The 72,089-nt window shown below is 37.7% G+C and overlaps 1 pseudogene; it reads left to right on the top strand.

Annotated features, from left to right (window-relative positions):
* Positions 1 to 13,801: 13,801 nt before the first annotated feature.
* On the top strand, positions 13,802 to 66,524 carry LOC149233736 (G-type lectin S-receptor-like serine/threonine-protein kinase At2g19130 pseudogene; annotated as a pseudogene).
* The last annotated feature ends 5,565 nt before the right edge of the window (positions 66,525 to 72,089 follow it).

Here is a 72,089-nt window from a genome sequence, read left to right as displayed (position 1 = left end):
TGTTACTTATGCAATGAATTGATAAGATTGATAGAATACATAGACACTGAGGCAATCAGAGAAAAACATAACAGTCAAACAAGTTTAATAAGGAGTTCACCCAATGCTCCTGGGCTACGTCTCCTGGTCCAGCCTTTCAGTGGTGGCCTCTCTATTATGTTTTCAAGCAGTGTTTTACAATCGTGAACTCAAATTGAGTCTCACTTAAACAGATGTAAGTCAGTAGGACTGGAGTACACAGACTCTCCTTACTGAACTCGACCTCTGAGGGTCAAAGTAGTATGACAGGCCTATGTCGAGGAGTGTGCTTGAACCTCTGAAGCCTTTTGGAGTACACAAACTCTCTGACTCTCTCTCTGGTTCTATCTGGTTCGATGCTACCTTCAAGTCAGCTCAGCTTCTACTCTCTGCTCTTAGCTAGCTTCATACAACTAACTCTTGTCACTGCTTTTCTGTTTGTCTTCTCGGTTTCTGCCTGCTCTGTTTCTGTTAGTTCATGGCTTTTAAATCCAGTCTATTCTTTCGACTATTCATTTCCGCTTCCCGGCCTTCTAGTTTCCTTACCTCTATCCGTTTGAATTCCTCTGCTCTGCGTCATCATCACCGGGTAACGCCTCGCAGGGAAGTGGCCACCTGTTTCCCAACGAACTGGTGTCAGATTCCTTGAATCATATTCGAATGGTCGTTAATTCCATTTACTTCAAGATCGCCCACGAACACGAATCATTTGCCAACTCATTGTCCATGTCGGACTCCAAATCCCCTTTAATCTTGCTTTTTAACCTCTCAAATCCGGTCAGTCATCGGGATGCATCTCTGCCGTTGATCTGGGCCCCTTAGATCCTACGATCATTTCTCATATCGAGTGGGTAAGTTGCATGGCATTTACCTGTCCGATGGAGGCGGTTTTCTCTCTCATCCACCGAACGTGTGTCGCTTGGTGTATGGCATCAGGTAGGACTTAGTCAAAACTGCTTACCGCCTCGAAGCCTTCTGATATCCTGCCGATTTGGGGAATCCCGCACTACGGATCCAAATGCGTTACTTTTTCCGATTTTATAACGATTTCGGGTCCGGGCGCTTCGGGGCTTTCCTTCACTGAGGGGGACGCCCTGTGAATCGCGTATCAGAAACCACCCTCGTTTCTTGATTTGGCCTCCGGTTTTTCCAGTTTGTGCCAATGCGCGTTACCATAGGCCAACGGTCTGTGTGCTCGATCGAGGGTCCTCGTTGCTCTGCCCTTGCCACAACTGCAATTGTTTTAAGGATTCCTTCTGATAGCTTCGATCTTTTCTAGGACTTGAATCTTTTAGCATAATTTGAAATAGTCATGAAAACTTAGAGATTTTTTAGGATCCAATTCGGATCACGGCCTTCCCACTGAAAAAGCTTTTGGACCACCAAAATTTGGGGCTCTCTTTTAGCATCAATCAAGTGAGGGTATTGCTTCCTCGCTTGCTCAATTTCTATCCATTTTGCACTACTTGGCTTCAAATGTTTGAGTCCAATCATGAGGTACTCAACATATCCTCTGCGCGTAGTTCTTACCTTCCTGTCTAGAACTGTATCTTCCTGCAATTCATTAAGATATTCAGGCAACAAATCATCAATAGAAGGAAATTGGCTCTGCTCTTTAGGATCTTCGATTAATGAAGGTTCAAATAGTCTCAAGTTGTCTGCATTAACGACTAAGTAGATGTGCATGTAAGCTGGCAAATCAAGGCGAAAAGCATTGTCACCAATTTTCTCGAGTATCTTGAAAGGTCCATACCTTATTGGCTTCAGCTTCTTACCTTTACCTTGCATTCTATCTTTGCTGATATACAGCTAGGCTAGATCACCAACTTGGAAACTATGCTCCATCTGATGCTTGTCATGCCTTGCCTTGTACTTGGCTTGGCTCTTTTCCAGTTGTTCCTGTACCGCCTGGTGAATCTCTTGGATTTGTTCAATGAACTTGGTTGTCTTGTCCACATCACTGTGTCCATCAACTGCTATGTCTTTACCAAAGACAAAATCCAAGGGAGACCTTGGTGTGAAACCAAAACAGGTCTCAAAAGGAGATCTCTGTGTAGAAGAATGTTTAGCTCAGTTGTAAGCATGCTGCACATAACATAAATGTTCATCCAAAAGTTTGGGATGCTTGCTGCAATAGCCTCTGAGCAACTGAATCACTGTCCTGTTAACCACTTTTGTTTGCCCATCTATTTGCAGATGAAAAGCCGTGCTTTTCTTCAGCCTGGTGTCCATCAATTCCCACAAACTTGACCAAAATTTCCCAACAAATCGGGTATCTCAATCAGATATTATGGAAGTGGGTAATCCAAAATGAACCCATACATGCTGAAAGAACAACTTTGCAGTTTGTTCAGCTGTAATCTATTTGTTACAAGGTATTAAAATACACATTTTGCTGAACCTATCCACAACAACATATAAATAGTCATGACCTTTCCTAGATTTAGGCAGTCCTCCAACAAAGTCCATGGAAACACTTTCCCAAGGATGAGAAAGAACTGGTAGTGGAGTGTACAAGCCTAGTTTTCTATTGCTGGGCTTGCTTTTAGCACACATGGTACACCCTGTTATATATCTAGAAACTGTCTCATTCATTTTTGGCCAATAAAAAAATCTTTGCAGTTGTGCAACTGTTTTACTTACACCAAAGTGACCTGATATTAGAGAAGTGTGTGCTTCTCGAATTATCTTTACTCTTTCAGTTTGTGGAATGCATAGCTTCCCAAAATGATACAAGAGTTGGTCCTTAACATGATAATCCAATTTTTCTACTCATTTTCCTTGATTTAAAGTTGCATATACATCTTTAAAATCTATGTCTTGAGCATATTGTTCAATGTAGCTCTCATGCAGTACTGAATTATGCTTACGTAGAGAGGATGCATTTATAATTGGTCTGAACAACATATCTGCAATTTTATTGTGTATGCCCTTTTTATATCTGATGACTAAATGAAACTGTTGTAGAAAACCCATCCATATATAGTATCTTGATTGCTGCAACTTAGTTTGGGAGTGTAGATATTGAAGTGGTTGATGATCAGTATGTATAACTGTCTCTTTGCCCATTAAGTAATGTTTCCACTTTTTCACACTCTGTACTAATGCATACAATTCTTTATCATATGTGGGATAGTTAACTACTACAGAATTAAATGTCTCAGAATGATAACATATGGGTTTACCGTGCTGCATCAACACTGCTCCCATGGCATAGTCACTGGCATCGGGCAGTGCTAGTACTGGTGCTCTACTAATTTTTTCTTTCAAGGTGTTTAAGGCTTTTTGCTGTTTGCCTCCCCACTAAAACACCTTGTTCAATCCTGTTAAAGCATGTAAGGGAGCTGCAATTAAGGAAAAGTTAGAAATAAACTTTCTCCAATATTGTGCTGCCCCTGAGAAGCTTCTAACTTCTGTAGCAAATTTGGGTTTAGGCCAGTTTACAATGACTGCAACCTTAGAGGGATCTATCTTCAACTCACAACCCCCCACTATATGTCCCAAATAATTCAAAGATGTTTTGCCAAATTCACATTTTGAGAGTTTATCATAATTTTTTTCTCTTTTCAAAACATCTAGTGTCTGCTTAACATGATTTAAATGTTCTTCCCATGTTTTGCTAAATATAAAAATTTCATCCACATATACAATAACAAAATCATCAAGAAAAGGTCTGAGTACATCATTCATTACTCTCATGAAAGTAGCAGGAGCATTAGTTAAGCCAAAAGGCATAACCAGCCACTCATACAATCCCTGCTTTGTTTTGAAAGCAGTCTTCCATGCATCTTGCTCTTCAACTCTGACCTGATGATAGCAACTATGCAAGTCTAACTTGGAGAAATAAAGAGCTTCTTTCAAGTGATCTAATAGATCATCTATGCGAGGAAGGGGATAACGATTTTTGATTGTTATCTTATTTAGTGCTCGGTAATCAATGCACATTCTCCATAAGCCATGTTTCTTTTTCACCAAAACAATTGGAGACCCTGTGCTAGGTCTGATGAACCCCTTCTCAAGCAACTCCTGTACCTGCTTCTTGATTTCTGCATTCTCTAAAGTGGACAAACTGTACATTCCGATGTTAGGCAATGGAGCATCTTGCTGCTGTTGGCATTATGACACTCGTTTGGCACTTTGAAATAGGTGTTATCCTTGATGGGAACTCACACAGATGACAGATCATAATTCAGGCTCTCAGAATAAAGAAAAAGAGATATACGCAGTTTCCACTTAACCAAGTCGTGTATACATGCGGGATCGCCGATCAAAAGTCGCGTATGCATATGCACGCACTTTCATGCACGGAAAAGCATGTACATGTGGGAAAAATCATTTTTAGTCCATGGTATTTAGTCCCTGGTATTTGGACCATGGTATCGCGTCCAAAGTGTTGAACCCAGGTATTGGGTCCCAAGTATTGGTTCTAAGTGGTTTTGGACCATGGTATTGAGTAAGGCCTAAGACTATAAAAGGGGAAGGAGATCATTAGGAAAAATCACTCACTCAAGGATTGAATATCTTATGAAGAGCAAGATCTAGAATATTGGTCATTGGGTTATGGTGCATAGCTGGATCTGAACCTAGGAGGAACCTGAGCGCTAGAAGAAGGATAAGTTCTATTGATGGGTCAAGATCTTAAGGCTTGAATTGTAGTATCTTTGTGTGATTTTGATCTGTTATATTTGGCGCATGACTTGATCTATAAATCTGATAATCTGGGCATAACTGATGTCTGAATAATTGAAAAGGGTAAATTATCTTTTATAGATCTGTACACAGGTTTGGCACAGTAAAGGTGCGTATACACGCTGGTTTAGTGATTCAAAACAACGTATACGCTGGTTTGCCTTAATACAAAAGCGTATGCACACAGGTTTCACATATTGAAGTAGCGTACATCTCACAAAATATGTTTTAGCTACTTCTGTTTATTGCTGCAGTGTTCTGGGTTCAGGATTGGTGTCTAGTTACTGTTACTGTTTTCTGGCTACAACATTCAAAGAAGTGATTGTTTGATTCAGTTTTGTTTGGTGCAAAGGAGATTGGTTGATGCAGATACATTTGATGTTTGATTGATGTTATTGATGGATCCAGTTTGAAAATTTATGAAACGTGGTCCCTGGAAGAAAAGAGAAGGTTGTAGCCTTCTGTAGGTCAGCACCTACGTACTAGTACATCAGCTAGTACACGAGCTAAGGGGGTTATAGCTCTCTTCCAGGAGAAGCTGGAGAATGAGAGAAGGTTGTAGCCTTCTGCAGGTAGAAGTTTGCGTACTGGTATAAGATTGCACCAGTACAGAAATATTGTAAAAAGAAGTTTCTTATTAAAGGAAGATAGAGACGAATTGCAGCAGGTGGTTTTCACCCACATTGGGTTTCCACCTTATATCTTGTGTTCATGTGTGTGATGATATGTTCTGTTTTACTACACCTATTTATTGTTCTTATGATTAATGAAGTTCTGATGCACTGATTAAAGATCAACATCTAATGGATTAACTGAATCATAAGTTTACTGATATATGTTGGTTGCTTTAGACATAGTTGCGTATATACGCGGGTTCCCATAACTGAAGTAGTGTATATGTATCTGAGTGTGAAAATGAAAAGTGTTTGATTTGATAATATTGATTCACCCCCCGTCTCAATATTATTTCCAATAATTGGTATCGAAGCAGGTCCTTCAAAAGAAGCTTGATCACTTGAAGGAAGATCTATCATCATGAGCAACTACGAAAGTGAGGCATCCATCAGGCCACCAATCTTTGATGGGAGCAACTTCGTCTATTGGAAGGTAAGAACCACAACCTATCTTCAATCTCTTGGTGCAGAAGTTTGGGATATCGTGGAAGGAGGATACACATTCCCATCAGCAACTCCTACAGATACAACTGGTAAAAAGCAATATTAAACAAATGCAAAGGTTGTCAATACTCTATTGGGGAGTCTATGTGAATCAAAATTCTTCAAGGTTATGCAGCTCAAAACCGCCAAAGAAATATGGGACAAGATAATTCTAAGCTATGAAGGAGACGACCAGGTAAAACATGCAAAACTACAATCTCTCAGAATTCAATATGAAACTCTCAGAATGCACAATAATGAAAGTCTGGCTAATTATTTCTTACGTATAGATGAGATTGTTGATCGCATGAAAAACTTGGGTGAAGAAATAAAAGAAGTTACTTTAGTTGAAAAGGTTTTAAGATCTTTGTCTTCTAAGTTTGAATCAAAAGTTTCTGCCATAGAAGAAAAGCAAAATCTTCAGAGTATTACCATGTCACAGCTGCACGGAATCCTAACTACTTTCAAAATGAGAAAAGGGGTTCCATCAGACATCAGAGAAGCCTCATTTAAAACTTCAAAAGGAGAATACAATGAGTAAGGACATACGTCAAAAGGACAGGAAGAATCAAACTTTGTCAAGAACCTTCAACAGGGCTCTGGGAGATTCAGAGGTAAGCTACCTTTCAAATGTTTTTCTTGTGGGAGAGTCGGTCACTATGCAGCCAAATGTACTCATAAAGATAAGCTTGATAAAGGTAAGGAACTAGTTAAATGGAACAGAAAACAGAATGTAAGTAGGAAGAGATATTATACACATGAAGACAACGATGGACTTTCAAATAGTGATGAAGATGAACATGGTAATGATTATAGACTTTTGATGGCTTTTGAAGATGATGATTTCTTAGATGCGAAAGATGAAGAGGATCTCTATGAAGAAATTTCTAAACTTAAAATCTGTTTAGAAGAAAAGAGTATGATCATAGATACTCTGACATTCCAACTTGCGGAAAGTGAAAAACATAATGAAAAGTTAGAATGTGAAATTGTGGGACTTAGAAAAGATATTGAGAAAACTAAAGCTCTTAATCTTAGATTTGCTAAAGGATCTAAAACTTTAGATGAGATTATCAAAGTGCAGCGATCTCCTCTAATCAAGACAGGTCTTGGATATACTGAAGAAGCATCTCAAGCACAAAAGCCATCCACCTCCAAAAGTTATCTTGATGCAGCAAGGAGAAGTGAACAGGTTGACAATCGTCAGCAAAGGCATAAAGCAGATCACCAGGTAAATCAGGGTCAATCTACTTCAAGGATGAACATAAGCTACAACCAACCGCAGGTAAATCATTCTCAATTTGCCTCAAGAATGAATGTCTATGGAAACTACAATCACCTGGACGGTAGATTTGATAATCGCAGGAACTTCTTTAATGGCCAATGTTTTTCATGTCATAACGTTTGACACAAAGCTGCTTAATCTGTTGCCTACAAGACCATCATGACTCGAGAAGCACGAAAACAAAGGAGTGTGACTAGGATCATGAAGAGGACCTACAATAACGTTTTTTCTCTTGAAAATGAAATAGAATGCTCTATTTGTAACAACTTCGATCAAGAGGATTTTGAATGCCGGAGTAAGTTTTGGCAATCATCTCAGAAGGAGCAACCTTCATTAGGTCCCAAAACATGGAGAAAGAAAGAACCACAATTAGAAAGATGTGGTATAGCCTTATATGCAGAAGGCCAGGAAAATCAGTGGTACATCGACAGTGGATGCTCGAAACATATGACAGGTGATAAAGAAAAACTTCAGTCATATAGTGCCTTAGAAAAGGAAGGGAAGGTCTCATTTGGAAATGACACCCCTGCTCTCATAAAAGGTAAAGGTTCTGTTCTTTTGAAAGAAAAAGTCAAAGCTGGAAATTTTATGTATGTTGATGGCTTAAAGCATAATCTATTAAGTGTTAGCCAAATGTGTGATCAAGGAAATGAGGTATTATTCCAATCAAATGGATGTATTGTTTGTGAGCTTGATACAGGAGAAACAGTGATCAAAGGCATAAGAACTCCAAATAATTTATACATACTCAAGGGAGGACAACAACAATGTTATCTAAGCAAGAATGATGAACACTGGCTATGTCATAGAAGATTGGGGCATCTAAGATTCTCTCAGATAAGGAAAGCATGCAAATATCAGGCGGTTCATGATATCCCTGACATCAGAATTCTAGACAATACAATATGCAAATCACGTCAATTTGGTAAGCAAACCAGAACTAATTTCCCTGAGAAGGAAGGATCAGCTAGTAAACCACTTGAACTTGTCCATACTGATTTATGTGGTCCATCAAGGAAAAAGTCACCTCGAGGAGAAGAATACTTTATATTATTTGTTGACAACTTTTCCAGGATGTATTGGATAGGACTTCTAAATCATAAAGATGAAGCTTTCGAAAAGTTCAAAGCTTTCAAAGCCTTGGTTGAAAATGAATCAAATCGAAGAATCAAATGCCTTAGGTCTAATCGAGGAGGGGAATTTACCTTGGATGAATTTTCGACTTTTGTGAAGAACATGGAATAAGAAGGGAATTCTCTACTGCAAGAACTCCTCAGCAAAATGGAGTAGTAGAAAGGATGAACAGAACGGTTCAACAAATGGCTCATGCCATGCTTGATGAATCTGGAACTCCTGCAACCTTCTGGGGTGAAGCCGCATTTACTGTCGTTACTATTCTAAAAAAAACAAACATTTGGGTAAACAACACTCAAACTCCTCATGAACTTTGGTATGGTAAGACTCCTATGGTAAAATACATCAAAATTTTTGGAAGTAAATGTTACATTAAAAGGACTGATGAAAATCTTGGCAAGTTTGAACCTAGAGCAGATGAAAGCATTCTCCTTGGTTACTCTTCCCGAAGTAAAGGATATAAGTGTTACAATAAAAGACTTGGAAAAATTGTTGAAAGTATTGATGTGGTGGTTGATGAAGAAGGAAACAATTCAAAACAGATAAAATCCGAAGATTTTGAAGACGAAGAGGACTATCCTTCAACATCAGATCAGACTAATGCTGAAGAAGAAACTTATGAGGCACCAGAAGAACAGATAAGAATAGAAGAAAAGACTCCATCGAGGTTTGTTCAGAAGCACCATCCAGAGACTCAAATTTTGGGTCAAAAAGAGGCAGGTGTTCAAATAAGAAGAACTATAATAGAAGCTTCAAGCTATCTGGCATTGCTATCCTTCATTGAACCATGAAATGTAAGTGAAGCATGCAAAGATGAATGCTAGGTCAAGGCCATGAATGAAGAACTTGAGCAGATTGAAAAGAATAACACTTGGGAATTGGTTCCTAGACCTAATGAGAAGAATGTCATAGGGACCAAATGGATATTCAAAAACAAGATGAACGAAAATGGAGATGTTATTAGAAACAAGGCCAGAATTGTTTGTAAATGGTATGCTCAACAAGAAGGTATAGACTTTGAAGAAACTTTTGCACCGTTTTATAGACTTGAAGCCATAAGAATGTTCCTTGCTCTTTCTAGTTTTCAGAAGTTCAAAGTATATCAAATGGATGTGAAATCTGCCTTTTTAAATGGAGACTTAGAAGAAGAAGTGTATATTGAGCAACCAGATGGATTCATCCTTCGAAATGATCCAAAACTTGTATGCAAACTTAAGAAGGCACTCTATGGTCTTAAACAGGCTCCAAGGGCTTGGTATTATCGTCTGGACAAATACCTCCATCAACAAGTTTTTTCAAAAGGATCAACATATAGCAATCTATATATGAAAATTGATAATGATAAATTGCTAATACTTGTTGTGTATGTTGATGATATCATCTTTGGTAGCAATGAAGAAGCCATGAGTCAAAACTTTGCTTTGGTGATGCAAAAAGAATTTGAAATGTCCCTGCTTGGTGAGCTGACATATTTTCTTGGTTTACAAGTCCAACAAAATAAACACGGTATCTTTCTATCACAAACCAAGTACCTCAAGCAGATCTTGAAGAAATATGGCATGGAATATTTGAAACCAGTATGTACCCCTATGGTAACAGGATGCAGCCTCAGCGCAAATGATGATTCAGTAGCAGTAAATCTACCAACCTATAGATCCATGATTGGTAGTTTGCTCTATCTGATAGGTACCCGACCAGACATCATGCATGCGGTGGGAATAGTTGGAAGATTCCAGGAAAATCCAAGAGAAGCACACCTTCCGGTAGTTAAAAGGATTTTCAAATATCTTCAAGGAACACAAAACTAAATCTCATATTATAAATAAATTTAACCAATGAAAAAAGTTATAAAAAATAAATTCGGTTCAAAAAATGAAAATGTTACAAGAGATGATTTTGGAATAGACATTTATCATTGTTTTGATTTTTATTTATCATCCATTTTCATTATATAATGATATTTTGATGCAGGAGCATCAAGGCCAATTTCCATTTTTTCAATATGTAATAAAGGGGGGTGTGACATTTTAATTGTTTTATTAATTAATTTGTTATTTTCAAATAAAAGTGAGGATTTTGTAAATATTCTTTTACTAATTAAAAGGATATGAGAAAAAATAGAATTAGGTAGAAATTTTAGGAAGGAGAAATGCTATGTACGGGACTTAGTTGAGTCCACACCTAAAATCTATTTAAATTAGATTTAGTTGCAAAACTTTAGGGATGAATCTAGATTTTAGGGGTGTTGAGTTATTTAAGGAGATTTGAGTCTAAATTGGTTTAATTAATTTGTATAAATTATCAAGCCTCAAAGGCGTTGAGGAGAGACTGTGAGTTGTAGAGAGTGTGAGATTGGGAATAGAAAGCATGGGTTTCTGCTTGGGAACCTTCGGGCAATTTGCAAAGGGGCCACCGAACTAGAATATTGGGCCAGCAAAAGTTTGTAAGTCATTGTTTTGTTTCAGATTATACATACATTGGTTGATTGATTGAGACACTGTTTAATTGATTTCTAAAGTTCATGGCATGGTTGAATTAATGAAGAAATGATCAATGGGCTTGAATTTACATCGATTTTGTGTGGTAACCACCATGTATAATCATTGAGTGTAAAATGGCATTAAATCTCTGCGTAAAGGATGTATTGTAAGGCATTAAGTCTGTAGTTTGGTGTGGAACACTGTGTGTAAAAACTCTGTTCTTTCAGGGTCGTTGGTTATTGAGAAAAACTTGTGTAATTCAGTGACATCAATAATGGATGGATTTCACTGTTGCATGATGTGTTAAATGAACTGTAAACCATCGAAGGGTTGTAGCATCGCTTTGGCGCAGATTTGAATAGTCGATGTTTAATGGTGTTAAAAAAAAAACCCAATGCAAAACTGTCTGCCTGTCAATTGCGCTGAATTGGGTATGAACAAATTGTGAATCGATGGAATTAGAATAATTTAATCTACTACAGATTGGGAATTTACATGACACGCTGCGGCATTGAAATTGGGCAATGTGCAGGTTTGAAATCATATAATCTACTTATAAGATCTGTTTGCAAATGCCAGATATCTGTGGATCAAAACAAAAGGAATTTAATCATTCTTTGTGAAAAACGCTTTAATTAAAGACCAGTGAGTAATTATCAAATAAGTCTAGTTTGCGTTTAAATCCTGTGGTGGAATGCTGGCACTGTAATCAATCCATAAGGTGTAATGCCAAAGCAAATGAGTTGTGAGAAGTCAGAACAGTAAGCGCTAGAGAACTCAATGTATGATAGCGTTGAACGCTGAGTTGATAATGCGTGTTGCAAGTTTGAATAAGGAGAGGTAAGTTTATTGTGTTGCTATTCAATTTTAATCAGAGTCTGGTTGAAATCGACCAATGTTTTAAACTGATCTGAGTTTTCCAGAGTCTTGAATCGATTCAATTTGTGTTGAGTTTGGAGGATAAAATGTTGATTTAAAACATTCACATGGTTGGATAGTATAATAAGCATGGGCATTTGTTTGTTCAAAATCCATTCCATGGCAATGTTTGAAATCCGGTTCAGAATTCGTCCCCTCCGTGGTGTTTGAAACTGTGTGGAAGCTGGTAGTTAAAGCCCAGAAGTTTTGAAACAGTTTGTTTACCAATCGATTGAAGGTACGTTCTTTGCGTAATTGTTACAAATTGGAACAAAATTGTGTTACTTTTCCAAGTCTACATGCAGTGTCAGGGCGGATCGATGGTAGGTTGTATAAATTAGAAGCGCCGGTATTGAGACAACCAGTCAGATGTTGAAAGCGGCAGTCAGTGAATGTGAACACGGTGCTGTTACTTTGGGTTTGGTTTGATTAAAATGTAAATGGTGTCATAAGCCTGTGGATTTGATAGTGTATTGATGCATTGAGTTTTAAATGTTGTCAGTGTTGAATTGAAACGGTATTAATACAAACCGAGTGTAATGTGTTAAGATTTGAACACATTCAGAAGTTGTAGTTTTATGAATTGATACATCTGCCAGACATTGAGGGTTTGATTTGTCAAAAAGCTGAGATGCATGTTTATGATCACAAAGATTAAAGATTCTGGGTATTGCAGGCTCTGCCTGCATCATTTTTTTGGTATCAGAGCCTGGCTCTGTTGAAATTGAAGAATGTTTGTTTTTGTCTCTGAATGAATGCAAGAAGGTTTTGTTGAAGAACTGAAACGTATTTTTGAATGTATGATGAATGATTGAAAGGAAGATCAGATTTCTAAATATGATATGAAAACTACACAAGTGAACAGGATTGCAGAAAAGAAGGGAGGACAAGATCATGCAAGATCTTAAAGGTGAGATGATTTCCTGATTTGAAATTTATGACTTGAAGTTTATGGTTGCAGAGAAGATGATGGCAGTGAACCTGGCATTCAGCTAAATGCTGGATAAAGAGGACAATTGCAGTGTCCTAAAGAAGAAGGTGAGTTGAAGAGATAGCCTGGAGAGAGCAGAGAGAGTGCTCAAGGGTTCCAGAGGGAGTGAACCAAGTATTTACCAAAAGACTGAGTGAGGAGAGCTTGGTGAGGTAAGTGGTAGCAGAAGAGATTGTTGTCGTAGAGGCTAGTGCAACTCATGGTGAAGTGAGAAACTCATGGAGAAGATGATCATGGAGGATCAGAGAAGAGGTTCAGAGAAATGCCACAGAGATGAGATGACTGCAGAAGTTTGAGAAAGAGAGATTGCAGTAATGAAGGTACAATTGCAGGTACTGGAAGAATGGCTGCAAGAGCAGGAAAACCAAAATAGAAAATGGATCTTTCCACTGAAGGGGAAGAGAGTGATTTGGCGACAATTGCAGGTGAAGTTGAGGCAAAGTGTGATTGCCTTATTGACGAAAGGACTTAGAGTTCTTGACGCAGAGTTGGAATTTGAAAATTCCACACGCAGATCTGTTCAGAAGGAAGTATTGGAGGAAACAGTCGAGACTGAAAAGTCTTGTGGTTTTAAAACTAATGAGTTGTGTATGTTTGCAGGTACAGTACAGGGAGATGAGCAAGCTTTAGAGTTTGTTCAAGAAGATTTGAATCTGAAGACTGTTCAGATCGATGCTGAGATAGCAAGATCTCAGGAGGAAATGAAGACAGAGGAGTCTAATCGAAATATTGGTGCAGAAAGAGAAGGACCAGCTGGTGATTGGTCAAGAGCTGGTGAAGGTGTTGAGGAGGATGCACAATCTTGTGAAGCTATCACAAGCATGGAAAAGAATCTTTCAGGAGATAAGTACTTTGAAGAAGAAAGCAGTGACGCTTTTGCTGTTACAGCGCAGGAGGTTCTTGTGAATGAAGAAAAGGATCAGCTTGAGGAGCTGGTATATGAACCAACAGTTGAAACTTGTAGTTTTCAAACTGACAAGTTGTGTATGAATGCAGGGATGATACATGATGATGATCAATTTGTTATAAATGCTGATAATGACAAATTGTTTTTATTAAGTGATGGACAAATAACTGAGTTTATTGCAGGAGTTTAGAATCAAAATATGTTCTGATAACAGATGATGAGATGGTGACAACAAAAAGCTTGGCCTGTGAAAGTATTGAAGATTGCATAGAAAGTTTCTCAAAGGAGATGACAGGTTTATGGCATGAGTTAAGTGTTCTAGAGCAGAGACTAGAAGTACAAAAGATAAGTGTTCAGAATATAAAGACAGAGATGAATGAAAATAAAGAGGTTCATTTTTATGAACCAGAATACAGAGGCATTCTCGGAGAAGATGATGTTGAGGATAGACTGAGTGATAGTCTCAAGAATGATTGGGATCAGCATACTGAAATACTGGCAATGGGAAGTAAGGCACTGAGGCCTTATGATTTTTATTTTAACAAGTGTTTTGTGAATGCAGGTATTGGTACTAAAGAACATTTGACTCAGTTGAGCAGTCAAATGAAGGGAGAAGAAGTTTTCTGTTCCAGAAGACAAGAGGGCATGGATGATCGGGTGGCAGTCAGAACAGAAACAAGCATAGAAGCAAGAAGTTAGCAAGTGACAGTACAGATAGAGAGAGTAAAAACTGAGCAAGCCGTCTTAGCTCAGCAGACGACAAGAAATCAACAGCCGGGAGATTTATTGGACCGAGAAATTGAAAGCATCAGAAGACTGATGATGAAGGTGTCTCAGAGGCAGCAAACAGCAGCAAGAAAGCAGAAGAATTTAAGCAAGAAAAAGAAAGCAAAAGATTGTGAAAGCATAGCTAGTGGGGCAATGCAGCATAAAATGTGGAAACTTGGAGAAGAACAACAGACAGAAGCAGCAACAAGTGGAAAGTTACAGCACAAGATATGGGATCCAGGCAAAGACAGATCTGAACACATGATCAGGCGATCATGATTAATTTCCACCTTGGGAGTCTGATGCAGGAGCATCAAGGCCAATTTTCATTTTTTCAATATGTAATAAAGGGGGGTGTGACATTTTAATTGTTTTATTAATTAATTTGTTATTTTCAAATAAAAGTGAGGATTTTGTAAATATTCTTTTACTAATTAAAAGGATATGAGAGAAAATAGAATTAGGTAGAAATTTTAGGAAGGAGAAATGCTATGTATGGGACTTAGTTGAGTCCACACCTAAAATCTATTTAAATTAGATTTAGTTGCAAAACTTTAGGGATGAATCTAGATTTTAGGGGTGTTGAGTTATTTAAGGAGATTTGAGTCTAAATTGGTTTAATTAATTTGTATAAATTATCAAGCCTCAAAGGCGTTGAGGAGAGATTGTGAGTTGTAGAGAGTGTGAGATTGGGAATAGAAAGCAGGGGTTTCTGCTTGGAACCTTTGGGAAATTTTCAAAGGGGCCACCGAACTAGAATATCGGGCCAACAAAAGTTTGTAAGTCATTGTTTTGTTTCAGATTATACATACATTGGTTGATTGATTGAGAAACTGTTTAATTGATTTCTGAAGTTCATGGCATGGTTGAATTAATGAAGAAATGATCAATGGGCTTGAATTTACATCAATTTTGTGTGGTAACCGCCATGTATAATCATTGAGTGTAAAATGGCATTAAATCTCTGCGTAAAGGATGTATTGTAAGGCATTGAGTCTGTAGTTTGGTGTGGAACTCTGCGTGTAAAAACTCTATTCTGTTAGGGTCGTTGGTTATTGAGAAAAACTTGTGTAATTCAGTGACATCAATAATGGATGGATTTCACTGTTGCATGATGTGTTAAATGAACTGTAAACCATCGAAGGGTTGTAGCATTGCTTTGGCGCAGATTTGAATAGTTGATGTTTAATGGTGTTAAAAAAAAAACCAATGCAAAACTGTCTGCCTGTCAATTGTGTTGAATTGGGTATGAACAAATTGTGAATCGCTGGAATTAGAATAATTTAATCTGCTACAGATTGGGAATTTCCATGACACGCTGCGACATTGAAATTTGGCAGTGTGCAGGTTTGAAATCATATAATCTACTTATAAGATCTGTTTGCAAATGCCAGATATCTGTGGATCAAAACAAAAGGAATTTAATCATTCTTTGTGAAAAATGCTTTAATTAAAGACCAGTGAGTAATTATCAAATAAGTCTAGTCTGCGTTTAAATCCTGTGGTGGAATGCAGGCACTATAATCAATCCATAAGGTGTAATGCCAAAGCAAATGAGTTGTGAGAAGTCAGAACAGTAAGCGCTGGAGAATTTAAGGTATGATAGCGTTGAACGCTGAGTTGATAATGCGTGTTGCAAGTTTGAATAAGGAGAGGTAAGTTTATTGTGTTGGTATTCGATTTTAATCAGAGTCTGGTTGAAATCGACCAGTGTTTTAAACTGATCTGCGTTTTCCAGAGTCTTGAATCGATTCAATTTGTGTTGAGTTTGGAGGATAAAATGTTGATTTAAAACATTCACATGGTTGGATAGTATAATAAGCATGGGCATTTGTTTGTTCGAAATCCATTCGATGGCAATGTTTGAAATCCGGTTCAAAATTCGTTCCCTTCGTGGTGTTTGAAACTGTGTGGAAGCTGGTAGTTAAAGCCCAGAAGTTTTGAAACAGTTTGTTTACCAATCAATTGAAGGTACATTTTTTGCGTAATTGTTACAAATTGGAACAAAATTGTGTTACTTTTCCAAGTCTACATGCAGTGTCAGGGCGGATCGATGGTAGGTTGTATAAATCAGAAGCGCCAGTATTGAGACAACCAGTCAGATGTTGAAAGTGGCAGTTAGTGAATGTGAACACGGCGCTGTTACTTTGGGTTTGGTTTGATTAAAATGTAAATGGTGTTATAAGCCTGTGGATTCGATAGAGTATTAATGCATTGAGTTTTAAATGTTGTCAGTGTTGAATTGAAACGGTATTAATACAAACCGAGTGTAATGTGTTAAGCTTTGAACACATTCAGAAGTTGTAGTTTTATGAACTGATACATTTGCCAGACATTGAGGGTTTGATTTGTCAAAAAGCTGAGATGCATGTTTATGATCACAGAGATTAAAGATTTTGGGTATTGCAGGCTCTGCTTGCATCATATTTTCAAAGTTTTCCTCGACACGCACACCCACTAAAGCATCAATTGTGGTATTGCTAGTCAGTGATATTTCAAAAAACAAAAATCATTCATATATTTTTAAAATTTTATTTTGCATGATGTATACATTATATGCAAAATGAAACTCTAAAAATAACTAATTTTCATTTTTTTTCAAAAATATATTCATCATATACCATTCTCAACATAGTGATGAGCACACATTGAGGTAAAGTTCATGCTTCATCTTACATATAAAAAGTTGAATTATATGAAAATTTATGCATTTAAATAAACTATATTAGAGGAAAAACCACGGGAAAAATCATGGGTTGTCAAAACTTCAAGTGGCAAATGGACTAGTTTATCTTAATTTAATTTTAAATATTAATTTCATTTTTTTTAAATGTAATCTGGCCTAGTCAAAATGTTTAATAAGATATGACACAAAGTCTGAAGTGTGAGCTTGAAACTTTGCCAAATCAATTTTGTGATTTGGGATGCCTAAGCACCTCAAAAAATTGTCCTGTATAGGAGTAATTTTGAAATTTGCCAAATGATAATGACAAAAATTTTAGATTCAGAGCTTATCACATGATTACCTTTCTCTCTTCTGCATTGTAGTCAAATAAAACCTCTGAATGTAGGTTTATGTGATTCATTTTTTTAGGGACGACACGTTTTGAACCACTTACTACCGTTCATCATCAAGACATAGATATATAGCCTAACCAAAAGAACAAATAAATATAATATAGATGCAAAAATTAAATCCCAAAAATAATGTTATATTCACAAAATTCAAAAGTATATTATTATTATTATTATTATTATAATATTCAAAATTAAAAATAAATACAAATTTACAATTTAATAAAAATAATATAACCATTTAATTATAATAATTACAACATTTTTAAAAATCATATTATATTTAGACTTTTTAAAATACAAATTTCAATTTCAATACATTAATTCAAAAATTATAATTAATTTAAAATTTTCTTTTAATTCTTATGAAAAAATAAAATGAATAAGCTGCACGTCTTCTTTTATTAATGAAGTTAGTTATAAATAAATGATGCCTTGGTTTTTATGAATTATTATAAATTTATTGTCGTATGAATATTGTTTGATAGAGTCTAAGCATTTTATATTTTGATTTTTTATATTAAAATTTAATAAAATAATTATTTTGAAATCATAACTTTAAGTAATTTTTAGATATCTAAATAAATTTCATGGAGGAGCATTTTAAAACATACAAAAGTGGTCATCAAGGTTCTAAAAAATGAAGCAAATCAAGGAATACAACAATTTTAACCTGAAGTATTAAATCCTCACCATTTTCTCCTTTTTATATTCTAGACGACCTCTACTTGAAAGATGAGTAGTTATCTGTGCATTAGGTTCTTCAATAACAAATTTGAAATATTACCTCTCTTAAATTTAAAACTCATTAATGAATCTGCAAAAGTTTTGTTTAATACTTGGGTTTACATTTATTTTGCTTTTAAATCTTTGGTTGGGTGCTTTTTCCTTTTCTAAATTGTTCACATTGATATATTGAGCCTAAGTGGCATCTGCGTTGTCATTTTTTCATAGTTCACGATAGTAATTGATTGTTCACCCTCCTTTGAAGACTGTGAATGTCTTACTTGACTACAACTTTGTCAGCAGTATTGGCGATGCAATGATATCGTCCCTACAGCACAATTTGTTATATAGATCTTGTGTACCAAAGGACGAGTGGTCTTGAACCCATATCATATTTGTATGCTATGGAAATTATGACTTTACTGATAGAAAAAGCACTTATGAATCTTACTGATGCAGTTGAAATAATCATTAAGAATGGCTCATTTAGGTATATCTTGGACAAAAATGTTGCAAATTGGCTAGGTGCTCCTCTATCTATGTGTCATTCTTCACCTGCCCTACCCAATTCTCTACCTTGACCACTCGTTCCCTCATTGCCATCATCTGAGTATTTCATGCAACAATAAACGATACCTTAGTTCAATTTTATCATCAAACCTTAAAACCTCATTTTACAAACTAATTCCCTAAAACCTCATTTTACTCACTATTTTTTCTAGAAAATAATGAATCTAGAAGGAAGTCGATTTTAAGAGTCTTTAGAGCAACCATAAACCTAAAATTCTTCTCGGATCCAAGGAACTCTAATAAAAGCCAAGCAAAACTTGATGCAATGAAGTTTAAAGAAAAAAGAGGGAAGATTTGTACACTCCATTTTGAAACACCTTCTCTGACTTGACCACTCATTCCCTCGCCACTGCCTCCACCTCTACCAACATCTCATGAGGATTTCTTGCATTAGTAAACGATACCTTAGTTATGATTTATCGTCAATCCCTAAAATCTCATTTTACAAACTAATTCTCTACAAAAGAACAGGCCCTCAGAGCAAAGAGTGAAATGGTACTCAAAAGTTCTAAAAAGTACGTTCAATATGTAATTAGAGAAAATCAAGAAAGCAAGAAGAATGTAGGTTTAAATCCTTTAACTATTTATCACTGGGATTGAATGACATGCACATTTCCTAAAGCTCATAACCCTAAATTTTCTAAAAGTAGAATTTCCCTTCAAGGAGTTATCAAATAATTCTCTAGAAAACAAAAATTATATATATATGTGTGTGTGTGTGTGTGTGTGTGTGTGTGTGTGTGTATGTATGTATGTATGTATGTATATATATAAACGAGTTTGTGGCTACAAATGGGTGTGGAGACATTGATTAAATGTGGGCTCTAGACCTATGGCGTGTAAATGTGTTATAAAACCCGCACAAATGAATCTAGCTAGTAAATGTTGAACACGCATCTTTGCAAAGCAAAAACACTAAATGAATCGAAAGAACAAAAAAAGGACGATTGATTTAGAAAATAGGTTACAATGCTCATGATATAGCATTACTGGGTGAAGATCCCAAGGTAATGCACCATAGTGGTGATCAATGAGAGGACTCAACACCTACAACAAGTTTTGGAGAGAACTAGCTAGTTGCAGAGTGAAAGGAGGATCAAATCAGAGAGTAAATCATGCAAAAGAACTAGCGAGTTGCAGAGTGGAAGGAGGAGCAAATCAGGGAGTAAATCATGCAGAAGAACCAGCTACTTGCGGAGTGAATGGAGGAGCAAATCAGGTAGAAAGGATCTTGCATGTAGTCCCATGCTCTAACTAAGTGTCTACATGTGCCAGTAGTGAAGGTCCTAGGTGTGTAATACCTCCAACACACCCCCCCCCCCCCCCCCCTTGAATACCACTATGGGGAAAAATAGAAAATGGGCCCTGGTAACTAAGGCCAAAGGTCACCCAAAATACAGTGCAACTTGTACTAAAATTGAGGAAAGAGGGAAAACCTCGCGGGAAAATACCCCCCTCAAAATACAAGCAATCAAAACAAAAGAGGAAGAAAAGACAGTTGCTAAGCAACTGTGTCCTTCACTCCAAGACGATCGTGCAGAGAGTGAAACTTGTGCTCAGTGAATGTCTTGGTGAAGATGTTTGCAGCATGTCCTGTTGAAGGACAGAACTGCAAATCAATGACCTGATCATGTACTAATTTTCTGATGTAGCATATATGGATCTCTATGTGCTTCGTTCGCTACCGATGTACTGGATCCCTACAAAATTTGAGAGTGCTCTGGTTGTCACACCAGATGACAGTGGGCTGGTGGAACTGGACGCCCAACTCACTGAGGAAGTGTTGTAGTCACAGAACCTGAATGGTGATGTTGACTACTTCTATATACTCGGCCTCAACTGAAGAGAGAGCAATAGCAACCTGCTTCTTGCTCGACCAACAGATAGGGCTAGACCCTAGACTGAGTGAATATCCAGAGGTGGACTTGCGATCAATATTCTCGCCCACCCAATCAGAATCTGTGAAGCCAAGGACATTCAATGCAATGCCTGCCGCATAGTGAATCCCGAAGGTGATGTTGCCCTGCACATATCGGAGGATGCACTTGGCAGCATTCCAGTGTAGCTCATGCGGCTCCTGCATGTCTCTGGAAACTTCCCCTACTGCATATGGGAGATCCGATCTGGAGTGGGTGAGGTACAGTAAGCTCCCCACTAGCTGTCGGTAGAGAGTACTGTCAACTAATGGAGTGTCACCTCCATCCTCAAGGCAGACCCAAGACAAAAAAGGAGTCGGTGCTGGCTTGCAGTCAGTCATGTGAAATCTCTCGAGGAGATCCCATGAATTCTTAGCCTAAAATAGTTTGACACATGTGGCTTCCTGGCTGATCTCAAGACCAAGAAATAAGTGTAATGGACCCATGTCTGTCATCAAGAACCTATCATGCAAGGCCCTCTTGATTGCAGCAATGGCTAAAGCCAAGCTGCCGGTGATCAGGAGATCATCCACATACAAAACTAAGATAAGAAGAGAATCATGTGTCTTGAGCATGTAAACATTCGGATCAGACTTACATCTTTGGAAGTTTTGTGATAAGAGAAAAGAATCCATCTTCGCATACCAAGCTCTCGGGGGCTGCTTAAGGCCATAGAGAGACTTCTTCAGTCTGTAGACCAAAGATGAATCCCGAATGAAACCATGTGGCTGCTCCATGTAGATCTCCTCATATAGGTCTCTGCGAAGAAAGGAATTCTTCACATCCATCTGATGTACTTCCTAGCCCTGGGCAGCTGCAATGGCAAGTGAAACGCATATGGAATCCATATTTGCTACTGGAGCAAAGGTCTCATCATAATCAATGCCATGCACTTGTTGGAAGCCTTTGGCTACTAGCTTGGCTTTCTGTCTTGTGATTTGCCCATCTACAGCACTCTTGGTCTGGTAGATCCATTTGCATCGGAAAAGTTTCCTTCCTGAAGGAAGGGGGACCCGATCCCAGGTTTGGTTTTCGAGGAGGGAGTTATACTCCTCCTCCATGGCAGACTCCCAAGAGGGATGCCCAACAGCGTCAGAATAAGACTACGGATCAAAAGACTGAACCAAATGACAATGTCAGGATGGCGTTGGTTCAGTGGCAGTGAGGGAAAGAGGAGGCTCAATAAACTCTGAGCTAGTCCTCCGCGGATCAAAATTATCCTCCACAAGACCATTTTTAGCAGTTGGGTGGTCTTGTGCATATATCTCACTTAAGATCCTTGTTCTCTGATTTATGACAGGGGAAATTGATTCACTGGTTAAAGCTCGATCTGGGCTTGGATGTGGATCATCATATGCATGCACTGGATTTGTATTTGAAGACTCTGTCTCTGCATCTACATGCTCTACCTTGGCAATCTGCATTCTCTGTATCTACATTTGAGTGTACTGAGTCATCATCTCAGACATGAGGTAGATAAAAGGTGTCTGCATGCAGAAATTGAGGTGCATGCGAGAGACTTTCCTCAAATTTGACACTTCGCTCAATGATGAGCTTATCCGTAGAGGAAATCGGGAGTTGGTATCCCTTCACACCATCAGGGTATCCAACAAAGATGCACTCAATGCTCTGTGGATCAAGATCTTTCCTCTTTTCAGAGGGGATCCTGGCCCATGCTCGGGTGCCGAAAACACAGAAGTGGGTGACCTTCGGTTTAGTGTTGCTCCAAACCTGAAAGGGGGTTTGATCCTTGATAGACCTATGAGGAGATTTGTTCTAGATGTAGTTAGCACAATTAAGTGCTTTAGCCCATAGCTTATGAGGTAGTGACTTAGCATGCAGTATGCAGCAAGCCATCTCTTTGAGAGATTGGTTCTTTCTCTCAGAAACTCCATTCTGCTACGGACTGTATAGAACTGTGTGCTGCAACTGTATGTCGGACTCAAGGAAAAGGTTCTAATTCACTGTGTTAACATATTCCCCTACATTGTCTCTACAAAGTGCTTTGATATTTCTCTCTGATTGTGTCTCAACTAGTGCTTTGAAATCTTCAAAGTGTGCAAGAACTTCAGATTTGGCCCTGAGAAGATACACCCAAGTATACTGTGAGAAATCATCAATAAATGTAAGCACATACCTTGATTTTTTGATGGAAGGATGAGGAAAAGGCCCCATGAGATCACTATGGATCAGATCTAGAGGAGAGGATGCTTTGTGAGTCTTGCCGGTGTCAAACTTTTCTCTAGGATGTTTTCCAAGGACACACCCTTCACAAACTCCTTTGGAGAAACTGATATTTGGCAAGCCTTCCACCATCTCATGCTTGTTAAGCTGTTGCATATACCTATAATTTAAGTGAGCAAACCTCTCGTGCTAAAGCCTACTACTATCATCAGCATGTGTAAGCAATAAGGAGGATTCAGATTCAATAAATTTAGAAAATGTATATACTCTAGCTCCATTGTTTACCCGACTAGTTGCAATTTTGGAGCTGCTATGTAGGTCATATATGTTCACTACATCTGGAGTGAATTCCACTCTCTTTCTGGTGCTAGAATGAGTGATCTAATAAAATGAAAGCATGTTTACCGAAAGTTTTGGAACATGAAGCACATATTCAAAGCTTCCGTGTAAAAGTTCCACTCTACCTTTTCTGGTGACCTCAATAGGTGAGTCATCTCCCATGAGGATGGGAGGTCCTTTGCATGCATCCAAAGAGGAATATACTTCCTTTGCATTAGTCATATGATGTGATGCACCAAAATCTATAATACATGCATCAGGGGAAGAGTTAATTGCAACTAAAGCATGAAAATTGTTACCTTTCTCGTGTGACGGATCCTTAATTTTCTTCTTAGAACCTTGAGGGATGTGGTCCCCAAGGTTGTGCTTTTGAAGTATTTTTGCCATTTGGTCAATTTTTTTCTTCATGTAGGAGGATTCTGGATGGAATCCTTGGTGACAGTAGGTGCATTTGTCTCCTTTCTTCCCTTTCTCATTTCTGGAGCTGGAGGAGTCATTGAAGGGCTTGGTGTACCCTTCCTTCTTTGGATGGGAATGCACTTTTCCCTTGCCTTTTTGCTGCTGATTTTTTTTATTTGAATAAGATCCGTGATTTTTATTGTGGCTTCCATCATGCACAGCAAGTGCATGTGCTTTTGGAGGTTTTATTTTTCCCATGCCAATGATTTTATCTTGCTCAAAAGTGAGGGACTCCATGAACTCTTTGAGAGAAGGCATAGTGTAGGATTTGTCAATTCCACAACCCTTGAGTTGCAAAAATAGATCATTATATTTGGTGAAGAAGTCTTGAATTTTGTCATAGTTCTGTGGATCCAATGAGAGCAGCTCCACTTCAAGTAGATGTCCTTTCATCTCGTCCTATTTCCCATAGAGTTCTTCAACCTTTTTCCAAATCTCATTGGGAGTATTACATGCAGATAGATGAAACTGCAACTCTGGGGAGATGCACATGCATATGGATCCGTGGGCCTCATCCGTGCCATTGAGGTACTTGGATTTCTTTATGGCTAAAGTGGGTTCCACTTCTGCAGCCATGGTAATCCTGTACAACCCTTTCTAACGAAGGTATCGAGCCATTTGGTTCTTCCATTCCTGATAGTTGTATCGTGTTAGGATCAATGCTTTGGGAAACTCTATTTTTCTGTCGATCTTTGATCTCCAGGATGTAATACCTGCAAAATAAAGTAATAGTGCGCCTTTTATCTAACAACCTGTGGGCTCTGATACCATGTAAATTTGTTAGAAAACCAGCACAGATGAGTCTAGCTAGTAAAGGTTGAACACACAACTTTGCAGAGCAAAAACACTAAAAGAATTGAAAGAACAAAAAAAGGATGATTGATTTAGAAAATAGGTTACAATGCTCATGATATAGCATTACTGGGTGAAGATCCCAAGGTAATGTGCCATAGTGGTGATCAATGAGAGGACTCAACACCTACAACAAGTTCCAGAGAGAACTAGCCAGTTGTGGAGTGAAAGGAGGAGCAAATCAGGGAGTAAATCATGCAGAAGAACTAGCCAGTTGCGGAGTGAAAGGAGGAGCAAATCAAGGAGTAAATCATGCAGAAGAACTAGCTAGTTGCGAAGTGAATGGAGGAGAAAATCAAGGAGTAAATCATGTAGAAAGGATCTTGCATGTAGTCCCATGCTCTAACTAAGTGTTCGCATGTGCCAGTAATGAAGGTCCTAGGTGTGTAGTACCTCCAACATGGCAGGGTCTGGATGATAATAGTATACAGGTTGTCAGTTGCTTTTATCATTGCCAGCATCTACTCCATATTGGACTTGGCTAGATTAGGCAAGAACTAGATGGACTAGTCTACTGAAGAACCTAATGATAGATGATATTGTCTCTTTGTAGGCTTCCTGCCATTATACCTTGTTTTCTCTTGGTTATTTGTCTTGGGGATTTAGGGAATGCACCTAGTTGGGATATTTCTCAAACTTTGGTGTCAGAATGATAGCCCAAATACTATAGGTAATAGCTTGATTATTCAAGAACGACCTTTGACTAGTGGCCTTTTATCCAACAAGATTTCATATCCACAGTTTGGGGTTGCACGCGCTACTTATCGTGGTGGCTTTGTAACTTAGAATAGGGGAAACTTAATTTCATTTTAGATATTTATTAAGAATGAGCGCGAGGATTCTTTACTATTTTGGACAAGAGCCATAGACTTGGTTCTTTGCATAAAATAAAATATTGAATTCAAGTGGGGCTTTCATGTTGAACAACAATGCCTCATTTTTGGAGGGAGGATAATCCACGATTGTAATCAGATCAAAGACTATGATATTGCCAGGAATTCAACCATTGCTTTTCATTTGTGGTTTCGTGGAGGAGCTCTTGGAGCCAAGACACAAAACGGTTTAGTCTCCTATAAGGATGCAACAAATGGAATGGCCCCAATTTCCGCAATTCACAGGAATGCTAATATACCTTCATATCTGAGCCAAATGTCTCTAGGACCCTACATTGTGGAGAAATTGGAGCAGACCCCAACAATGGAGATAAAAAACTCAGAGGTAACTTTTGGTTCTCTGCTTTTCAATCCAAGGCTATTATTTTTAGATTTGATTAATTTTGGCCAAAACCTAAGGCTTTATTTCAATGGCTCTTCACCTCATGGACAACAAAATGTGGCATTCTCTTATTCTCTAAAGGAATTTTTATAGTCCAATTCCATTCTCAAAATGACCTTGATTATGTCCAAAACATTGGCCCACGGTTTTGGGGGCAAGCCATGTTATCTATCACTCAATGGTTCCTAGGTTTTGATGCTACAAGTATGTTGATCAAAACCATGCCAGTGGGGTAAGGCTTCCAAACCTACCACTTCCTTTTTGGCATCACAAAGTTCTTGAAGATATAAGAAATACATTGGGAATGTTTTAGAAATGGATATAGAGAGAACAAAAAATGGCATTTCACATTCCAAAGAATATGTGTGGAGGTGTTGTGCCCTACAACAACCCCCCATTTCATAATATTTTTATCACAAACAATTTACATATGAAATGGGTCCCTTTTAAAATTTTTAATTGGCATTAATAAACTTGTTCAGTTAAGGTATGATAATCAAATGAATTTGTGCATAAAACCCTTGTTGAACAAATAATGAGCAATTTTTGAGGTTAAGTCCGAAAAAAGGCAATCGCAAGATTGGCTGCCATCTTGGTTTTTCCCGATGCGATATCGCTATCGGTCATCGGCGATAACCAATGCACATAAAGAAAAAGCACATACCTTTTTCCCGATGCGACACGATATCGGCGATCGGCTATCGGCACGACACTATGTCTTGTGAAAAGTGTTTTAACGCTCCGACCCGATGCGATATCGCTATCGGCAGTCGGTAGAATCCTACGCAGTTTCATAAGACGTTCATATCTTTTCCCCGATGCGATATCGCTATCGGCGTTCGGTAAATCAATTGGGAATTGTTTTCGCGCGCCGATACAATGTCGCAATCGGCGTTCGCTAAAGATCCTTCCCAAATGACAATGTCATTTATCCTCCCGATGCGATTTGATGACGCTTAATGATGACCTCAGTTTCCAAAAGGTGATTATTTCAAAACATTAAAGTTAGATTTAAATCCGATTTGACAACAACACAGATCTCAAGATACCGTTAAGTAAAGGGATAAGGTAATGCATGCGTATTTAAAGCTTTGCCCCTTCGAATTAACGAGCAATTACGATTAGACCTTTGAAAAAATCTATTACACGCTTTAAGGGGTCATTCGGTTTAAAAACTTCAGTAATGGTCATTTATGAAGCTGCAGGCCGTAAAATCACCATCATTGCATCTACGATGCCTTCTCAAATCATTAGATCCGCAGCCTCTTTTAGGAATAATCTCGCCACGCTTCAAATTATATATTTATCCCGTTATGGATTGTCATTGTTATTTCTTTGTTACGATTTCTCTTGCACTTGTGTAGAATTCGACTACCGAGAGAAGTCTGAATATGATGGGAAAGAAGTTCAAGAAGGTGGCAGGTTCTACTGCGACACCTGCCTCAGGCCAAGCTGCTACAGCTTCAAGGAAAGGCTTAATCTCAGATACTACATGCACTGGTCTTACTGGTACTACATGGCAAGGGACATACAATTTGCTAGAAGGAGAACAACCAGAAGCGACAGTAACGGAGGCAAGTGTGGATGAACTAAGAAAGTCTGAGGCAACTCTTAAAGATTTGGCTGACTCCTTTCTGCACAGAATAGCAGCCAGGGAACAAGTCTTGCCTTATACTGATGTGGTACGTTGGGCAATTGAAGAAATTCCTCTCACTAATAGAACCTTCCTTACTAAGGATGGAAGGATTTTCGGCTCCTTCAAGCCTGACGACTTGAGACGAATGTATCATTTGCCCAATCCTGAGCAAGTCTATAACAGAGCATTCGTGGAGAAATTCGCCAGAGAGAATGAATCACCAGCCGAACCTCTCCGAGATTGGAGGCAAAATCCAGCAAAACACAAGCAGGATATGTCGGGTAAGTACTCCAATGCTTCTTTGGCTTCACCTTACTGCTATGCTGGAATTATGATGTGTAGATTGTGGGGATTTCATGATTCTGCAAATATCCATGTTGATATGGTTCCCCTAATGGAAGCGGCCGTCAATAGTATAATTATGGATTGGGCCACTATCCTGTCTGATAAGTTGGTCTTAGCTATTCGCGAGTTTAGGGCCAAAACCAGAGTCACTGAGAGAAAAATCCCACCTTTCTATTATTCTGCCTACATTATGGATGCCCTTTGTTTTAATTCTGAGTTTCCTGTCCTTGGTTGGAGATGGACAACCCATGACCCAACACCTATTCATTTGTATCATCGTAAATTGTGGAAACTCTCTCACAAAGACCATTTATACCAAATCTGCAATGGTTTTATGGTTCCCATTCACTATTCTATTTTTGACAGACCTATCCCTAGGATTTCCTATGAAGCCTCTTTTGACCTACCAGCCGTAGCCCATTGGTTCGGTGAAGAATGTTTTTCTTATATCAGAGCTTTTGGAAGCAAAGCCAGGCCACATGTTCTCCCCTTATACATGCCAGACAAATTGTTAGCCCGAGAAATCTCCTATCAGATCATGTCTGAAGGTGTCACCCAAACTCTCAAAGAGGAGAAGAAGAGAGGATGGCCATCTTTTCCTTTAAGAATTGGAGTTTATACGCTGCTAAATTATAAGCATGCAGAAAAGGAAGCAGCAAAGCTCCAAATGCTATCTCTAGTTTCTATTCCCAACAGACTCTATGACCCGAAAAAGACAGCTTTCATTGCCTTAGAACAGGCTAAGCTGACAAAGGTTGTTCATCAAGAAGACCAGTTCGACGACCTGTTCATGGGTGCTGATTCAATAAGCCAAGTCAGACAACTTGCTGCGATGAGATATGAAGATGTGGAACTAACTGAATTTAATAAACTTAGAAAGCAAAGGTTGCAAACTTTGCCTATAAAGTTATTATCTACAACCCCAACTTCATCCTCAAGCGAGCCTGATCAGCCAGAAATAAATTCACCTCCCGTTACAATTAGAGAACAGGAGGAAAGTCAAAGAAAGCTGCAGGCAGAAAGGCACAGAAGAGAACAAATAGAAAGGCAGCAAAAAGCACAAATTGAACAAGAGCAAAGAAGGCAAAGGGAGCAAGAAGAGCAAAGGAGACAAAGGGAGATAGAAGAACAGAGGAAAAAAGAGGAAGAAGAAAAAGTAAAGAAAGAACTGGAAGATAGACAGATAAAGGAATTGGAGGAACAACAACGAAGAGTACAAGAGGATCAACAGCGGGAGGCATTCGAAGAACAGCAAAGGATAGAAAAAGAGAAAGAACAGAGTAAGCAAATCTCTGTTGATACTGAATTGATTAAAGAATGGAATCAATTTGATTCCATTATAAGTGGTAAAGAAGCCTCCAAAGACTCAGATGCCTTAAAGACTCCCGATACTACTCTTTCTCCGGTTCTTGAAAGAACCAGCGGCCCACCCATGGTACAAAGTGTTGAGGAAATTACTCAAAGCCCAGCCGATCAAATTGATCTTCAGGTAGAGGAAATTCCTCCCCTAGACATTTTCTACAGCCCTAAGCATAGAGCCGTTGTAAGACGCTCAAGGAAGAGACGAAGGATTGATCAACCTTCTGTTTCAAATGAGCAAACAGTCACGGGCAATGTCGTCTGGAAGGGAGAATTAAGTCCCTCTGAAGATCTGACAAAGCTGTCGCAATTTGCGGGAGCTTATTCAGCGGCAACCATTGACAAAGCATCCGAAGTGAGTCTTCTTTTGAAGACTAAAGAGCATGAGGTCTACGCATTGCAAGCAGAAGTGATAGAAGCAAGGAATAAGGCAGCACAGGCAGAAGAACAATTGCTGGTCCAACAACAAGAAAATCATTTGTTAACCCAGCAAATTGAAAAACTGAAGATAGATCAGAGTGACATTCAAAAGGCACAAGAATTGTCAGAAGCACTATCCCAGTTGGAGGCAGCGAATGAGCTGTTATTGAAATCTAAAGAGGAGCAGATAATTCAGCTGTCAGCACAGCTTGAAAGTATCAAAAGTGCCAAGAGTATTGATGATTTCAAAACAGAGGCAATTCTAATAAACGGCGCATTGATATCTCAGACCAGACTCTTGTGTCAACAACTAGTCGAAGCTGAGATACTCTGTGACACATCTACAGCAGTATGTGAGCAAATCGAGAAAGCCAAGAGTAACTTGGATCAGGCCGAGGAAGATATAACAGATTATATTGAATGGCAAGACACTCCAGAAGGTAAAGCGTCAAATTTTTCCCGAATCTGTGTAACATATAAAGACATACTTTTTATGGAATGGAACACACAGGTAATGAAGGCGGAAAGGGCAGCATCCAGGTGCAAAACAATTTCCAAAAACATGATCAATCTAGTCAATGATACATTGTATCTGGCTAACATGATTTCACAATGCACACCTGGAAACATAACAACCGCGAATATGCTGGAGCACAAGAATTATTCTCAGCTGGAAGAACAAGGGCGGTTAATTGCTGGAGTGAATACCTTGACCGCCGACGCATACTGGCTTTTCCTGATTAAACTGCATTCTCAAAGGTCGGCTCTTAACTGCTTAACCGACGCTCTCCGATACCTGATTGCCGATTTCCAAGATGCCACATACGATGCACAGCTGACTTCGTGCCTCAATACTCCACCAGAAGTAGAGCCAATGCTGGCGATATGTCAGCGAAGGAGTAAAGGCAAAGAGACCTCTGCCTAAAGCATCATCGCCGACTGCCGAATCATCCAAATGGACAATGATATTTGTTAATGCCGATTTAGTTGTTTTTCAGTTTTAGATATTTAGATATTTTTAGATTAGTATAGTATTTATAGACCCTTTCATTGTTTTGGAAAGGGTCGTAAAATTTTGTAAAAGACTAAAAGGCTGAAGTTTGCACTATTGTGCTTTAGTCTATATTCTTTTTGAAACTCGACCACTGGTCCTTAATTTTACTTGGAATGCTGTTTTAAGTAAATTGTGCACTATTGTCGTTTGCTTGGAATGTTTTCTGGTTGGAAGGAAGGACCGCGACATAGCGATTAATATATTGGATTGATCAAACAGCTTGCATGGTACTATTATCTGTATCTGTTCTCTTTTCTGTTATATAAATTGCTGTGTTATTACTCTGCTATTATTGATTACATGTATGCGATATAACAACAAATTTACATTTCATATCACTATTGAATGTTTTGTGATTTGTTATCTCTTTCACTCATGTATGTAACAATGATATAAATGAATAAGTGCAGTAATTCGCTATTATCGCTCTGCATAACTATTTATGCAGAGCAATCTTAAATGGTTTAAACATTTATGCTTACTGTTAGTGACATCTATATGCCTGCCATTAAGCATAGATTATCAAACGCTGCATTGTCTGAATCGATAAGTCCCGGGATTAGCTTATAGTTATTATATTTCTTTCATAGTTTAATTATTTGTTTATTATCACTTCATATCCTAAAATCATCCATCCATCCCGTTTACTTATAAATCTTTGGGAAACTGGTCCCATTATCCCCAGTCGGAGCCACTATTCCAAACGGAAAAGGAGCTGCACTAAGTTCCGGACTGGGTGGTTTCCCCGATGTTGTTGCAACGAATTTCGGGGCATCAACATTTTTGGTGCTAGAAGGAGGGCCATCAACTGTGAATGGCAAGTAGGTCCAAGTCCACAAACCATTCTAAGAGTAATTCCCCCTCCAAACCCTCTTCTCCTTCTCAATCACATGCTGGTTCTCCAGCACATGATCAAGAAAAAGAAGAATCAATCACCACTGCTCACGCCCATAATATTTCAGAACATTTAAGTCTTGAATCCCCTGAAGTTCAGTCTCTTATCCATAAACTTCAGAGCTTCTCGATTTCACCTCAGAAATCTGAAGTATCACAAAGCAGTCTGACCTCGCAGTTAAACTTATCTCATCCACTTACCAGACTTCAGAGCGAAAAACTTGGTATTGAACCTACTGAGTTCCCTTTACCCAAAAAGAAAAGGGCTAAGAAGATCACTGAAGTATCTGATAGTGAAGATCTTTCTTCCATATCTTCCATCTCAACTCCTCCTCTGCGAAGTCAACCATCCACTCCTCCATTACACATTGTTGTTCATCAGGGAATAAGTACTACAGCATCTCAAGCTACTCTCTCTCTAACAACTTCTTCTCCTCAGTCATCTGGAATACCAATAGTAGTAACAACTAATATCACCAGCATAATGGCAGATCCATGGACTCAGCCAGGTGCATTCAATATGCCCGGGCCATTACATGATCTACCTGACGCTCCCGAAAAATGGTTGCCTAAATTTAATCCAGATAACGGAACACAAGCTGAAGAACATATTAACAATTTCATGTTAGCAATTAACTTGAAAGGAGTGACAGAACAAGATGTTGTTGTAAGACTTTTTCCTTATACTCTGCAAGGATCGGCAGGATCCTGGTACTTCTCCTTACCCTCTGGTTCTATTACCAGCTGGACTACATGCCAAGAGCAGTTCCTTACCAAATATGGAGATGATAGGTCTCTGGCTACTTTAATAAATGACCTCTCCAATTTGAGAATAGAACATAGGGAACCAATAAAGGAGTTTAATGCTCGATTCAACAAACTCCTAAATAAAATCCCCACCGCTTCGAAGCCAAGTGAACAAATCAGGAACGAATGGTATATTACTGCCCTCCCTTCCAACATAGCCATTTTTGTTGACAGGGCTGGCAAACCTACCTTAGCCGAGAACATGAAGGAAGCACTTGCCGTTGAAAAGCGTGTTAATGCTTTAGAGAAAAAAGCAGCCTTAGAAGATAGAAAATCCAAAAAAGTTTCATTTAAAGAAGATTCTAAGAAAAAGACCCCAAAAGATCCATATGACATGGAAGGCTTACAAAAGGTCCTTAAAACATTGTCTAATGAAATGGTTGAGATAAAAAAACAGGTGGCTGAAACTTCAAACAAGAGACCATTTAGAACTTTCAAGAAAACTGAAACAAAGCCACCCAATGTTATATCTAATGCAGACTCTGAACAAGAAGATGAAGAAGAAGAATCAACCTCTCAAGAAGATGAAGAAGAAGAAGTAGTTGAGTGTCACGGTATGTGGGATTTTATACTCCCAAATTCTGACACTGAGAATCAAGAAGAAGCATTTCCTGTTACCACGAGAAGCAAAATTGTTTCTGAACCTACTCAAACAACTACAAAAAAGAGGAGCGCAGGTGCTGCCACACCAAAAGAAAAAATTCTTCCAAAGAAATCTCCGGTAGCAGCCCCTCAAAACCAACCTCCCATTTCTAACTCTCCTTCAACATCCAAGACACTAGTATTATCTGACTCCATGGAATACAATATTGTTGATGATATGAAAAAGACTAAGGCAAACATAACCATGTTTGAACTAAGTAAGTTAAAACATCAGCAGAAATTGCTCCTAAGAGAATATAACGCTGTCCCCTCTTCCCCTCTTCCTAGTTCAAAAGCTGCTAATGATTCAGGACAACCCCCTCCAGATATGGTCGAAGCTACCGATTCGGTTCTGATCGGAGATAGATCCAATTCACATACTCCACCTTTCTTGCTCACCTATGAAATCTATAATCGAAATCTGCATAACTGTTTAATTGATTCAGGGGCTTCATCTAATATTATGCCAGCTTCAGTTTGTTCCAAACTGAACATAGAACCTCACAAGTCCGCAATTCATATTGTACAGTTAGACAGAACCAAAGTGCAGGTTATAGGAGAAATTAATTCCGTGACTATCAGGTTGTCTGCAGATCCCAGAATAGTCCAAAGAATAGACATTTTGATAGCCGACATACCTGAATTCTACGGTTTGATTTTGAGCAGGGATTGGTCTGAGAAACTGCATGGATATATTTCCACGGATTGGTCACATATGTGGCTCCCCTACAAGGGTAAGCCAAATCAAATAAGGATCGACCGTGAGAAACACATGACTCACACAGTAACCGATTTCGAACAAGAAAACCAGCCTGTGGCCTTCAACAACAACATTTTGGGAAATTATTCTTCAGAATCATTCTTTGGCAACTTTCTTGCCCAATCTTCCCCTTTTTCAGTAAACCATTGTACATCTCAAGTAGAAAATTTTTCACAATCAAATTTATCCAAATGCTTCAATGAAAATCAAAAGGATGTAAATATTTTTGTTGATTCTCCTTTATTTTGGTCTTTATATTTTGATGGCTCTAAGTCCAGTGAGGGCTCAGGAGCAGGTTGCATTTTGGTTAGTCCGCAAGGCGAAAGAACAATGCTATCCTGTCGATTAGAATTTGAATGCACCAATAACACGGCTGAATACGAAGCTTTAGTGCAGGGACTATATAAGGCAATTGACCTTAAAGTCCAATATATAAAGGTATTCGGCGATAGTGAGATCATTGTTAAACAGGTAAGGAATACAATTCATTGCCTGTCAAGTCACCTTAAGCATTATCAAACGCTAGTGCAAGATCTTACTTCACATTTCTCAGCATTCAACATTTCTTCAATCCCAAGATCACAAAATTCAGCAGCTGATTTACTAGCCAACGTGGCTTCCAAACTCCTCCCTTCCGAAGACTATAGTCTTGATAGATTTTCTATAGAATTAATTTTTAGACCTTCAGTTCCTGATAACATCACTAACTGGAGGGTTTTCAACCATGACGAGGACATCTTGCAATTCTTAACCTCTGAAAAGTCCTATGACAATCAAATCATTGAAGAACATGACCATGATTCTCAAATGAAAGAAACATCTCAAGATAACGCGATTCCTAAGCCTGTAGTAAAGCTCGAAGACCTTTATGACATTAAAGATAGGTTCAAGCCTGTAATTAATGCAAAACTCCAAAGCTCTACTCTTAGGTTTGAATTGATCAATTTGGGAACAGATCAAGCTCCTAAAAATGTTAATTTAGGACTAGGACTTTCTATAGAAGAAAAGGAAGCATTCATCAAACTTTTAAGAAAAAACAAACAAGTTTTTGCTTGGAAGTATGACGACCTTAAGACATATGATACATCTATCATACAACACACTATTCCAATGCTTCCCGATCAAAAACCGATCCAGCAGAAGTTAAGAAAAATACATCCAAATTTGGAGAGCCAGATAAAGTCGGAACTTAATAAGCTCTTAAAAGCTAAGATTATCTTCCCTGTCCGACACTCAAACTGGGTCTCCAATATGGTACCAGTCAGGAAGAAAAACGGCGACATTCGAATCTGTATTGATTTCAGAAACTTGAATAAGGCAAGCTTGAAAGATAACTTCCCTCTGCCTACCATGGAACAAGTCCTTCAATCGGTAGCAGGATCTGAATTAATGTCTTTTCTTGATGGCTTCTCAGGATATAATCAAGTGTTGGTTCATCCTGATGACCAATTAAAAACTACATTCAGAACAAAATGGGGAACTTACGCATACCAAAAGATGCCTTTTGGACTCATAAATGCAGGAGCGACATTCCAAAGAGCTATGGATACAGCCTTTAGAGGGTTAATTAACCGTACAGTAGTCGTCTACCTTGATGATATTACAGTGTATTCTAAAAAGAGATATAACCACTTGCATGATTTAAATCAGATTTTTCAACGATGTAAAACATATGGTATCTCTCTTAACCCGAAAAAGTATTTCTTCGCCCTTAATCAAGGTAAGCTCTTAGGGTTTATTGTTTCTAAAGATGGCATTTATGTAGATCCTGATCGAATTAAAGAAATTTCTGAGATTCCTTTTCCACATAACAAAAAATCGATGCAGTCGTTTTTAGGACAAATTAATTTCGTTAAGCGATTTGTTCCAGATTTTTCACAGATTGTACTACCACTGCAAACGATGATTAAAAAGAATTCAACCTTCAGATGGGGACTAGAAGAAAAGCAAGCTTTTCATGATATTAAGCAATCCATAATCAATGTCCCAGCTCTGAATACTCCAAATCTTTCTAATCATTTTACATTATACACTATTGCATCCGACTTATCTTACGCAGCAGTACTAACTCAGTTGAATGATGACAATTTGGAAGCGCCCATTTCGTTCTTCAGTTCAAACTTTCAAGGCGTCGAATTGAATTATTCCGAAATTGAGAAACAAGCTTTTGCTGTCTTTAAAGCAGTCAAACATTATCGACCCTTTCTTCTGAAAACCCATACTAAAGTAATAGTTCCTTTCTCAGCAGTTAGGCAACTATTAATCCAAAAAGAATTGGGAGAAAAGAGGGCAAACTGGGTCGCAGCCCTCCAAGAATATGACCTAGAAATAAAGCCAGCAAAGTTTGTTAAAGGTCAAGGTTTTTGCAGGACATTAGTAGGAGCATCAAACATTCCTGAATCAAGTGATACGGAGCCAACTCAAGAAGTTAATCAGCTAAGTATATCGGATTCCGAATCTCAATATTCAGATCTGATCTTTTATTTAAAGAATGGTTATGCACCTACCAATTTGTCCTACAAGAACAAAAGGGCCATTAGATTGAAAGCTAAGAATTTTTCCCTTATTAATGATGTGCTCTTCAGGAGAAACTATGATTCTGTCCTATTAAGATGCCTTGAGAAACCTGAAGCTCAAAAGGTTTTGCAGGAGCTACACGATGGACCGGCAGGGGGACATTTTGGAGCTGATACAACAGCTCATAAAGTCATCCATGCTGGATATTATTGGCCTACTTTGTTTAAAGACGCTCATGAATATGTTAGGAAGTGCATCAAATGCCAAAATGCCAGTGGAAGACAACAAAAGCCAGCTTTCCCTTTGCAACCAATCAACATTGAACAACCTTTTGAACAATGGGGATTGGACATCATTGGGGAAATAAATCCTTCTTCTTCCAAGCAACACAAGTATATCCTTACATCTACTGATTACTTTACAAAGTGGGTAGAAGCAATTCCGTTAAAGACAACAAACTCTGAGGCAATCATCGAATTTATAGATCAGTTCATCATTACCAGGTTTGGTGTTCCAAACGCTCTTGTCTTTGATAATGCTTCTTATTTCTCAGGCAATGCAATGATTGATTTCGCTATTAAAAGAGGATTTAAATTAAAGTATTCTGCTAACTACTACCCCCAGGGCAACGGCCTAGCAGAATCAACTAATAAAAATCTAATCAAAATCATTAAGCGGACAATTGAAGAGAATCATAAGAACTGGCATAAATCCTTAGTATTTGCATTATGGGCCGACAGGATAACACAGAAAGCTTCCATAGGGACCTCTCCGTTTAATCTTGTATACGGAAAAGAAGCAGTCGTACCAACCAACCTTCTTCTTCCATCTCTAGCCTTAGTGCAATTTATCGATGAAACTCCTTCTTCTTCTATACAGTTTAGACATGATCAAATTCTCAAACTTGAAGAAGAAAGGGATAAAGCCCAGGTTACACATGCGAAACATCAACAAGTCATTAAAGCAGCTTTCGATCAAGCCTCATCCAGCCCTAGACAATTTCAAGTCGGAGATCTAGTCCTGAAATGGGACAAAGCCCATGAAGACAAAGGTAAACATTCCAAATTCCAAAAACTGTGGCTAGGACCATTTCAGATCTGTGAAAAGGTAGGCCATTCCACATTCATACTTCAAAATCTATCAGGGGTGAGAGATTCTCTCCCTGTCAATGGTCTAATCTTGAAGAAATTCTTTAATTGAGGAGGTAACCCCTTCTCTTTGTAGCTTGATAGTTTTTATATAATTTGTAGGATTTGTAGAAATAAGAATGTGGGACATTTTCCATTGACCTTTCGCTGTAATTAAAAGCTGTCTCGCCATGACAATATTAGTATTTACTTTTGGATAATAGCGTCTTAAACCAAGAGAGATCATTTCTAGGAAATTAGATATCTTTTTATTCTGAACATCACAGTCTAACCTTTGTAAAACTTCACTCTGAACAAAGTTCTATGAGTCATCTTGAGTGTTCGAAATTAGTCCCCAAAGGTTATCCATATGAAAATAAGAGCTAATTCATCTTCAGCATCTTTAACTCTTAAACCTGTCATCCATTTATTCTCAAGAAGATAGTTGTTCATCCCATTCACCGAAAGTTTATGATTACTCAGAGTGTAATTCTAAAATATAAAAGATTAAAGATAAGAGGTCTTATTACAAGCCTGCTTACCATGTTCATAGGAAAATAATTTAACTGACATTACCAAAACTGCATATCAAACAGGGTAATGGCTTGTAAGTTCAAGACAAGGGGTCTCATCACGAGCCAGCTTGTTCAGTTTAAATTACTACCCGTGAATGGCATTGTCATTTATCTGGCCACCAAACCAGGACAATGGCTTTTATCTTAAGTAAAAAGGAAAATGAAATTCAAAAAAAAAAATATACAAAATTATTTTTTGAATTCATTCTGTTTAGTCACACTCAAAGGTAAATGGAACAATGGACAACAACATGGTTAAAAGGTAACCCTGCCGAGACTATGAATGTTTGCTGGCAGCAGAGGCTCTACCTGTGACAGAGGAGTTTATTTTAAAAGCTGATATGGAAAAGTTTTCTATTTTTACTTTTACAAACCAATAAGGACTTAGTTTGATACTCGAAGTGCATTTATAAAAAGAGGAAGTCAAATGAAGAAACCTGTTTTATTCAGAATCAATTGATATCTAGTTATATTAGAAATTTCCTTTCCTTTATAAAGATTCTATTTGAAAAGATGTAAGTATATTTATTAGTCCAGAGATAACTGGTTCTGCCAGCGAATCGCCAATTGTTGTGCCCTACAACAACCCCCCATTTCATAATATTTTTATCACAAACAATTTACATATGAAATGGGTCCCTTTTAAAATTTTTAATTGGCATTAATAAACTTGTTCAGTTAAGGTATGATAATCAAATGAATTTGTGCATAAAACCCTTGTTGAACAAATAATGAGCAATTTTTGAGGTTAAGTCCGAAAAAAGGCAATCGCAAGATTGGCTGCCATCTTGGTTTTTCCCGATGCGATATCGCTATCGGTCATCGGCGATAACCAATGCACATAAAGAAAAAGCACATACCTTTTTCCCGATGCGACACGATATCGGCGATCGGCTATCGGCACGACACTATGTCTTGTGAAAAGTGTTTTAACGCTCCGACCCGATGCGATATCGCTATCGGCAGTCGGTAGAATCCTACGCAGTTTCATAAGACGTTCATATCTTTTCCCCGATGCGATATCGCTATCGGCGTTCGGTAAATCAATTGGGAATTGTTTTCACGCGCCGATACAATGTCGCAATCGGCGTTTGCTAAAGATCCTTCCCAAATGACAATGTCATTTATCCTCCCGATGCGATTTGATGACGCTTAATGATGACCTCAGTTTCCAAAAGGTGATTATTTCAAAACATTAAAGTTAGATTTAAATCCGATTTGACAACAACACAGATCTCAAGATACCGTTAAGTAAAGGGATAAGGTAATGCATGCGTATTTAAAGCTTTGCCCCTTCGAATTAACGAGCAATTACGATTAGACCTTTGAAAAAATCTATTACACGCTTTAAGGGGTCATTCGGTTTCATAACTTCAGTAATGGTCATTTATGAAGTTGCAGGCCGTAAAATCACCATCATTGCATCTACGATGCCTTCTCAAATCATTAGATCCGCAGCCTCTTTTAGGAATAATCTCGCCACGCTTCAAATTATATATTTATCCCGTTATGGATTGTCATTGTTATTTCTTTGTTACGATTTCTCTTGCACTTGTGTAGAATTCGACTACCGAGAGAAGTCTGAATATGATGGGAAAGAAGTTCAAGAAGGTGGCAGGTTCTACTGCGACACCTGCCTCAGGCCAAGCTGCTACAGGTTCAAGGAAAGGCTTAATCTCAGATACTACATGCACTGGTCTTACTGGTACTACATGGCAAGGGACATACAATTTGCTAGAAGGAGAACAACCAGAAGCGACAGTAACGGAGGCAAGTGTGGATGAACTAAGAAAGTCTGAGGCAACTCTTAAAGATTTGGCTGACTCCTTTCTGCACAGAATAGCAGCCAGGGAACAAGTCTTGCCTTATACTGATGTGGTACGTTGGGCAATTGAAGAAATTCCTCTCACTAATAGAACCTTCCTTACTAAGGATGGAAGGATTTTCGGCTCCTTCAAGCCTGACGACTTGAGACGAATGTATCATTTGCCCAATCCCGAGCAAGTCTATAACAGAGCATTCGTGGAGAAATTCGCCAGAGAGAATGAATCACCAGCCGAACCTCTCCGAGATTGGAGGCAAAATCCAGCAAAACACAAGCAGGATATGTCGGGTAAGTACTCCAATGCTTCTTTGGCTTCACCTTACTGCTATGCTGGAATTATGATGTGTAGATTGTGGGGATTTCATGATTCTGCAAATATCCATGTTGATATGGTTCCCCTAATGGAAGCGGCCGTCAATAGTATAATTATGGATTGGGCCACTATCCTGTCTGATAAGTTGGTCTTAGCTATTCGCGAGTTTAGGGCCAAAACCAGAGTCACTGAGAGAAAAATCCCACCTTTCTATTATTCTGCCTACATTATGGATGCCCTTTGTTTTAATTCTAAGTTTCCTGTCCTTGGTTGGAGATGGACAACCCATGACCCAACACCTATTCATTTGTATCATCGTAAATTGTGGAAACTCTCTCACAAAGACCATTTATACCAAATCTGCAATGGTTTTATGGTTCCCATTCACTATTCTATTTTTGACAGACCTATCCCTAGGATTTCCTATGAAGCCTCTTTTGACCTACCAGCCGTAGCCCATTGGTTCGGTGAAGAATGTTTTTCTTATATCAGAGTTTTTGGAAGCAAAGCCAGGCCACATGTTCTCCCCTTATACATGCCAGACAAATTGTTAGCCCGAGAAATCTCCTATCAGATCATGTCTGAAGGTGTCACCCAAACTCTCAAAGAGGAGAAGAAGAGAGGATGGCCATCTTTTCCTTTAAGAATTGGAGTTTATACGCTGCTAAATTCAGAAAAGGAAGCAGCAAAGCTCCAAATGCTATCTCTAGTTTCTATTCCCAACAGACTCTATGACCCGAAAAAAACAGCTTTCATTGCCTTAGAACAGGCTAAGCTGACAAAGGTTGTTCATCAAGAAGACCAGTTCGACGACCTGTTCATGGGTGCTGATTCAATAAGCCAAGTCAGACAACTTGCTGCGATGAGATATGAAGATGTGGAACTAACTGAATTTAATAAACTTAGAAAGCAAAGGTTGCAAACTTTGCCTATAAAGTTATTATCTACAACCCCAACTTCATCCTCAAGCGAGCCTGATCAGCCAGAAATAAATTCACCTCCCGTTACAATTAGAGAACAGGAGGAAAGTCAAAGAAAGCTGCAGGCAGAAAGGCACAGAAGAGAACAAATAGAAAGGCAGCAAAAAGCACAAATTGAACAAGAGCAAAGAAGGCAAAGGGAGCAAGAAGAGGAAAGGAGACAAAGGGAGATAGAAGAACAGAGGAAAAAAGAGGAAGAAGAAAAAGTAAAGAAAGAACTGGAAGATAGACAGATAAAGGAATTGGAGGAACAACAACGAAGAGTACAAGAGGATCAACAGCGGGAGGCATTCGAAGAACAGCAGAGGATAGAAAAAGAGAAAGAACAGAGTAAGCAAATCTCTGTTGATACTGAATTGATTAAAGAATGGAATCAATTTGATTCCATTATAAGTGGTAAAGAAGCCTCCAAAGACTCAGATGCCTTAAAGACTCCCGATACTACTCTTTCTCCGGTTCTTGAAAGAACCAGCGGCCCACCCATGGTACAAAGTGTTGAGGAAATTACTCAAAGCCCAGCCGATCAAATTGATCTTCAGGTAGAGGAAATTCCTCCCCTAGACATTTTCTACAGCCCTAAGCATAGAGCCGTTGTAAGACGCTCAAGGAAGAGACGAAGGATTGATCAACCTTCTGTTTCAAATGAGCAAACAGTCACGGGCAATGTCGTCTGGAAGGGAGAATTAAGTCCCTCTGAAGATCTGACAAAGCTGTCGCAATTTGCGGGAGCTTATTCAGCGGCAACCATTGATAAAGCATCCGAAGTGAGTCTTCTTTTGAAGACTAAAGAGCATGAGGTCTACGCATTGCAAGCAGAAGTGATAGAAGCAAGGAATAAGGCAGCACAGGCAGAAGAACAATTGCTGGTCCAACAACAAGAAAATCATTTGTTAACCCAACAAATTGAAAAACTGAAGATAGATCAGAGTGACATTCAAAAGGCACAAGAATTGTCAGAAGCACTATCCCAATTGGAGGCAGCGAATGAGCTGTTATTGAAATCTAAAGAGGAGCAGATAATTCAGCTGTCAGCACAGCTTGAAAGTATCAAAAGTGCCAAGAGTATTGATGATTTCAAAACAGAGGCAATTCTAATAAACGACGCATTGATATCTCAGACCAGACTCTTGTGTCAACAACTAGTCGAAGCTGAGATACTCTGTGACACATCTACAGCAGTATGTGAGCAAATCGAGAAAGCCAAGAGTAACTTGGATCAGGCCGAGGAAGATATAACAGATTATATTGAATGGCAAGACACTCCAGAAGGTAAAGCGTCAAATTTTTCCCGAATCTGTGTAACATATAAAGACATACTTTTTATGGAATGGAACACACAGGTAATGAAGGCGGAAAGGGCAGCATCCAGGTGCAAAACAATTTCCAAAAACATGATCAATCTAGTCAATGATACATTGTATCTGGCTAACATGATTTCACAATGCACACCTGGAAACATAACAACCGCGAATATGCTGGAGCACAAGAATTATTCTCAGCTGGAAGAACAAGGGCGGTTAATTGCTGGAGTGAATACCTTGACCGCCGACGCATACTGGCTTTTCCTGATTAAACCGCATTCTCAAAGGTCGGCTCTTAACTGCTTAACCGACGCTCTCCGATACCTGATTGCCGATTTCCAAGATGCCACATACGATGCACAGCTGACTTCGCGCCTCAATACTCCACCAGAAGTAGAGCCAATGCTGGCGATATGTCAGCGAAGGAGTAAAGGCAAAGAGACCTCTGCCTAAAGCATCATCGCCGACTGCCGAATCATCCAAATGGACAATGATATTTGTTATTGCCGATTTAGTTGTTTTTCAGTTTTAGATATTTAGATATTTTTAGATTAGTATAGTATTTATAGACCCTTTCATTGTTTTGGAAAGGGTCGTAAAATTTTGTAAAAGACTAAAAGGCTGAAGTTTGCACTATTGTGCTTCAGTCTATATTCTTTTTGAAACTCGACCACTGGTCCTTAATTTTACTTGGAATGCTGTTTTAAGTAAATTGTGCACTATTGTCGTTTGCTTGGAATGTTTTCTGGTTGGAAGGAAGGACCGCGACATAGCGATTAATATATTGGATTGATCAAACAGCTTGCATGGTACTATTATCTGTATCTGTTCTCTTTTCTGTTATATAAATTGCTGTGTTATTACTCTGCTATTATTGATTACATGTATGCGATATAACAACAAATTTACATTTCATATCACTATTGAATGTTTTGTGATTTGTTATCTCTTTCACTCATGTATGTAACAATGATATAAATGAATAAGTGCAGTAATTCGCTATTATCGCTCTGCATAACTATTTATGCAGAGCAATCTTAAATGGTTTAAACATTTATGCTTACTGTTAGTGACATCTATATGCCTGCCATTAAGCATAGATTATCAAACGCTGCATTCTCTGAATCGATAAGTCCCGGGATTAGCTTATAGTTATTATATTTCTTTCATAGTTTAATTATTTGTTTCTTATCACTTCATATCCTAAAATCATCCATCCATCCCGTTTACTTATAAATCTTTGGGAAACTGGTCCCATTATCCCCAGTCGGAGCCACTATTCCAAACGGAAAAGGAGCTGCACTAAGTTCCGGACCGGGTGGTTTCCCCGATGTTGTTGCAACGAATTTCGGGGCATCAACAGGAGGTAGGCCTAAGTAAGAGGCTACCAAATCGCATAACATTGAAAGACAAATACTTTCAATGGTATCAAGTTTTAGACTATGAAAACACTAGATTCTGATGTTGACTATGTTTTTAAACAAGTCTCTTGTAAAATTCACGTCCTTTGAGAAAAAAGGTCAATTTAGTATGCCAAAAGAATGAAATTTTACTGAGCCTATTCCCTCTTATGACAAAGAGGAAGAAACCAATGAGACACAACGAGAACAATCAGATTCAAATTTTAATGGGGTCAACGAGGTATACACAGTTGGGGAAGTTGATGTCGATGCATCTCCTATTCAGAACTAGGCATCTATAGAAACACCTATGGCTCCATATCAGTAGACAAAAGAGACATTTATGGAGGATGGTTTGACAAGTTTCAAACATGTACATGTTTCTGAAATCTTAGACTCGGATAAATAACATCCTCAAGAGGAATCTGCGAGTGTGTTGGCTTTAGTCCCAGTTGGTGCCAATCCTGGCTTTTTGTTTTTTTCTTTCTTATTTTGAGTCATTATTATTTATTCCCAAATACTTTGCATATGCTCGCCAAATGGATCTAGGTAGATTCAATGAATAACATCCTCAAGAGGAATCTACGAGTGTGCTGGCTTTACTCCCAGTTGGTGCCAATCCTGGCTTTTTGTTTTTTTCTTTCTTATTTTGAGTCATTATTATTTATTCCCAAATACTTTACATATGCTCGCCAAATGGAACTAGGTAGATTCAATCAATGCACAATTGTGTGTATATATTAAATGTATGTTTTTGTATATATGAATTGAAGTACCAGTTAGTCTCTCTCTTTCTCTCTCTCTCTCTATATATATATTCTTAGGTAAGAATACCATGAGAAAAATTATGGGTTTTCAAAAACTGAAGACCAAAAATCCACCAACTGTAAATTGACTATTTTACTTCAATTTTATTTTAATTAAACTAATTTTTATTTAATTTCAGATTGCTTACATCACAGGAAAGGACATTACAACATCTCTTCCATATCGAGATGGAGAGTGTCTCTTGAGACAATTATGAAAAATTTAATAAGATTGTTTAATATGTAAATTGTTTAAAATTTTATTTGAGATTTTTTTTGAAATATTATTAAAAATATTAATTAAAAAAATATATCTCTCTCTATATATATAGATATGAAATTTTGAATTATATAATATATTTCACATTTTACATTTAATTTTTTTTTAATTATAAATGTTATATGTTTGTGTTAAATTGATAAATTCTTTAAAAAAATGTTTTTAATATTAAATTTTTAAGATAAGCTAGAGATTGTCCATAATGGGGGCATCGAAAAGTGAGCCAACATAAAGGGGGGCTATCTATTGGCTCACTTTTCAATCCATCCAGAATTGATGGTGATTATCAGTATTGGTCCATGGTTCAACCATTCACATCATTTCTGCAATGATTTGAATGCTTAATTACCAGGTTTCTGATTCTTGGGTAAACTCATTTGATTTGTATGAGGGTGTTGATATGGCTCATATTTCTTTTCCACAGACTCAAATCCTCATAAAATAACACTATCATCTGCAATCACATCATCATCAATATGAACACAATTATTCGTAGGGGGCTACTCTTCTAGTCACACTATATGAAGTCTACCTACGATAAATCAGAGCTTCTAGGATTCCACAAGATCACATGTAGGTAGTGAAGCATTAGAAACAACATATCCAATCCCTACTCTAGATATCAACATTTTAGGGGAAATAGGCACAACAATGCCTTATCCATTCTTCCCAAGTCCTCCTTTCGTATATCCCATTGCATAGTAATTGAAATCCAATACTTTTAGTGTGTTTTTGAAAGCTAGGTAAAACAAAATCATGTGACGATGCACAATCATCAACATCAAATTTATGACAAATAACAATGCTACAATCAATATCATGAAGAGTGGAAGAAGATAAGATTAACAACTCAAAAACAGTGATCATCTTCTCAACATTTTATAGTCCACTAACTTCCAATTAAGATTTTGTTTTCAATACTACAAGCCCTTAATAATATCATTATTCTTAATCAACTACATAAATAATGCATCCCTTAATAATATCATTATTCTTAATCAACTACATAAATAATGCATTGTGATATTCTTTCAAGGCTTGATATTGATCCAAATATCTCTTGTTATCTACTTAGAAAGAGGCTTAGAAAGGGGCAATGCCTTCATGAATCATTTCCAATGGGGTTTTGAAGAATGCAACCTCTTTAGTGTTCTAGGCATTTTTCTCCTCCAACCTACGAAATTCCTTCTGAAAGTTTTCATTTTCCAAATGAGAGAGATGTTCAGCTTTCTCCACCAAATCATCCAGGAAAATGATTATCAATCTCGTTGATTTTCTTAGTTATAGTAGTTTGGAACTGATTCTTGAGTTTGTATTTCTCTATTTGCATTATTTTTATACTTTCACTACAACAATGATAGAGTACAAGTTAATGTTAAATGTGAAGTCGTAATGAAGACATCGATGCCAACTCTCTGACAAACACGCAGACATTGAACCTAACACACCGACTGCTGCCCACTGTAACTGAATTTTTGGCTTCACTGCGCAGCCATGAATTTCACATGAGGAGAAATCTAGAACTCTTCTCCCATTTATAAATTTGTAATCTTGCCTCTACCTCTCATTTATAAATTTGTAATCTTGCCTCTACCTGTGCAATCCAGGCAAGGCCAAGGCCAAGGCCAAGGCCTATCCTACCTATAATAGAAATAGAAATGTGATTTATGTTCTCCATTGAGTAATGTCTTCTTGTTTTTAATATCTCTGGTGTTGTCTCTCAATTTAGTGCATTTAATATTTCTGTCGTGTGCTCTGTAACCTCATCAACTGGTATCAGAGCCAGTGAGCAGCAAGCTCTTTTTTTCTCTCTGTGGTTAATCATGCCCCAGACTCTGCTTCTTCGTCGCCACTTGAAGAAATCCGTAGTTCTATGAACCAATAGATGTAGCTTGATTGCCAAGCAAATGCCAGAGTATGCTTGTGCAGTTAGCAGAGGATGAAATCTCAGGATGGTTGAGAATATTCCTGTGGATTTTGGGATATGAACAACCAAGTTGCGTCCAGTCTGAAGGGGGTGCTTGCACGATCGCTGCAGTGAACCGCTGAGGTTTTAGATTGACTCCTACATCGTGGGCATAGAATAAGATTAGTGAAGGATTTCGATGAAGCATATGGACATTTCGCACAACCTACGCTGAAAAATTGGAGGTACATTGGTTAAATTCTCATGGGATCGGTGTGTTGAAAGGAAGTTATATTTGGCAGTGGTCTTCGCAGATTCGTTATTGCCATACAAGATCGAAAGATTGGCGTAGTTTGCCGTGAGTTTTTCCAAATAATTATGTAATTTGTGCGAAGTGGATTCTATTTTGTTATTATTATTATAGGGGACACACTTCTAAGTTATATTTGATGTTCTTGTGAAAGAAAAGTTTAGTTGAATATTATTATTAAATAAATAAATAATAGAGGAGGAAAGAAGTAATTAAAATATAAATATATATTTTTTTAAAAGGAGATTGATTTTGGAAAAAAGGGTGCAATAATTAAAACCTTATTTTGTAAGTGGAGTTTGATATTTTGGGGTATGAATTTTATTGAGAATGGAGACAACAATTACTGATATGGAGAAATTGAGCAAGTTAATTTTTCCATATGGAAATCATATATGGAGGATATACTGATTTTAAAAGATCAATGTTTGCTTATTGAGGGTGTAACAAAGAAACCCTCATCAATGACAAATGATGAATGAAATAAGATAGATAGAAAGGCGACCGCGACAATCCACCAATATCTAGCAAAGAATGTGTATTTCAATGTGTACAGAGAAAAGCCGACAAAAGGATTATGGAAGAAGCTCCATGATATATATGAGAATACCACGACATCAAACAAAGTGTTCTTGAAGAAGAATCTTTATAATCTCAAGATGAAGGAGGGTGCTTCCATTGCTAAGCACTTGAATGAATTCAATATTATTACTAGTCATCTTGCCTATGTTAAAATCATTCTAGTTGATGAAATTAGAGCTATTTTGTTAATGTGTTCTATGTCAAACAACTGGGAAAATTTAATTGTAGTTATGAGCACTTTAGCACCTGTAGGGAACTTGAAGTTTGATGATGTCAACAATAGTTTAATGAATGAGGAGTTGTGATGCAAGTCAATTGCATAAAACCAAGGAGGAGAAGATGTATCTCTAGCTAATCGTGGTAGGAGAATTGATCGGGTCGATAAGGGTGATCAAGATCGAGAGGCCGATAAAAATCAAGGGAATGATCACCTTCTTTCATTGTGGCAAACCTAGGCACATGAAGAAAGAATGTTGAGTCTGGAAGAAAGGAGAAAAGAATCAGAGACTGGTCAGTACAAATCACAAGTCATCTAACACAAATGAAGGTGAGACAACTGTTGTAGTCACAGATGGTGATGTGTTGTTTATTATCTCAGTATATGATGCATGTTTATATACATATAGTAGTAGATTTGATTGGATCCTTGACTCTAGGGCACCTCACCATGTAACCCCATTCAAAGATAGTTTTGTTGCATATAATCCTGGTGATTATGGTAGAGTGCACTTGGGGAATAATCATTTTTGCAGTATTGTTGGAGTGGGAGATGTCTACATCAAGATGAAGGATGGACAAGATATATTATTGAAACAGGTCAAGCATGTACTAGAAATGTGCATGAGTTTGATATCTATGGGATGGTTGGATGATGAAGGCTATTACACAAGCTTTGGAAAAGAAGATTGGAAAATTAGAAAACAAGCATTGGTCGTGGACAGAGGACCCAAGACAGGAACATTATGTACATTGAAGGCAATGATAGGAAAATTGGATTTTGTTGTTGTCACAAAAGAAGGAAATTCAACAAATCTGTGGCATAAGTGCTTGGGTCACATGAGCGAAAAGGGCTTAAAAATCCTTGTTGGCAAAAATGTATTGCCAGGCTTGAAATCCTATCATCTTGATCTTTGTGAGCATTGTATATATGGTAGACAAATAAGGGTTTCATTCCTTACAGGTGGCAATGACAGAAAGAAAATTTTGTTAGAATTGATACACTCATATGTGTTTGGGCCTGTTAACATTAAGTCATTAGGAGGAGCATCATATTTTGTAACATTTATAGATGATGCATCCAGGAAGGTTTGGGCCTACCCTATGAAAAGTAAAAGTGAAGTGTTTGAAATATTTCAAAAATTCCATGTTGTTGTTGAAAGAGAGACTAACAAATTTCTCAATTGCCTAAGAACAGATAATGGTGGAGAATATTGCTCAAATGCATTCAAGGAATATTGTAACAGGTTTGGCATAAAGCATGAGAAGATTGTGTTCGGTACTCCTCAACATAATGGTGTTGCAGAAAGGATGAATCACACCATTATGGAGAAAGTGAGGAGTATGTTGTCAAATTTTGGTTTGGAGAAGCATTTTTGGGAAGAGGTTGTAAGGACAACTTGCTATCTTATAAATCGATCTCCAACTACAGCCTTGGATGGCGATATCCCTGAAGAAGTAAGAAGTTGAATTATTCTCGTTTGAAAATCTTTGGATGTGACGCATTTTTACATATTACCAAAGAAAATAGAACTAAGCTAGGTGATAAATCTATGAAATGTATTTTTCTGGGATATGCAGATGAAGAATTTGGTTATTGTATATGGAATCTAGTCAAACATAAATTTATTAGAAGGAGGGATGTTATATTTACCAATAACCAATTTTATAAAATTAATAAAATAAATGATTAAAATATTTTAAAAACTAAATAAATTCAAGTTTTAAAACATTTATTAACTTATTGATCCTTAAAAATAAAAATACAATTTTCATTGCCAAATAATTTTAACAAGAGATTTTAGTCCGTCACGAAAAATTATATAAATTTATTATTGCAAGTGCATTTTCTTTCATATAAATGTAAGTCCAAATAACTATGTGTTGATCATGATTATAACTTATTTACTTAACTGTGATTTTGTGATTTTTAGATGAAAAATTGTTGTCCAATCTTGATTTGTATTGTTTAAAATGGTTTTTTGACTACATATATAAATTCAACTTTTTGGAAAAACCCCTGAGCACTTAGTTGTTGAAGAATTTAACTATCAAACTTGTGATTTCAATGAATCTCTATTAAATTCTAGACATTAAATCAAAAAATAAACCAAAAACTTTCCAAAAAATAACACTTTAAATTAATCCTTATTTACACTTAATATTGCATTTTTATTATTAGCTATAAATGTAAATCTCAAATAAATATTTGTTGTTTGTTACAGATCATCGTAAATTTAGTATCAAATTTAAATTTTCAACTATACAGCTATGTCATAAAATAAATATTTGTTAATTAAAATAATTTTTAATTAATCATGGACCATTTTGACCATTTAGACCTTTAATGTGAATATTTTGTCAACCTGGAATTATTTTTTAAACATTAAATGCTTGAACAATTGCCCAAGTGCAAACCAGTCTTCGCTCAGTCCGTCGTTAGTCAAAGCCCCCACACCAGTTAGTCCACCATTAGTGTAGCTATACCGTATTGACTCGTTCAAACGCAACACCCAACATTCAAAGAAGTCGTTCAGGTGGGACGGAAAACAATCAAAGGTCAGGCGACAATCTGTCCACCATTGCTCTAGGTTTACCGTATTGACTCATTCAAGTGGATTAAACTAGCAATTGTCCCAAAAGGTGCAAAGAGAAGCCGATAGAAATGTTAAATTGAAAAAATTGTATTTTGGTTTAAAAAAATAAATGTTATAATAATCCAATCATTCAAACTAAACCTAATCAATAAATTGCCCAAAATAAAATAAATCTTTAATCAAAATTATACAAGTTATTATTCTTCTTTTCTCTCAATTATTTATATAATAAAATCCAATCAATCATTTAAAATAAATCAAATCAATAAATTTCCCAAATTAAATCCCAACTAATCAAAATTATTTGGGAATATATATGTATAACCCAATAAAAAAATTATATTTATATGTTACAAAAAAATAAGTAAAATATTCTAATTGATTTAAATAAATCTGAAACCACTAAAATTAAAAACTACTATTTATGATTAAGCAATGGAAATTTTAAGATAATAGGAACACATTTTTTTCCCATTCTCATATTTCATATAAGTTTTATTAGTGGGACACTGGTTTTCAGGAGCTTTTCCATTTTATTTTCAGTGGGTCGTATCTGAATCTGGGATCCGGTGGACCCATTTACAATCCTATTTTTTACTATGCATTATCCTCTGTGTTTCTGAACGCTATTTTGCCAATTGGGGTAGGTAGAGAAGACGACTAATACGTCTATAAGGAATGCGAGTGCAAGTTGTGGGGGCATCAAACTGTTTTGGGTGTCTGTGAGTGTGCAGATTTGGGTAAATGTGGAAGACTAAAGCGTTGTTGCAGTATAGCTTTTTGGGCTTCCTACATGGATAATCTAGGGACCCAGTTTTTATTTTGTCTGGAATCTATAGTTCAATTTGATTTCTTGGTCACCTGGATCATTGATATGGAAGAAGCTAGAATTACTTCAGTTGATTCAAGATTTTGACAAGAAAATTTATAGAAAATAAATAGATACAACTGTAAGTCAAACAACCAAAAACAGAGTTTCAGAGAGTTCAACATAAAACAGAGTCTCACAGAATTCAAGATATTACAGAAACCTTATGGAGTTCTTTCTCAAGGAGTATTTGAACTATTACAAAGCTTCATTGAAGATGTTTCTTCTAAGAAAACAGATTCCTAGAATTACTTCAGTTGAATCTAGACTTTGACATGCAAATCTGTAGAAAATAAATAACTACAAATGCAAGTCAAACCACTGAAAATCTTGTTCCAGAGTGACTGAGGCCTGTAATCTCCAATTCCAGGTATTCTTGACTTGGATTTGTATCAAGGGTTGCGAGAAAGATAGAGATGTTTTTCCAAGATAGCATGAATAGCTAGCCTGTGAGATTGCATATTATGGGATGGGGGCCATGAAAACTTATGGGGAAAAGCTACAAATTTAGTGCAGGAGAAGAATGGCTAGATTTATCAGACAGTCTACTGGGAGATGGGGTAATGGGAACTCAAATCAAGTGTACAAGGTGGGGATGCATTCCATTCTTCAGAATACATCAAAGGATGTATGTCAGCCCCTATCACTATGTAAAAAAACATTTAATCGCTAGAGAAAGACGGCATTTTGGTTGGAGAATGGGGAGGAGTGGAAGAAATTGTATAGGCCATATCGTAGAAATGTTTATTCTCTAAAGAAATGGAAGGAATACCTGTAATGACCCTGTACAGGACTTGTTTATATAAATAAAGCAAACCGCACTATTAAGGTTTCAAAAAGTAACGGTGAAGGCAATACAGAGTGTCAAATAGAAATCAACATAGCTGCAAATACTTGACTTAGATAGTAAACGAGAGCAAGTTCGTTGACAAATTGAACAAAGCGGATATTGTCCATTGACCTCAAACTTATTCAAAAAAGAAACTTCGAAGTATATACAGGAAATTAATGATAGGCAGTTAGTCCCCTATCAAATGCTTTTGCTGGAATTTAAAGTAGCCTATAGAAGCATAAAATAAATTGACAATTTGAACTAATGCGTTTTGTATCGGAGACGAAAAGCTTATCAAGAGTGTTGTACAGGTAATTTCCTGGGCAAGGCATACAGTTTAACTGTTCCTAGGACTACAATTGTATCCAAACTGAAAACATTCAGAGTTATGTTCTAATGCTTTCTTTCGTAAGGTCAGCTGACACTTGTTTTTAAAAGTAAATTTGTTTGCAAGTCGTACTAAAAGGAATAAAAACGGATATGGATAAGATATTTAGTGGTCTAATTCTCTATTTACAGACAATCTCTCCGATAAGTTATATCCTACAATGACTCCATTGAAAATGAACTAATGAGCACTACGAGGCAAAAATCTTATTGCAATGTAATTACTCAATCAAACCCACTCACATATTAACGAAAAACAATCTGCTAATAAATCCATGCACTCTTTCACTGGGTAGCAAATAGAAGCCCTGAATTTTGTCATGTTTCACTCAAGCTTTTCTCCTGATAGAACCTGTAAGACGAATCTGAGTAAGAAATGTACAATTTGAATGATCTTGTAAATAAAAGTGCATCTCTTCGCCACTCATATTAAGATATAGCAAAGCTTCCACTCGCAAAATAAAGATGTCTCTCAAGTTTCTCAAAACACAACATTTGGCCATGCAAGATTGCCTCCACTGATAAACTGGTGCAACAACTTCATGAAAAGAAATATGTGAACTCAACCATGTCAACTAACTTGGGCATGTTACCAAATGGCTAGAACAATTACATAGAACAGTATGTTCTCCAAAAATTCTTATAATAAGATTATATCACATGCCAAGCCAGGTTGAAAATGTAGGTGCTTAATAAGCATGGAATTATGTCTAAGCCCTGTCTTCTGAGTCATGCTGACAACGTGGGTGCCTGATAAACATATAAAACATACATTTATGAACCCTTGGCTTGCCTCAGTCGTGATGAGAACGTGGGTTGGTCCCTGCCACCATGTTTGGGAATACATCAAAATATGGAAAGCATAATTATGAACCCCTTACTTCCCAATCCACTGTGACAATATTATTGACTTAAAAACATGGAAAAGCATAAAAGTTACATTTAAACACTGAGCTTTGCTAGCTTTGAAAGTCGAGATAAAATTTCATAATTACCGATAAGTTACAACCTAGACCAAGGTAGATAAAGTCTTGGGATAGAGCATTGACATTTCTGTCTACTCTTAGAAATATTTTGCTGCAAGGAGATAATCTTTGTCTGGAAGGAGATATCTCTGTAAGACAGAAAATAAACAAGGAAATGACCCTGCATACTGCTCTCTAAGGCATAAACTCTATAAAATTGTTCCATGCAAAAAACTAAGGCTAAAATACAAATCTTCCATACAGAGAACATGCACAAGAAAAAACTCCTGTATGCAGAGTCCAGACTTATATTTCAAATACTGAATATTACACAATACTGTTCCATGCAGAAGGATATGTATATATTTAAGCATTATATATTCACACTCCAATAAAAAATATGGGGTAACCATACAATAAACCCGATCTTGTCTATGAAAAACAGGATCACCATTACCCATAAGATCTGCAGCACCCTGTAGATGTCATGAGAAGTTTCTGGAACAGGGAACTGTGTTGACAACATAGTTATAAAATAAACTTCATGGGCTAGTCACAGAGTCAACAAAAAAATAAGCATTACAAAAAATGTTCATCGTTCGTTTCGCCTCGTAGATTATTCTAATTAAAGAACAAGTAAGCATTAGAAAAAAAGATATATATTTATAATGAATGAACAACTAAGCATTGAACAGAGGGAAGAAAACCAGGCTCACTTGGTTATGCAACTGGCGATCAAACCCTACGAGCTCCCCCACAAATTCATCTCTACAGGAGCTGCCGAGATCCTTGCTTTGGAGCCAATTTGTAAATATTGGAAAGATTTTACTCCCAGCCTCCCTGAATTCCATCGGGTTTTTAGGGTGTTTTCGGCATAGTGCTTGTCTAAATATTCTGCAATTTTATCAGAGTCTTGGATCCATGTTTCCCATCTCTAAAAACGGGATCAGTCCAGAAGGATTTTTGACCATAAATCTATACAAAATAGATTAACATATTTTCTGATAGTGAAGGAGATATCAGCATAGCGTTTACCTGTAACAACATAGACTATCAAAATAGCGTTTACCTGTAACAATGAAGACGATGGCTCTCGAGCTCTCCGCCCATAACAACCCTCCACCCATAACAGAAATGAAGGCCATGTTCCGCCATGTTCCGTCCATAACTGAAGGATGAAGGCCATGACGAGTAACTGAAGGAGTAACTGAAGGAGGAAGACCATGATGAATATCAGGAAAATGTGCACAGATGTCAGTAGAGAGCATAAGGGTGGCCCTAAAACACTGTGCACAGATGTCAGACGTACTCTCGTCACTGAAGGACGCCAGGTGTCAACCTCATAAATAAAACATTGTGCACAGATGTCAGACGTACTCTCGTCACTGGAGGACGTCAGGTGTCAACCTCTGAAAGAAAAGGACAACGAAAGTCTCACTCATAGGAAGGCCTATCGGCCTAATAAATATTTTTCTCTAATAGGAAACATTTCTAATATTTTTCTTATCAATATCGCAAACTTAGCATACTAAGGATCGATTAAAATTGACTATTTTTGCACCAAGTTAGGAAAGAATACTCTTTTATGCAAATGAAAACCTCCCGATCTTTTTATATTTTTATTAAAAAATAAATAAAAAATTAAACACCATTTTCTAAAAATGTTTATATATATATATATATATATGAAATTAGAGTATTAGAATTGTAAATATTTTCAAATTGAAATTTAATGTAGATATTCAAGATATTTTAATAGAATTATTTTTATTTTTATTTTATTTTTATTATAATGAAAATATTTTTTGAAGTGTTAAGATTGGTTCAAAATGTAATTTCATTGTGAAGTTAGTCTAATTTCATTGTATAATTCAGGTTCATTCATATTTTAAGAGTGTCATTTTTTTGTATAATTCAGGTTTATTCATATTTTAAGAGTGTCATTTTTTTTATGAGTTAAATTTAGCTATATTTCAAAATTACTTTTAATCTTTTATATTAATTGTTTCTTTGTAGCACTTTAGTTTCTTTTTAATCTCTATTTCTTCTTTGTATCAAAATTTGATTTTAATTTAAATGAAATGGTATTTTAATGGTATGAATATTATCCTCATTTTTCTTTTATATTATTCAACCATTTAGTTAAAAATTAACATTTTTATACACAGAAAACATTTTCAATATTTTAGTAAGAGTATTATATTATAAGAATCTTCATGCTAAGTAACAACTCATAACAATGATCTCATTGGAAACAATTACCTCATTAGACAATGGAGCATTGGAAAGAAAGAAAGAAGAAAGAAATTATTTTAACGTCCATGAGGCTAAAGATAGCCTATGGGACAGATTGCTTCTTCATTTGTTTGATGGATTCGGCCCTTTTTCTATGAAACTTCAAAATAAATGCTCCTAGCTTCTCGACAAACCCCTCACTAAATAGATTATCCCAAGAGTTAGCTGCCAGCATTTCTGAATAATTTTCTATGTTGTCTTTGAAGACCTCACATTCTAAAATGAAATGTTTTTCTATTTCCACTTTTCCAGAAGAACAAAAAATGCATACTCTTTCCTCCCACACTTCTTTTGGCCGCATAATTTTCTATGTTGTCTTTGAAGACCTCACATTCTAAAATGAAATGTTTTTCTATTTCCACTTTTCCAGAAGAACAAAAAATGCATACTCTTTTCTCCCACACTTCTTTTGGCCTTTTCCAGGGCCTTGTTTCACAATAGAGTTGATGAGAATTTTAACTGAGCAATAAGAATTTTGGCTCTCGAAGAGATATTGGCCTCTATGTATGCTTTTGGTTGATGACTATGAGTGGAATTGAACACTTCAATATAGTAATTTTTCTTTCTTCCTAGCTCCTCATCCCAAGTAAGCTTGTGGAACTTTTCCACAACAAAATCTTTTATCTCTTTGTTGTTTATAGGACACACATTCAAACAAATACCCCATTTACTAAACCATTTGTTATTTTGCTGCATCCATGTATTTTTTTCTCTTGCCCAATCTGTCATTAAAGACAACCTTAGGCTATCTACCCTCTTTGCTCAATTTTATTTAAATACCTTATGACTCGCACCATAGCAACAATTGCTTCAATAGGAGTTGTCCTGTTTCACTTAACAATATAGTATAAAGAACTACACTTTTAATCTTGAATTTGTTTGTAATCAAAAGCTTCTGAATTTTCTCAATTTATCTCCACTGCATGTCGGATGTACTATTGGCCCATAGTTCACAACCATAGAGACAATTATCTCATTTATCTCATTAGACAGAATTATCATGACCAATACAATTGAACATGATCATAATTTTATCATGATCCAATTATCTCATTTATCTCATTAAACACATTTATCAGGCCCAAAACAATTGAACATGACCATAATTTTATCATAATTCAAAGCCTATACATAGTGTAACAATGTCCCTAAAAATTTGACCTAATTTTAAGATATCCAATAGTGTTAATATTTCATAAAAATCTTGTATTAATGATTCAAAGTCTATACATAATATAATAAATGTCCCTAGAGGTTTTACTTAATTTTAAGTCATCCAATATTATTAATATTTCATCATAATCTTATATGAATGGAAACTTTAATTTTTTGTATCATCATATTCAAACAAGACGCTGAGAGAAATTTGGAACTAGATTAAATAGATCTAACATGGTAGAATTTTTTTTGAGAAAGTCCAAAAACGAAAAATATTTTTCATATAGATGGCTCACAAAGCCTAAGCAATTGAGTTTTTATCGGAGGCTTTTTAAGTGGTGTACTTAAAACATATAAGCACCATATATAATTCACACTGCCGTGTAAGTATATATAGCATATGGACACATCTATCTATAGGTGTGCTTCATAAGTCATTATAACTAGTCCATATAAAAAAAATGTTCAATTTAAATCTTAAATAAACTTTGAGTGGCGCGTCATAAACTTAATTTCAACCCATAGTTGTTGGAAATTTCGGGTAATTTCAAACACAAATTAACTGAACACAGAGACAATGCTCTGTTTTTCTCCACGGGGTCTTTAACACAGGGAAGCAAACAAAATTTATGAGCAAAGCAGAGTTTCTCAACCAAAATAAACTTGTATTAATTCATAATCTGCCTGATACAAATTTTTTCCTCTTTCTCAGAGGGATTCACCAAGAACTTCCACCAAAAACAAAATTACTCTGCCTATTTTACAAATAATTTTACACTGCTGTGTAAAATCTTCATTCACTGCTATGTGAAAAGTTTTTACATTCACTACTGTAAAATAAAATTTTCTTACATAGGTTTACTGCTGTAAAATAAAAAAAACTTTCACATTCCCTTCTGAGTGAAATTTTTCTTTACATTCCTGGGTTTTCACATTACATATTCAATAAAAAAAATTACATTTGCATTCCCATTCGTTTCAACAAACTACAAGCACCTGTAAAAGGGAATCCCAAAATTTTTATTTGCTGCCGCAAGTCTTTCTCATTTTCCACACTTCTGTGCTCCCCTGGTTTTTCATTCTTCGCTGCTACGAACACTTTCTCCTTTCATCCCATGTTACAATGCAATACAATACAAAAGTCAACACATAAAACAAAACTATAACGCATATATTTTTATGTGTTAATACATGCCGTATGAAAACATAAAGTTTTTACCTAAAACTATGACGCATTCATTTAATACATTAAAGTTAGAACCGGCGGTTAAATAAAAAAAAAGGTTCGGGCAGCTTGAAAGAGATCCTAGTCCGTTGATTTAATCGGACGAATTTCGCAAGCTTAAGCCGCACAACTCAAACGATGTTTAATGGTCGGGAGTTTGGTGGTTTTAGGATCGTACACAGGACGCATGTCACTTGGTCAGGGTGTTCGGAGGCCCTCTGACAAAAACAACTTATGCGTGAAGGCGGTGCGGGAACGATACCGGTGGTTTTGCTGACATGCAGGTGAAATTAATGTTTCAACACTCCCCTTTAATTTCAGCTGCTGGGTTATCAGTCATACCCAAACATTTCCTCAAAAATTCGAAGCTTTTTTGATCCAATGGCTTTGTCAGAATGTCTGCAACCTGTTCCTGAGTCCTGCAATGTTGTAAAACAATTTCTCCATTGCTCACCAATTCCCTGATGTAATGAAACCTTGTGTCAATGTGTTTCGTTCTCTTATGAAACACCGAATTCTTAGATAATGCAATAGCTGAGCTATTGTCACAAAAAATCATTGTTGCTTTTGCCTGCTCTTGGCCTAAGCTCCTCAACATTCTTCTCATCCAAACTGCTTGACATGTTGCTGCTGTAGCTGCCACATATTCTGCCTCTGCTGTAGACAACGCTACAATAAGCTGTTTCTTAGAAGCCCATGAAATGGCTCCTGAACCCATGTGAAAAACATAACCGGATGTGCTTTTCCGATCATCTACACTTCCAGCTCAATCATTATCAGTGTATCCAATTAAATCTGAACATTCTGAGACAGTATATAAAATGCCAAGTCTTTTAGTACCTTTGACATACCTTAGAATTCTTTTTGTTGCCTGCCAATGTGCTTCTTTTAGCCTCTCCATGAATCTGGAAATTAAACTAACAGCAAACATTATATCTAACCTAGTTGCAGTCAAATACATTACGCTGCCAACTATGCTCTTGTACAAGCTAGGATCAAAATCCTTGCTGCTGTCCTCTTTGCTGAGTTTTAATCCCATCACTGTGGGAGTGATTGCTGCTTTGCACTCTTGCATATTAAATCTGCCCAACACTTCATTTACATATTTTGCTTGTGAGATAAAAATTCCATTTTCATTTTGATCTACTTCTATTCCTAAGAAGTATCTCAGCAAACCCATGTCAGTCATTTCAAATTCCTCTTTCATGACTGATTTGAAATTTTCAATAAGGCAATCATCATTACCTGTGAAAATAACATCATCAACATACAACACAACAATTAAAATTTTACCATCCTTTTCTTTGATATAAACGGTGGGTTCTCCCTCACATTTTTCAAATCCATTTTCTAGTAGATAGGAATCTATCCTACTGTACCATGCTCTTGGTGCTTGCTTCAGCCCATAAAGAGCTTTCTTCAATCTGCACACTTTGTGCTCTTGGCCTTTCTTCTCATAGCCTGGAGGTTGTTCAATATAAACCTCTTCCATTAAGACTCCATTTAGGAATGCTAATTTCACGTCCATTTGGTAAACTTTCCACTTGTTTTGTGTTGCTATGGACAACACTGCTCTCACGGTTTCCATTCTTGCAACCGGTGCACAAGTTTCCTCATAGTCTCTCCCATACTGTTGCTTGTATCCCTTGACAACCAGCCTTGCCTTGTGTCTTTCTATTTTGCCTTCAGTATTGCTCTTGGTCTTGTAGACCCATTTAACTCCAATGACTTCCTTACCTTTTGGTAGCTCAACCAAATCCCATGTCTTGTTTCTCTCTATGGCATTGATCTCCTCATCCATAGCTTCTATCCATTTCTTATCCTTAATTGCATCTTCGAAATGAATAGGGTCATCAACATGACAATACAAAGCAAACAAGGAATTCATTCCTTCATCATAAATATCACTTAAGTTTATGAATTTCTTACCTCTTTCATTTGGTGTGCAAGTGCTTGAAGATGCACTTGAATTTCCTCCTTGTGGTGTGCTAGGAGATGCACTCTCATTTCTCCTCAAGGGTGTCTCTTGCTATCCTTTTGTTGGCACTGCTATTTGGGGATGTATTTCAGCCATCTCCTCATCATCTTCATCATGAGACAAACAGTTTTTAACATTCACTGTTTTTTCTATGCTTCCATCCCAAGCTTCCTCCTCAATGATTAGAACATCTTTGCTCACAAAAAACTTCTTGGTAGATGGGATATACAACCTGTAAGCTTTGGATTCCTCACTGTATCCAATGAAAATACATTTCTCCCCTTTGCTATCCAACTTCTTCCTTAGCTGATCTGGAATGTGTGCATAGGCCACACATCCAAAAACTTTCATGTGGGTGACTCCTTGCTTTCTCCCACTCCATGCTTCTTCCGGCACTTTGTTCATCACTGCTTTTGTAGGACACCTATTCAAAATATATACTGCACAATGTACAACTTCAGCCCAATAATCATTTGGCAAATGCTTTGCCTTCAACATGCTCCTCGCCATATCCATGATGGTCCTATTCTTCCTTTTAGCAACTCCATTTTGCTGCGGGGTGTACCTAGCTGTGAATTGCTTATGTATTCCATTTTCTCTACAAAACCGTAGGAATTCCTTGGAGATATACTCACCTCCTCTGTCAGTTCTCAAAACTTTGATATGCAGCCCGCTTTGGTTTTCTACAAGTGCTTTGAAATTTCGAAATTTTTCAAACACTTCACTTTTGTTCTTTAGAAAATAAGCCCAAGTCTTTCTGGTGAAATCATCAATGAATGTTAGAAAATATTGGCTGCCTGCTAGTGATGGAGTTTGCATCGGTCCACATAAGTCTGAGTGGACAATCTCTAAGGGTGCTTTTGCCCTTATGCTTTTCCCTGATGGAAAACTTTCTCTGTGTTGTTTCCCCAAGATACAACCTTCACAAAGGCTGTCCGGTTTCTCTATCAATGGTAATCCTCTTACCATTCCTTTTCTACTCAATAAATTAAGACCTCCAAAGTTGAGATGCCCAAATCTCAGGTGCCACAACCAATTTTCATCCTTTGGTACGCTTTGGAAAGCCTCTTGGGTAACTGCTGCAATTACTTCTTTGTTTTTCAAATCTGCCCTTATTCTGAGAGGGAACATCCTGTTCCTTGTCATCTTTACTTCAGCAATACATCGTTTGCTGGGTGCTCTATCCATGATGGTGCATACATCATTCTCAAAGAAGACATTGTACCCCTTTTGAACAAGCTGTCCAATACTCAAGAGGTTACATTTCATTCCAGGAACATAGTAGACATCTGCTATGGTTTTCTTCTCACCCTTCTTTGTAAATATTTTAACTTCTCCTTTTCCCATAACAGAAATTTTACTATCAATCCTAAGTGTGACTTGTGACTTCACATTGTGATCTAAAGCAGAAAACAGGGCTATGTTTCCTGTCATATGGTTGCTACAACCAGAGTCTAGAAACCACATATCATCACTATTTGTTTTAGCCATGTTACAAGCTAAAAGGACATTATCTTGGCTGAAATTTTTTCTAGTGATATTTGCATTAGATCTATTACTCATATCATGCTGCTTCTTCCTACATTCATTTGCATAATGCCCATATTTTTTACAGTAATAACATTGGACATTGGATTTTTCATACCTTTGTCCTTGAGCATGATGTTGTCCTCTTTGTTGACTGCTGCCTTGGCCTTGGTTCTGATTTGGATTGCTGCCTCTTCCTTGAGCATTTGCTATACTGTTCATTCCACCTCTGTTTTGGCTTCTGCCTCTTCCTCTCTTGCTTCCTCTACCTTGACCTCTTCCTCTTCCAAAGGATATCTGGGTCTTGAAGGCTTGCTCTAGAGATGAGTTTTCATTTCTACTCAATCTCTGCTCATGTGTTATCAGTGATGCATGAAGTTCATCAACTGAAAAGTTTGAGAGATCCTTTGTCTCTTCTATGGTGGTGACAATCACATCAAACTTTGAGGGTAGGACCCTCAATATTTTCTCCACAATCCTCCTTTCTTCAAGAACTTCTCCATGAGTCCTTATTTGTGTGACCAGACCAATCACATGTGTGAAGAATGAGTCAATATTGTCTGACTCCTTCATGCACAGGTTCTCAAAATCTTTCCTCAGCAATTGTAGTTTTGCTGTCTTCACTTTCTCCATGCCTTGATAGGCTGTCTTGAGAGTTTTCCATGCTTCTTTGGATGTCTTAGCTGCTGCTATCCTTGGAAACACACTCTGGTCCACTGCTTGATACAAAATACAAGGGCTTTTGAATCCTTCTTCCTATTACTCTTCAATAGATCTTTCCCTGCCTGAGTTAACCTATTAAACTCATTTTCATCTGCTGGTTCTTCAAAACCATCTTCAACTAATTCCCATAAATCTTGTGAGGCAAACAGGGCTCTCATGGTTATTGCCCAATAGTCATAGTTTTTCCCATTAAACTGTGGGAGCTGGGTATTAAACATACCCATGCTAGTGCTTGTGCTGGCCATTCCTTGCATTCTCAGCTATGCTTCAAATATTGGACTGTGTATTTAAAATACTGATTGTTTCTTCAGCAGTAACAAAAAAAACTTTGAGGAATACCTGGATTCTTTTGCCTGAGACTTCACTTTGCTGGAGAGGATTTACTGCTGCAACAAAAGGAACCTTCCTTCAGCTTCTTTATCACCTTCAAAGAGCCTGGATCTGCTCTGATACCATGTTGGAAATTTCTGGTAATTTCAAACACAAATTAACTGAACACAGAGACAATGCTCTGTTTTTCTCCATGGGATCTTTAACATAGGGAAACAAACAAAATTTTTCAGCAAAGCAGAGTTTCTCAACCAAAATAAACTTGTATTAATTCATAATCTGCCTGATACAAATTTCTTCCTCTTTATCAGAGGGATTCACCAAGAACTTCCACCAAAAACAAAATTACTCTGCCTCTTTTAAAATAATTTTACACTACTGTGTAAAATCTTCATTCACTGCTATGTGAAAAGTTTTTACATTCACTGCTGTAAAAAAAAAATTTTCTTACATAGGTTTACTGCTGTAAAATAAAAAAAAACTTTCACATTCCCTTCTGAGTGAAATTTTTCATTACATTCCTGGGTTTTCACATTACATATTCAATAAAAAAAATTACATTTGCATTCCCATTCGTTTCAACAAACTGCAAGCACTTGTAAAAGGGAATCCCAATATTTTTATTTGCTGCCACAAGTCTTTCTCATTTTCCACACTGCTGTGCTCCCCTAGTTTTTCATTCTTCGCTGCTGTGAACACTTTCTCCTTTCATCCCGTGTTACAATGCAATACAATACAAAAGTCAACACATAAAACAAAACTATATCGCATATATTTTTATGTGTTAATACATGCCGTATGAAAACATAAATTTTTTACCTAAAACTATGACACATTCATTTAATACATTAAAGTTAGAACCAACGGTTAAATAAAAAAAAAGGTTCGGGCAACTTGAAAGAGATCCTGGTTCGTTGACTTAATCGGACGAATTTCGCAAGCTTAAGCCACACAACTCAAATGATGTTTAATGGCCGGGAGTTTGGTGGTTTTAGGATTGTACACAGGACGCGTGTCACTTGGTCGGGGTGTTCGGAGGCCCTCTGACAAAAATAACTTATGCGTGAAGGCGGTGCGGGAACGATACCGGTGGTTTTGCTGACACGCAGGTGAAATTAATGTTTCAACAATAGTCAGTCCACGATGGACACATTATAATGGCCTTATCAAACACGCCTTCAAATTCGCCTTCAAACTCGCCTTCAATCATTAATGGCCTTATCAAACACGCCTTCAAACTCACCTTCAATCATTAAACGTTTAAGTTGACGAGACAACATTCAAAGGTCGGATCGGACTCATGAACATGTTATAATGGGGTTGAGACTATGGTGTGGCAGCAGGGTAGCTCACTGATTATTGATTTTAGAATGGGGATCAGTGAAAAAAATATGATAGAGCAATTTCCACAGATTCTGTCTTGTTTTTTTCTCTTGCTTGTGTTGTTGTTTCTTCACATAAAACCTGCCAATGCGAAAAATGCAGCTTTCGACAGAATAGTGTTGGGCTTTTCTCTCACTGGTAATCGGACCAGGAGTTCGAAGCGTGGTATCTTCAAATTGGGATTTTTCAATCTTAACCACAACGATGTTGAAAAATGGTATGTAGGAATTTGGTATGCCCAAGCTTCACAGTAGACAATCACTTGGGTGGCCAACGTGCAGCAACCGGTGGAGAACTCGTCCAGTGTTCGGAATCTCACAGAGGACGGGAGTCTCCTTTTATCTTATGGAATATCCACCATTTTGTCTTCTAAGGGAAACGAGAATAAACCTTCTTTTGCTGTGATAATGGATTCTGGTAACTTGGTTGTTGTGAGTGCCAAGAATAACACTCAAATCATTTGGTAGAGCTTCGACTATCCGCAAAATACATGGTTTCCAGGCATGAAGGTTAGTAATAGCCAGAGGCTATCGACGTGGAGGAGCCCTTGGGAACCGCATCCTGGACCCTTCACCCTACGGATGGATCCAAACGGAGTCGTCCAGTTCGTGCTAATGTGGAATAATGACACAACATATTGGCACAACGGTCCTTGGAACGGCCAATATTTCAGCACTAATCCCGAAGCCGCTAAAAACGGGTATGGTTTTACATATTTCAAAAACGGTTCATCCATGTCTTTTACTTCAACTCTACAGCAGTCGGGAATCCATGTCTTTGTGGATAATAAGTCAGGACAAATTCGAGCGAACACATTGCTGGAAAATAAAGAATGGATGATGGTCTGGCAACGGCCTGTCGCTCAATGCGAGGTTTATGCCATATGCGGGCCTTATGGATCATGCAATAATGACAATGTTCAGTCTTGCAACTGCGTGTCGGGCTTTGTACCAAGAGACAGCAGAGACTGGAAATCTTACCAGTGGTCAGGCGGCTGTGTTCGGAAGACACCGTTACGATGCCGTGATGCGGCAAACCAAAGCAGCACCGACGGGTTTGTAGAAATAAGTGGCACATCTGTGCCCTCTCACGGGGTTGAATACAAAGGCCAAAAGCGGTCCCAGGCAGCTTGTCTCGACAATTGCTCATGCACCGCATACACTTACGTTAAAGGCAGTGTGCAGATGTGTGTAATGTGGTTCGGTGAATTACTAAATTTGTACGATACTTCCAACGGGATCTCTCTGTTTCTAAGGTTAGATGCCTTTGATGTACCTCACTCCTTCAATTCCAACCAGAAGCCGAATCGCGCAGGCATGGTGAGTGGTGTCGTGGTTGGGCTGGTTGCTATTTTGGCGTTTGTGTTGTTGTTTATCTGGTGTTGCAAGCGATCGATTTTGTCTTCTACAGAATACGTCCCCGTCGGGCTAACTTTATTCACTTACAAAGCGCTGCAAAATGCAACAAAGAAATTTTCTGAGCGACTGGGAGGTGGGTGTTTCGGCGCGATCTTCAAAGGGACTTTAGTGGATGGCTCTCTGGTGGCAGTTAAGAAGTTGGAGAGTGTAAGCCAAGGAGAGAAGCAATTTTACATGGAGATGAGTACCATCGGAGTTGCCCAACATGTGAATTTGGTTAGGCTGCTGGGGTTTTGCAAAGAGGGCTCCCAAAGACTGTTGGTGTACGAATACATGCCTAATGGCTACCTCAGCTCCTTCCTTTTCAAGAAATCACCGAGAAATGATGAACAACACAAGTTGTTGGACTGGAAAATGCGCTTCAGCATCGCGGTGGGAACTGCCCAGGGAATTGTTTACCTGCATGAGAAGTGCAAGGACCGCATTATTCACTGCGACATCAAGCCCGAAACATCCTTCTGGACTCCAATTTATGCCCGAAGGTGGCCGATTTTGGAATGGCGAAGCTCCTGGGCAGAGAGTGTAGTAAAGTCTTGACGACCATGAGAGGAACGAAAGGGTACTTGGCCCCCGAGTGGCTCTCAGGTCTGCCAATCACTGTGAAGGCCGACGTCTACAGCTTCGGCATAACATTGCTTGAAACAATTGCAGGTCAAAGAAACATGGACAAGGTCTCTGAATCCTCCGAACTGTCTTTTCCAGCTTGGGCTGCAACTCACCTCAGCAGAGGAAACGCCATGGAGGTGCTGGACAAGGAACTGTTGAACGATGCAGACGCGGAACAAGTGGAGAGGGCTGCCATAGTGGCAGGATGGTGCATTCAGGACGAGGAAGAAGCGAGGCCGTCAATGAGTGAAGTGTTGCAGATATTGGAAGGCATTGTAAACGTACCCCCTCTTCCCCCAGTTCCCCACTCTCTCGATACATGTGATGACAGTCTAGTCGTTTTCTTCTGGGATAAAACTACTTCACCATGTGCGCGCAACGACACTGGTGATACCTCCACTCCAATATAGCGTTTACTCGATAATATTTTTTACACGAACAGGCCTCTCACTGTTAAAATAAGTTAATTACTTGAGTGTGAGATTTGGTTAAAATTAGTAAGTTAGTTTAATGTTGCACTAGTGGAGTGGAGTTAAGTGATAGATGAATTTAGTATGTGGTTGCATGTCAAAGTATTTTAGGCGTGCTAGTTGGAAACATATAAATATCTCTCATTGGATTCATTGTAATCATTAAGTTTTGTGTGATCAATAGAAGAGCCACAACAACTCGTGTATTTTGTGTGTGGAATTTGTGTTTTGGCTCTTTTGCCTTTCAAACAAATTGGTATTACAGAGAGCCACAGAGATGTTAAAATAAGCTAATTACTCCAGCGTGCGGAGTTGGCTAAAATTTAAGAGTGAATTAAGAGTGTTGAGTGTTGAAGCCATGAGTCAAGTGAGTTAAGTCACTGGTATTAAGAATGTGGTTGCATGTCAAGATATTTTAAGCGAGTCGCTAGTCGAAAAGGTTTAAATACCCTTCACCGGGTTTATTGTAAGAATCAAGTTTTTGTGTGATCAATAGTAGCGCAAAGGTTTAAATACCCTTCACCGGGTTTATTGTAAGAATCAAGTTTTTGTGTGATCAATAGTAGCGCAAAGGTTTAAATACCCTTCACCGGGTTCATCGTAAGAATCAAGTTTTTGTGTGATCAATAATAGTGCTACAGCTCGTGTGTTTTGTGTGAAATTTGTGTTTTGCCTACTCTACCTTTCCAACAAATTGGTATCAGCATTAAGAAAATATTACAAAATCAGTAGTGCCTCTGGAGCCCATGAGAAGAAAACCCAAAAAAAAGCTAACAATATCTTTTATAAATTTGGGTTGCAAATTTGTGAAATTATTAAACAGCACCCAAATTTCACACTGCGTTAACGTAAAAACCGCGCAAAATTTATGTGGTCAAAAGTGCACAAGACTTATGTGGTCAAGCCGTTAATAACTGTGGAACCATGTGCATTAATTGTGGTTGACCGAAGTCATGTTCATGTGAGCCGCATTACTTTATATTAAAACCTTTTACAAAAACCCTTTTCAAAGTTTTTTTGTTGGCCCGAATAAGAATTTCGAGTGACTTTATAAAAGATTTGAAAATAATCTTTATAAAAGGCATTTATAAGATTATGAACGTTTTTTTATATAAAAAATTATATAAAGGTTTATTTTGTTAATTTTTTAAAAATGGTTTTTTAAAAGTCTATGGTTTTAAAGTGTTTTTATAATAAAGAGTCTTATTATAAAGCTTTTTTTAAAAGGGTTTATAAAGGTTTTTAGTAAAAGAGGATTTTATTATTTGAAATGTATTTTTGAAGAAAGATAATTTTCTCAATTTTCTAGCCTTAGTTTCTACCGTTTACAGGGGAATATGATGTGTGGGCTATTATTCCAAAATTTTTGTTCGCATGCGAATTTCGGAGCCTACCTTGGATCTTGCAATCAATCATCCTTGGTCACTTGTTGGTAAGATGATGATTTCAAGCTCCCCTCCTTGATCTTAAGAGTTGTCCATGTTCTCATCTTTATGCAGCATGTGTCATGTTTGGGCATAGGGGTTGTTGTTTATCATGCAAAGGGAATGTTTTTTTGCTTCAAGGGAAAGCACGTGCGCATGGGTGGTTGTCATCACATAGACATGTTTCACTCTTATTGCGTGCACTCTTGTCATGAAGGTTGTTGCATAAAGCAAAGTATGTCTTATGCATTCTATATGGTTTATGTTGTGTCATTAAGTGTCTGTGTACGATCACAGTCAAGTCCTATCAATGTTCACATATGTTTCACTGATCTCACACTTAGTCATTTTCCTGAGCAACCTAGCCTCATCCAGCTTCCCTAAACTGTGCACTTTGCTTCTGCAACCATCAAGCTTCTTCCCTTGCCTACTGAAACCCTATTGTGCGCAGAGACACTGATATGGAATTTATCCAAGAAAAAGAATTAAAGGTATTACAAACTCATGCGCATGGATGTGCCTATGTTACTTATGCAATGAATCGATAAGATTGATAGAATACACAAACACTGAGGCAATCAGAGAAAAACATAACAGTCAAACAAGTTTAATAACGAGTTCACCCAATGCTCTTGGGCTACGTCTCCTGGTCCAGCCTTTCAGTCGTGGCCTCTCTATTATGTTTTCATGCAGTGTTTTACAATCGTAAACTCAAAATGAGTCTCACTTAAACAGATGTAAGTCAGTAGGACTGGAGTACACAGAGTCTCCTTAGTGAACTCGACCTCTGAGGGTCAAAGTAGTATGACAGGCCTATGTCGAGGAGTGTGCTTGAACCTCTGAAGCCTTCTGGAGTACACAGACTCTCTGACTCTCCCTCTGGTTCTATCTGGCTCGATGCTACCTTCAAGTCAGCTCAACTTCTACTCTCTGCTCTTAGCTAGCTTCGTATAACTAACTCTTGTCACTGCTTTTCTATTTGTCTTCTCGGTTTCTGCCTGCTCTGTTTCTATTAGTTCATGGCTTTTAAAGCCAGTCTATTCTTTCGACTGTTCATTTCTGCTTCCTGGCCTTCTAGTTTCCCTACCTCTGTCTGTTTGAATTCCTCTGCTCTGCGTCATCATCACCGGGTAACGCCTCGCAGGGAAGTGGCCACCTGTTTCCCAACGAACTGGTGTCAGATTCCTTGAATCATATTCAAATGGCCGTTAATTCCATTTACTTCAAGATCGCCCATGAACACGAATCATTTGCCAACTCATTGTCCGTGTTGGACTCCAAATCCCCTTTAATCTTGCTTTTTAACCTGTCAAATCCGGTCAGTCATCGGGATGCATCTTCGCCGTTGATCTGGGCCCCTAGATCCTACGATCATTGCTCATATCGAGCGGGTAAGTTGCATGACGTTTACCTCTCCGATGCGGGCGGTTTTCTCTCTCATCCACCGGACGCGTGTCGCTTGGTGTATGGCATCAGGTAGGACTTAGTCAAAACTGCTTACCGCCTCGAAGCCTTCTGATATCCTGCTGGTTTGGGGAATCCCGCACTATGGATCCAAATGCGTTACTTTTTCCGATTTTATAGCGATTTCGGGTCCGGGCGCTTCGGGGCTTTCCTTCACTGAGGGAGACGCCCTGCGAATCACATATCAGAAACCACCCTCGTTTCTTGATTTGGCCTCCGGTTTTGCCAATTTGCGCCAATGTGCGTTACCATAGGCCAACGGTCTGTGCGCTCGACCGAGGGTCCTCGTTGCTCTACCCTGGGCACAACTGCAATTGTTTTGATGATTCTGATAGCTTCGATATTTTCTAGGACTTGAATCTTTTAGCATAATTTGAAATAGTCATGAAAACTTAGAGAGTTTTTAGGATCTAATTCGGATCACGGCCTTGCCACTGAAAAAGCTTTTGGACCACCAAAATTTGGGGCTCTCTTTTAGCATCAATCAAGTGAGGGTATTGCTTCCTCGCTTGCTCAATTTCTATCCATTTTGCTGCTTGGCTTCGAATGTTTGAGTCCAATCATGAGGTACTCAACATATCCTATGCGCGTAGTTCTTACCTTCCTGTCTAGAACTGTATCTTCCTGCAATTCATTAAGATATTCAGGCAACAGATCATCAATAGAAGGCAATTGGCTCTGCTCTTTGGGATATTCGATTAATGAAGGTTCAAATAGTCTCAAGTTGTCTACATTAACGACTAAGTAGATGTGCATGTAAGCTGGCAAATCAAGGCGAAAAGCATTCTCACCAATTTTCTCGAGTATCTTGAAAGGTCCATACCTTATTGGCTTCAGCTTCTTACCTTCACCTTGCATTCTGTCTTTGCTGATATACAGCTAGACTTGATCACCAACTTGGAAACTATGCTCCATCTGATGCTTGTCATGCCTTGCCTTGTACTTGGCTTGGCTCTTTTCCAGCTGTTCCTATACTGCCTGGTGAATCTCTTGGATTTGTTCAATGAACTTGGTTGTCTTGTCCATCACTGTGTCCATCAACTGCTATGTCTTTACCAAAGACAAAATCTAAGGGAGACCTTGGTGTGAAACCAAAACAGGTCTCAAAAGGAGATCTCTATGTAGAAGAATGTTTAGCTCAGTTGTAAGCATGCTGCACATAACATAAATGTTCATCCCAAAGTTTGGGATGCTTGCTGCAATAGCCTCTGAGCAACTGAATCACTGTCCTGTTAACCACTTCTGTTTAGCCATCTATTTGCAGATGAAAAGCTGTGCTTTTCTTCAGCTTGGTTTCTATCAATTCCCACAAACTTGACCAAAATTTCCCAACAAATTGGGTATCTCGATCAGATATTATGGAAGTGGGTAATCCAAAATGAACCCATACATGCTGAAAGAACAACTTTGCAGTTTGTTCAGCTGTAATCTATTTGTTACAAGGTATTAAAATACACATTTTGCTGAACCTATCCACAACAACATATGAATAGTCATGACGTTTCCTAGATTTAGGCAGTCCTCCAACAAAGTCCATGGAAACACTTTCCCAAGGATGAGAAGGAATTGGTAGTGGAGTGTACAAGCCTAGTTTTCTATTACTGGGCTTGCTTTTAGCACACATGGTACACCCTGTTATATATCTAAAAACTGTCTCATTCATTTTTGGCCAATAACAAAATCTTTGCAGTTGTGCAACTGTTTTACTTACACCAAAGTGACCTGATATTAGAGAAGTGTGTGCTTCTCGAATTATCTTTACTCTTTCAGTTTGTGGAATGCATAGCTTCCCAAAATGATACAAGAGTTGATCCTTAACATGATAATCCAATTTTTCTACTCATTTTCCTTGACTTAAAGTTGCATATACATCTTTAAAATCTATATCTTGAGCATATTGTTCAATGTAGCTCTCATGCAGTACTGAATTATGCTTACGTATAGAGGATGCATTTATAATTGGTCTAAACAACATATTTGCAATTTTATTGTGTATGCCCTTTTTATATCTGATGAATAATGCAACTGTTGTAGAAAACCCATCCATATAGAGTGTCTTGATTGCTGCAACTTAGTTTGGGAGTGTAGATATTGAAGTGGTTGATGATCAGTATGTATAACTGTCTCTTTTCCCATTAAGTAATGTTTCCACTTTTTCACACTATGTACTAATGCATACAATTCTTTATCATATGTGGGATATTTAACTACTACAGAATTAAATGTCTCAGAATGATAACATATGGGTTTACCGTGCTGCATCAAAACTTCTCCCATGGCATAGTCACTAGCATCGGGCAGTGCTAGTACTGGTGCTGTACTAATCTTTTCTTTCAAGGTGTCTAAGGATTTTTGCTGTTTGCCTCCCCACTAAAACACCTTATTCAATCCTGTTAAAGCATGTAAGGGAGCTGCAATTAAGGAAAAGTTAGAAATAAACTTTCTCCAATATTGTGCTGCCCCTGAGAAGCTTCTAACTTCTGTAGCAAATTTGGGTTTAGGCCAATTTACAATGGCTGCAACCTTAGAGGGATCTATCTTCAACTCACCGCGCCCCACTATATGTCCCAAATAATTCAAATATGTTTTTCCAAATTCACATTTTGAGAGTTTATCATAAATTTTTTCTCTTTTCAAAACA

The sequence above is a fragment of the Pinus tabuliformis genome, chromosome J (genome assembly GCF_031772625.1).
Source record: "Pinus tabuliformis cultivar Carrire ecotype Pingquan chromosome J, CPIR1, whole genome shotgun sequence".
In the NCBI taxonomy this organism is placed as follows: Eukaryota; Viridiplantae; Streptophyta; class Pinopsida; order Pinales; family Pinaceae; genus Pinus; species Pinus tabuliformis.
Note: the sequence above shows the minus strand (reverse complement) of the source record. Positions and strands in the feature narration are given on the sequence as shown.